Source organism: Lithobates pipiens, unplaced genomic scaffold (assembly GCF_037356315.1).
Source record: "Lithobates pipiens isolate NorthernLeopardFrog02 unplaced genomic scaffold, aLitPip1_a1.2 Scaffold_10, whole genome shotgun sequence".
NCBI lineage: Eukaryota > Metazoa > Chordata > Amphibia > Anura > Ranidae > Lithobates > Lithobates pipiens.
This window is the reverse complement of record NW_027507686.1, coordinates 83,053,444-83,125,532: the sequence shown is the minus strand read 5'-3', so window position 1 is coordinate 83,125,532 and position 72,089 is coordinate 83,053,444. Positions and strand designations below refer to the sequence as shown.

Here is a 72,089-nt window from a genome sequence, read left to right as displayed (position 1 = left end):
TCGACCCTGCAGCTCGCGGTTCACTGCGGGGGCCTCGCATTACCTAACCTGCTGGTCTATTATTGGGCGGCGATGCTGGTCAAGGTGAGGTGGTGGTTTGAGCAATCCCGATTGAATGCAGCTACCTGCTTAGAGGCAGCTATTCTGGGCTCCCTTGCCGAGCTAGGCAGCTAGGTTAGTATACAGAGGCTCCGCTGCATACCCCTCACTCCCTAGCTCCACTAAAGCGACTCTCAAAGTTTGGGCTGTGGCCAGGAAGAGATTCCTGCGTCCACACCAATACTCACCTTTTACTCCCCTGTGGGGGAACCCCTCCCTCCCCCACTTTAGAATGCTACTGGAGCAACAGTTATGGGCCCAGTACGGGATTAAGTTCCTCCAAGATATTATCCACTCCGGTACACTGCTCTCCTTCCAGGGCCTAGTAGGGAAATATGGACTACCGGGCAGAATGATATTTAGATACTACCAACTGAGACACGCAGCTAGGGCCTAGTTTCCAGGACCTATTGACTTGAACACAGATCCCATTGAAGCAATCCTAGCACAGGAAACACTCGGTGACAATTGTCATGCTGACGTCCCCAGCTTAGATAGGGAAACCTGGAAGGAATGTTTTGAGGAAGGGTCTAAGCTGCTGATATCCTCTAGAGATAAACTGTTACATACTAAATTTCTGCACCGTATCTACTACACGCCGCAGAGACTGCACAGGATTTACCCTTTCAGGTCACCGAACTTCCCTAGGTGTCAATCCTCTGATAGCACATACCTACATATGTTCTGGACCTGCCCCTGTATTTTTGAATGTATTAATGCTCGTCTACAACTCACGCTTTCTGTATCGCCAGAACTGGCTTTATTGGGTATTCATGAAGATGACCAAAGATCTCCTTCTTGGTATTCTATGCTAAGAGGGAGATCCTTAAGAAATGGACATCATCTTCTCCCCCCCCAGGGTAGTATCGTGGGACACCACTGTTAATGCTGTGCTCTCCTTATATAAGATGACCTACACGAATAGAGGCTGCCCACAGAAATTCGATCGGATTTGGACCCCCTGGTTAGAACAATTTTAATCCTTCAAGTGCATAGGGAATGCGGTTATAGTCTCAGTAGTGGGTCACTGACCCGGGGTGGCTTTGCCCCCCCCCCCCCCCAGATGGGTAGTTCTGTATCGGCCAGTCATTTGTGGACACACCTACCTGTAATGGCGATTGTATAACCGAATGCAATGAATACTACAGTTTGCTATCCTTGTTGTTTTGCTGTACTCCAGAGTGTAATGCTTGACTGTGAATTGTTTTGTTATGTCTTCTCAATAAAGACCAACCTGGTTGTTAAAAGAAAAAAAAATTGACGTGGGGTTCCCCTTAATATCCATACCAGACCTGAAGGGCCTGGTAATTGAATTTGGGGGAACCCCACGCTTTTTTTAAATTTTTATTATCAATGACTGTTCTCTGTATTACAGGGAGCCGACAATTCATTATAGCCGCAAGTGATTTTAAATGACTTTTTTTCCTGCAGAAATGACACTTTGTGCAGGGACAGTTCTAAGCACGGGAAACATGCGCCCCTTTACAGGCATACCATACACACCCCCCAGGTACGAAATTTAAAGGAATATTACACTTTTATTGTTTAACTTTAAGCATTGTTAAAATCACTGCTCCCGAAAAAATGGCCATTTTTAAAACTTTTTTTCTTGATCATACATCACGGGACATAGGAGCTTCATTACATAGTGGGTTATATAGGTGATTGGACACTGGTTAACCCCCAATTACGGAGAATTCCTCCCCTATATAACCCCTCCCATATGGGAGGCACCTCAGTTTTTTCGCCAGTATCTAAGCTGGTTGCTCACGTAAAACATGTGCTATGAAGAAAGCTCTGTGCAGGTCCCTGCTGGGATCTAAGGGCTATGATAACTGGATCCATATCTCGGGCCGATATTTGACTCCCAAGATGATATGGTACCCGGGCCTCGTCATCCGAAGAAACTAGGTTTTGCCTGTAAGCCCTCTCCTTTTGGGAGACTGGGCTCTGGGAAAACCAGACTTAGTGTACTATTTACATAGTGGCACGAAAGTTCATCAGGTTGTGCAATTTAAGCATATATATTTATTGTGAGACTTGTAGCACAACAGTGATTGCACTTTTGTACTAGTACCTCTGCTTTGTAGCTTAGGACTATGTCTCCTCGTAAGAGGGTCTCAGGGGGAGGTAACAAGGGCACTGGTAAATCAACGCCTAGGTCTAGGGGTCCTAAAAATGCCTGTAGATTACCATCCCTCCCTGCAAGACTGGAGCCAGCCTCACAGGATGAGTCAGGGCCCTGTCAGGTTTTGCAGCCTCTCTTAATGTTTCAGCCCCAGTGTATGTCACTGAAGATTCCCTTAAGGCTACATTGGAGGGTTTTGAAGGGAGAATTATGAATTTTATTTAAGCTTCCCTAAAAGATAGCGGAAAAAGGGGTAGATCCCCTCCCTCTGCTGAAATTCCTCTTTCAGGTGACACCTCTGACAACGAGGAGAGATCCCTATCATGGGATAGGGATCAAGAGCAGTCGGGTGAATCAGAGCAAGAGGAGTGAGTCCCCTCCTCCCAGGCACAAACAGGTTCAATATTATACTGAGTTGGTGCGTACCACTTTAAGAATGCCCACTGCTGAGGCCGCTACATCCTCTGTTTCTTCTCTGGGGCTCAGGAGAATCCCACAGACTGCCTTTTCCTTTCCAATTCATCCCTTAATGGATAAATTGTTGTATGAGGATTGGGGACATCCCAATAAACTGTTTGCTCCTCCTAAAAGGTTTTCTATGCTTTATCCTCTGCAGGAAAGTTTCACCAAGAAATGAGGGGGGTCCCATCTGTCGATGCGGCTGTTTCTTGTGTGAATAGAAACCTGACCTGTCCTTTGGATAATGCTCAGGTATTTAAGGATCCAACTGATAAGAAGCTGGAAACATTATTGAAAGCCTCCTTTTCCATGGCTGGCGCTGTAGTGCAACCTACAGTCGCAACTGTGGGGTTGTGTCAGTTCCTCAAGGAACAGGTTAAGCAGATGCTTGGCCTCCTTCCCAGTGAGGAAGTGGAGAATTATGCAGAAATTCCTCAAATTCTGTGTTTTATGTTTGATGCGATTTTGGATTCTGTCCAACAAGCATCTCGTTTATCTCTTCTGTTGGTACACATGCGAAGGGCCCTATGGCTAAAAAATTGGGCAGGTGAGCTGTCGTGTAAGAAGTATTTGACTGGGTTCCCGTTTTTAAGGGGGAACGCTTATTTGGGAAGGAATTAGATAAATTAGTCCAAAAGATTACAGGGGGTAAATCTACTCTCCTTCCAATCAAAAAGAGCAAACGTCCATCATTTAGGCGTTCTCTTTCTCCCGGAGCGTCAAGCTCTAAGCAGTGGCGACGGCCTTCCCAACCTCTCTAGAGGAAAGGCCCAAGGTCACGCCCAGGGGCAAAAAAAGACTTGGGGGTGAAAGCCTGCCAAGCAGAGCCCAAAAGCTTCCTTGTGAAGGGGCGCCCCCACTCTGCCGAGTGGGGGGAAGGCTCCTGCAGTTTGCAGAAGCCTGGCGGGAAGAGATTCGGGACAAGTGGTTAACCTCCTTGATATCTCTGGGCTACAAGCTAGAGTTTCAGGGGATTCCACCTTCTCGCTTCCTAAGGTCAAGGATCCCCAAGGATCCAGTAAAGCAAAAAGCGCTACTTCTGGCCTTAGATCCCTTACTATCCCAGGGGGTGATAGTGGAAGTGGACCCAAAAGAACAGGGTTCAGGCTTTTACTCAAATCTCTTCACCGTTCCAAAGCCAAATAGAGGTGTCAGACCTATCCTGGATCTGAAGGCTCTGAACCAGTTTTTGCACACCCGGTCTTTCCGAATGCAGTCAATACGCTCAGTGGTCTCTTCTCTGCAAGGGGGAGAGTTTATGACATCGATAGATATCAAGGATGCATATCTTCATGTGCCAATTTTTTTCCGCACACCAAAAGTATCTAAGGTTCGCGGTAGATCAGTGCCATTTTCAATTTGTGGCCTTGCCATTTGGTCTCGCTACAGCTCCTCGAGTCTTCACAAAGATTCTAGACCCTCTCTTGGCAAACCTAAGAGCTCAGGGTTTAACAGTGATGGCTTATCTAGACGATAGAGCAAACAGTAGCGCTCTTGAACCACAGTGTTACCAAAATGTTAGAACACCTGAAACACCTAGGTTGGATTATAAACCTAGAAAAGTTGTCCCTACAGCCTGCTACCAGGTTGGAGTATCTGGGCATGGTCATCGACACCGCTCAGGGTGTGGTGTTTCTACCAAGGCCAAAGGCCATGGCTATAGGGGCTCTGGTGCGCCTAATTCTGGGCAGAAGAACTTCCCCCATTCGGTTGTGTATGAGACTGTTAGGGAAAATGGTCGCTTCCTTCGAGGCCATTCCATTCACCCAGTTTCACTCAAGGTCTTTGCAAAGATGCATCCTTGCGGCTTGCAACAGGAAGCCCCAGGCCTTGGACCTTCCTATGTGTCTATCCCCAGGGACACGCAAGAGTCTCGTTTGGTGGTTACAGATCAAGAATCTGCTGAAAGGCAAAACTTTTTTTCCTCTTCCATGGAAGATTATAACTACAGATGCCAGCCTGACGGGCTGGGGAGCAGTGTTGGAGGAGAGGTGCACACAGGGGAAATGGTCTGCGACCGAAAGGTTATTGCCCATAAATATTCTGGAAATTCGGGCAGTTTATATGGCTCTCATAAACTGGTCTTACAGACTACGGGATCTCCCTGTTCGAGTTCAGTCCGACAATGCCACAGCAGTGGCCTATATCAATCACCAGGGTGGCACCAGGAGTCTGGTTGCACAAAGAGAGGTGAATCGCATACTTGGGCAGAAGTTAGCAGTAGGCAGGCCGTGGATCACAGGGTCCAATTTGCCATCCTGCTTTGCACAGTCTGAATTTAACGGTTTGGCTGCTGAGACCCACATTCTGAGAGATCGTGGACTTTCGGGGCCAGTCCTTTCTACTCTGGTCAATGCCAGAAAGCCGGCCTCCAGGCTTATTTATTACAAAATCTGGAAGGAATATGTTTCCTGGTGTGAACCCAGGGGATGGCATCCTAGAAAGTATGTCATTAGCAGGATCTTGGCTTTCCTCCAGTCAGGCCTAGAAATAAATTTGGCCGTAAGCACTATCAAGGTGCAGATTTTAGCCTTGTCAGTGTTTTTCCAGAAGCCACTTGCATCACATTCCCTTGTGCGGGCTTTCATCCAGGGGGCTGTGCGGTTAAGGCTGCCAGTCAAACCTCCGGTATGCCCATGGGATCTAAATGTGGTTCTCTCGGCATTGCAGGGGCAACCATTTCAACCTTTACATTAGGCTCCATTAGTTCTTTTGACTAAAAAATTGGTTTTCTTGATAGCCATATCCTCGGCTAGAAGAGTGTCAGAACTAGCAGCTTTCTCCAGCAAGGAACCTTACCTAATTATTCATAAGGACCGGGTAGTAATGCGTCCTAATAGGTCCTTTTTGTGGTGGTTTCAGGATTCCATTTGAATCAAGATGTAATCCTACCATTCTTTTTTTCCGGATCCACAGTCAGCAGAAGAGTCTTTGCACACTTTAGATGTGGTAAGGGCAATCAGTATCTATCTCCAGGCAACTGTTCACACAAGAAAGACTGATTGCTTATTTATTTTGCCGGAAGGCCCTAGGAAGGGCCAGGCGGCATCAAAATCCACTCTCTCAAGATGGATTAGACAGGTTATTCTTCAGGCCTATAGTGTAAAGGGGAAGAGTCCTCCTTTTCAAGTGAAAGCGCACTCAACTAGGGCTGTAAGTGCTTCTTGGGCAGTGCATCACCAAGCCTCCCTGGCTCAGATCTGTAAGGCTGCAACTTGGTCATCAGTCCACACATTCACCAGATTTTATCAGGTGGATGTCAGAGGGCAAAAGGATACCGCCTTTGGGCGCAGTGTACTGCAGGCTGCAGTTTAGATACTCTGGTCCATGGCGGTCTATATTTCTGATCTGTGTCTCCCTCCCCTCAAACTGAGCATTGCTTTGAGACATCCCACTAAGATGGCACAGTGGTGTAGTGGTTAGCACTCTCTCCTAGCAGTAAGAAGGGTCGCTGGTTCAAATCCCAACCACGACACTACCTGCCTGGAGTTTGCATGTTCTCCCTGTGCCTGCATGGGTTTCCTCCGGGTACTCCGGTTTCCTCCCACACTCCAAAGACATGCAGGTAGGTTAATTGGCTTCTGTCCAAAAGTTGATCCTAGTATATGAATGGGGACCTTAGATCATGGGCTCCTTGAGGGTAGGGACCGATGTGAGTGTGCAATGTACAAGGGTAGGGACAATTGTAGACACTCACTCAAGTTGAACTGGATGGACTGGTGTCTTTATTCAACCTTACTATGTAACTATCTGATGTAATTAAGCTCCTGTGTCCCGTGATGTATGATCAAGAAAATAGGATTTTTATATACAGCTTACCTGTAAAATCCTTTTCTTGAGAGTACATCACGGGACACAGAGCTCCCGCCCTTGGGTTTTACGTGGTTTATTATGGCTTTGCTACAAAACTGAGGTGCCTCCCATATGGGAGGGGTTATATAGGGGAGGAATTCTCCTTAATTGGGGGTTAATCAGTGTCCAATCACCAGAGGTGCCTATATAACCCACTATGTAATGAAGCTCCTGTGTCCCGTGATGTACTCTCAAGAAAAGGGTTTTACAGGTAAGCTGTATATAAAAATCCTATTTTTGCATTGATACATGTCCCCTGGGACAGGACCCAGGTCCCCAAACACTTTTTAGGACAATAACTTGCATATTAGCCTTTAAAATGAGCACTTTAGATTTTGAACGTTTGAGTCCCATAGACTTTAATAGGGTTCTAAAGTTCATACGAAGTTTAGGTCTGTTCGCAGGTTCTGGTGCGAACCGAACTGCGGGTGTTTGGCTCATCCTTAGTGATTGCTATACATATAATGAATATGCAGCTCTGCACAAAATGGAAACCCATCAGACAACCCTTTCTTTACACAGGTGAATAAAAATTTACATATTTGTTTTTTTACTTTATTATGCTACAATGTCTCCACACAAAATAATAATCTACCAGCCATTCCTTTCTACCTTCAAATTAACTAGAATGTGTTAGGGCTCACTTACACTTGTTTCGGCTTCAACAAACATTAATGGCTAGTTTACACTTGCTTCAAAATATGGCTTTGGACAGGCTTTGTTAAAGCTCTCTGAACACTAGTCAAAGCTCCTGTCACTAAATAAAATGGTTAGCCTACAGTCCTGTTTATAGGGGAGAATTTTTTTAATTTTTTTAAAGAGGCTTGGACTTTTTAGGTACAACCAGAAAATTTGTACAAAAATATATACTTTTATTATAAACATAGAAAATCTATATTAAATTCCACATTCATGAATCACATGTTGAAATAAAGTTACCGTATATACTCGAGTATAAGCCGAGATTTTCAGCCCCTTTTTTTAGGCTGAAAGTGCCCCCCTCGGCTTATACTCGAGTCACGGAGATCAGGTAGACAGACGGCGGCCATTCCACTATTCAAAAGCCGCGCCTCCCTGTCTGTGATAGGCGGAACACTCAATTTCCCAGCAGTCAGTGTTCCGCCTATCACGGACATCCGCTCATTCTCATACTACGGACGAGGATGAGAGGATGTTCGTGATAGACGGAGCACTGACTGCTGGGAAATTGAGTGTTCCGCCTATCACAGACAGAGAGGCGCGGCTTTTGAACAGTGGAATGGCCGCCGTCTGTCAGACGAGGAGGAGAGGTGCGGCATGGCACACAGAGGCTGCAGATTGGCACAGGTAGGCAGGGATGGACGGGACACAGGGATGGACGGGACACAGGGATGGACGGGACACAGGGATGGACGGGACACAGGGATGGACGGGACACAGGGATGGACGGGACACAGCGATGGACTGGACACAGGGATGGACGGGACACAGGGATGGACAGGACACAGGGATGTCTCACCCTCGGCTTATACACGAGTCAATAAGTTTTCCCAGTTTTTTTGTGGTAAATTAGGGGCCTCGGCTTATATTCGGATCGACCTATACTCGAGTATATAAGGTACTGTGTATAACCAATTGAAAGCTACATGGAATCTGGAAAATAAGGAAATAATTGCATTGTGGTACTGGATTCAAGAGTGTGGTTATAGAATTCTCTGTAATATAACCACACTCTTGGATCCACTACTACAGTGGAATTATTTTCTTATCTTTCAGATTCCATGTAGCTGTCAATTGGTTATACACAGTAGCTTTATTTCAACTAACATTTGATTCATGAATGCAGATTTTAATATAGATGTAGCGGTGGCTCCTGACGAGCAGGCGCTATGTTTGTTTTTTTAAGGTAAATTTTCCTGAAACCACAGTTGGGTTTTGGGGATAATTTTCTAAATTTATGGTTTCAGTACCAGTCCAGCTGGGTTGCACTGGGTTCTCCTTGACTGCAGGTCTCGCTGTCACTGCCGGCAAGAGTAAGAACACAGTTTAGCTGGGTGTATTGAATGCCACTGTTCTCTTGGAACCAGCTCAGTGGGAGTGTTCTCCTGCTGTGCATTCTGGGAGGTGGTATTTAAGGTACCGACATCACGTGCTTTGGGGTTCCGGAGATTATTTTCTGTCTGTTCAGTTCCGGTGGTCCTCCTGGCCCAGCCTCGTGGCCCTCCTGGCCTGGGGTGTGGAGCCAATGCGCTTCCAGTCTCGGGGCTGGCTGGCCCGGAGGGGGCGCAGCTGCGGGGATGAGCCTGAGTTGATTTCGGGGCCTATTGATACAGGGGTGGTCCGGTGCTGTCTTCTCTGGGGGGAGAGGCCCAGCGGCTGAGGAGCCCCGGGGGAGGACTCTTCGGGAGGGGGCTGTGCGCAGGGCTGGCTTCTCTGAAGGAGCCTGAAGGCTTGCTTGAAGGACGCAACCTGGATCAACACTCATGCGTTATCGCTGGATTGACTGAGAGATACTGGTGCCGTATGATAGCTCTTTAAATTTGTCTACGCCCCGCAGTAACGCTTAAGTCTGTGGCAGAGACTTTGTCAAACATCCTACGCTCAAGTGTACATCATAAGTCTGTGGCAGAGACTTTGCTGAGCACCCTGCCGGCTTCTAGGCCTAGTGAGAGGAGGTCTATCTGGGGGTTGTAAAATCCAGTTGTGAAACGGTTGCTATTCTCTGGATTTTTCTATAAGGACTTCCTTTATTTTTGCAGTCTAAAGTACCTGAACTTACTCCTAAACCTCTACCCTTAGTTGAAAGACTCTATTTCTGTTTCAAATAAATAACCCAAAAGAAGATTCAGTGTCAGTTTCCACATTTCTTTGGGCCATCTACCATGGGAAGCCCTAGACGGAGAAGCATTCAAGAAGGTAACGGTAAGCCCAATAAAACCAGCAACTCTTTCGGGGGTCAGTACTACATTAATAAAAGTATATTTTTGTACAAATTGTCTGGTCGTGCCTAAAAAGTCGAAGCCTTTTCTTTAAAAAAAAATGTTCTCCCCTATAACTCAACTTTGTGTTGATACAGATAACATTCAATTTTTTACAGTCCTGCTTTTGCTTTGCTTTGCTTCTCCTTCGCTTCAAAAATGATACCCCATATAGCTTCAGTGGTGCTTCAAAGCGTCTTCAAAGCCTCCATAGAAGTCTATGGCAAAGCTCGCTTGAAGCCTCACTGAAGTCCCAAGAAGCATCACCGAAGCTATAAACCGGCTGGGATAGAAACCGGCTGCCAAAGTGTTGACAATCACTGCGGTGGAGACCTGGGGACAGCCCGCAGCAGATGTGGGCAAATGCTCTCCCAAAGCAATGCTACTGTAGCTGGTTCCTAAGAAGGGGGTCCGGGAAGCCACTGTGCCATCAATTGTAGCCACTGTCATCAATTGCACCCATTGTGCCCATAATATGCCGTCACTTGTGCCCCATAATATGCCGTCACTTGTGCCCCATCATATGCTGCCACTTGTGCTCATCATATGCGGCCACTTGTGCTCATTATATGCGGCCACTTGTGCCCCATCATATGCCGCCACTTGTGCCCATCATATGCTGCCACTTGTGCCCCATAATATGCCGCCACTTGTGCCCCATCAGATGCAGCCACTTGTGCCCCATCATATGCCCCTACTTGTGCCATCTAGGGATGGGCTATCTGTTCGAGCCGAACATAAGTTCGACTTGAACACTGGCTGTTCGCCCGTTAGCCGAACAGCAAACAATTTGGGGGTTTTCCGGCAAATTCGAAAAGCCGCAGAACACCCTTTAAAAGTCTATATGGGAGAAATCTTAAGTGCTAATTTTAAAGGTTACTATGCAAGTTATTGTCATAAAAAGTATTTGGGCAACCGGGTCCTGCTCCAGGGGACATGTATCAATGCAAAAAAAAGTTTTAAAAACTGAAGTTTTTTCAGGAGCAGTGATTTTAATAATGCTTAAAGTGAAACAATAAAAGTGAAATATTCCTTTAAATTGCGTACCTGGGGGTGTCTATAGTATGCCTGTAAAGTAGCTCACGTTTCCCATGTTTATAACAGTCCCAGAGCAAAATTTCTTATGGGGAAAAAAAGCCATTTAAAAGTACTAGCGCTAGCGCGATTTGCGTGATGACGTAACGTATGAGTAAAACCGTGAGTAAAGGAATGAAGGGAGGTGCACCAAAAACCCCAAAAGCACCAGCAAGTACCATTAAGAAGTATATGAGCCAGGGAGGAAGTCCGCAAACCTCAGGTTCAGGGAAACAACCCCAGACCAGAATGGATAAGAAGAAGGGGACTGATAAAAAAAACTGGGGAAACACCTAACCAGTCTAGAGAGGACTTTACAACAGAGAGCGAGTTGGAATTAAGCAGAGTAAAGGAATTAAGTGCAACTGCTGCAATTCCTACTAAAGGAGAAATTCTGGAGATGTTCACAAAATTTAGAGAAGGTGATTAGAACTGAGATGAACCTCCTGAGAGCAGATTTGCGACACCTGCTGGCAAGAGTAGAGGTGGTGGAGGAGAGAATGGACAAAGATAGTCAGGACGTCAGTAAATGAAAGCAGCAATTTAAAACAGTACAACAAAACCAGAGAAATATCCTCTATAGATTAGAAGACCAGAAAAACCGTAACAGAAGGCAAAATTTGAGAATACGCTCAATACCGGAGGAGAAGAGAGAAGATTTGAAAGAAATCATAAAAACACTTTTTAGCCCTCTTCTGGACAGAGAGTTGAGTGATTTCCCAAAGATCGAGAGGGTGCACCGGGTCGGGAAAACGATTAATGCTGGAGCCGCTAGACCTAAGAATATTGTCCGATTCCATTTCTTCGATGATAAGGCTGAAATGTGGACTAACCTGAGAGGAAAACCCCCTTTACAATACCAAGGCCTAGACGTACAGGTCTTTGCTGATTTGGCCCCTGAAACCTTAGCAAGAAGACGGTTATTGAAACCTCTTCTGACACAGATGCGAGTACAAAGTACAAGTGGGGGTTCCCAGCCTGCTTGATTGGTTCAAAGGAGGGGATATCAGCTAGGTTAAGATTTCCAGAGGACTTAGTTTGTCTCGTGTGCGGGGGACGAACAACGTCCAGTTAATAAAATGATCAAAAAAATGCATTTATGTCAATTAGTTGATGCATGGAGGATCCCGCATCCTAAAATACAAGACTATACATTTTACTCCCCCGTACACGAGACTTACTCAAGAATAGACTATATACTCATTGACCATAATATGCTGGGAAATATTATTGAAACTAAGATAGAAACAACTACGTTATCAAACCATGCACCAGTGAGAATAAAAATAGCAGTCCCCGGTTTCGGCAATTGGCGACTATATGAAGATTTACTCCGAGAGGCAGATATTGGAAGAGTGGGAGAAGAACATGAACAATACTTCTTAATTAACAACACAGGTGAGATCTCAGGATCGAGTATATGGGAAGCCCATAAAGCCTACATTAGGGGGATATTTATAGCCATGGGAGCAAGGGAAAAAAAAGAGAGAACGGAAAAAATCAAAAAACTAGTCGATGAAATTAGTAGAGGTGAACAAGAACATAAAACTTATCAGGATCAAAATAGTGATGTATATTTAAAAATATAAAAATAGAGAAAGAAACTGAACTACAGTGTGCAAATATACTAGATATACGCAAATGCGTGCAAAATGGTCTATATGATGACCTATTGGGAGCTGCAGCTTAACTGTACCACATAACTACAGAAAAAATATAAAGAAAAATGAATAAGCTGCGCTACAGTAGTAGCATGTGCTGTACCACAGCGGCCACATCAAATGGCCAGAGTAGTGCAAATGCCACAGTAATCAATCTGTGGTAAACCCATATGTATAGGACAATAGATCTAAACTTAAATAGACTCTATAAATAAATAATGACATCTATGAAAAATAAAATTAGAAATAGTGATCATTACAATAAAGTCCAATTACGAGTGATACTACAATTTAAACTTACATCCGTGTACACTTAACAAAAATAAATATAAAAGTCCTTCAATAAAGGAGAAAAACAGCAGATTCCTCCACTTGTGAACTGTGCGCAATCCACCACCAATATGTGAAGATTTACTTCTTACCAGAAGTCTGTGACCCCCATCCCCCCCCCCCCCCCCCCCGCGACAGAGAGTCACAGAAAGCGTGTATAGATAATGTGTTTCCCAAGTTCTCAAACCGATCCTGCTGGTCTCCTTAAAACACGATCTCCACCATATAGACTGTGTGTCCAAGCATCTTCGGCTTATCTCACATAACCCAAGACTCGTGGATGCGTATGAGCAACATAGAAAAGATATAATGGCTCCAATAGTGTAAAAACCTTCAATTTATTTCAATAAAAATACAGTAGTGTACTTACAATATGCGAAGAAAACAAAAGCCTCATGTCCGTTGCACCGACCCGCACACACACTGACAAACCCATCCTTCCTGGATCCTCCGACCACTAACACGAGGTGACGTCAGCACGTCGCTCCTCCCTATGCGTTTCATAATAGTTACGTCGTCCAGGAGAGGATGTAAGAAGATAGGAACAATGGGTCACCTGTGGTGGGATTGCCCTGTTAAAAACTACCGGGTTAAGATTATACGATACATAAAAGAAGTCGCCAAAAAAGAAATAGCGAACAATCCATGGGCTATTTTGCTGCATAGAGTGAAAGGAGGGATTGAACAATATAAAGACTCATTAGTACCACATCTTTTGAATGCAGCAAAAATAATGATCCCTAAAAATAGAGAGCGGCAGATAGTCCATCAGTTTGGGAATGGGTAGATGCGGTAGAGGAAACTTACAACATGGAATAGTTGAGGTATAACCTCGAGGAAAAGAACGAGGGGACGGGGGGAAAATGGAAATGTTGGAGGAAATTCAAAAAAACTTGGAGCTATGCTGAAGCATTGAGGTCCTAGGAAAAGGTTACTTGGAACAAAAACAACTCAAGGTAGATAAAAAAGTAAGGCTGCACGGAGGTAGGGGCGGGTAATAGGGAGGATTATGGAAGGAGGGAGTAGAGGAGGGTAGGGGTGGCTTAAAGTTATAATATTATAATGAGCATTTGTATTTTTTTGGAAAAGGGTGAGGAGGAGGGGGAAAAAAAAACACCTCCCACAGAAAATTAAACAGAATAAAAAGTGTTACAAGAGAATTATAAAGGCCACGATGATGTGGAATCGAGAAGAGACATAAGGAGATATAAGGTAAATTAAGTCTCTTGAATGAGTGCGCTGATGTGGCAGAAAAAAAAAAGAAAAGTACAATCGCTAGTGCCGGATTTTAATGAATTGTCGGTCCCAACAATACACCTAAAAGTCATTGAAAAAAAAAATGTGCCCTTCAGGTCTGGTATGGATATTAAGGGGAACTCCGCGTCAAAATTAAAAAAAAAATGGTGTGGTGTTCCCCCCAAAAATCCATACCGAACCCTTCATCTCTGGTATGGATTTTAAGGGGAACTCCGCGAAAAAATTTATAAAAAAAATGGCGTGGGGTTCCCCCAAAAATCCACACGAGACCTTTATCCAAGCACGCAACCTGTCAGGCCGCAGGAAAAGGGGGTGTGAGAGCACCCCCCCTGAACCATACCAGGCCACATGCCCTCAACATGGGGAGGATGTCCCCATGTTGATGGGGACAAGAGCCTCATCCCCACAACCCTTGCCCGGTGGTTGTGGGGGTCTGCGGGCGGAAGGCTTATCGGAAACTGGAAGCCACCTTTAACAAAGGGGACCCCCAGATCCCGGCCCCTTTCTGTGTGAATTGGTAAGGGGTATATTGTACCCCTACCAATTCACAAAAAGAAAGTGTCAAGATGTTAAACCACACGAGGGATGGCTTGGGACAAGTCCTGTATTAAAAAATAAAAAAGAGATTCCAGCAATGTAATCCAATAAATCCATGCTCCTACTCCAGCGATGTAATACAATTCTCAATCATCCAGAGATGGATGATCTCCAGCGAAAAACATGCAGAGGATCCTGCCTCCACCGGAGGCACCCAGCCAATGACGCGGCACTAGCTTGACAGGTATTATGCAGCTGAGGGTGGGGCCACCCATCACATGACCCCGTCCCCCTCTGACAAGGGGAAACGCCGGTGTTTCCCAGTGATGTGATGGGTGACCACGCCCCCCTCTAACTCAGGGGGATGGGGTCACATGAAGGGTGGCCCCACCTTCAGCTACATAAGACCTGTCAAGCTAGTGCTGCGTTATTGGCTGGGTGCCTCCAGTGGAGGCATGATCCTGTGCGTGTTCCTCGCTGGAGATCATCCATCACCGGAGATCGAGAATTGGATTACATCAGTGGAGTAGGAGCATGGATTTATTGGGTTACATCGCTGGAATTTCTTTTCTCTTTTTTATTTTTAATAAAGGACTTGTCCCAAGCCGTCTCTCGTGTGGTTTTTTAACATTTTGACACTTTATTTTTGTGAAATGGTAGGGGTACAATGTACCCCTTACCAATTCACACGGGGGGCCGGGACCTGGGGCCCCCGCCCGTAGACTCCCACAACTACCGGGCAAGGGTTGTGGAGATGAGGCCCTTGTCCCCATCAACATGGGGACATCCTTCCCATGTTGAGGGCATGTGGCCTGGTATGGTTCAGTAGGGGGGCTGCTCTCTCATCCCCCCTCTTTTCCTGCGGCCTGCCAGGTTGCGTGCTCAGATAAGAGTCTGGTGTGGATTTTTGGGGAAACCCCACGCCATTTTTATTTTTTTAAATTTTGGTGCGGCGTTCCCCTTAATATCCATACCAGACCTGAAGGGCCTGGTAATGGAATTTAGGGGGACTCCAACACATTTTTTTTTTCAATGACTTTTATGTGTATTGTCGGAACCGACAATTCATTAATAGCCGGCACTAGCGCTAGTTCTTTTAATTGGCTTTTTTTGCATTGATACATGTCCCCTGGGGCAGGACCCGGATCCCCAAACACCTTTTATGCCAATAACTTGCATATTAACCTTTAAAATTAGCACTTTTGATTTTTCATGTTTGTGTCCCATAGACTTTAACGGTGTTCGCGTGTTCGAATACATTTTTCCCTCAGGGGTGTTCGGCTCATCCCTAGCCCCATTATATGCAGCCACTTGTGCCTCATCATATGCAGCCATTTTTGCCCATCATATGCAGCCACTTGTTCCCCATCAAATAAAGCCACTGTGACGCCTGCCGCTGTCTGCCCAGCACTTACTCCATCTTGGTGGCAGATCAGGAAAAGGGTGACGTCGGCGAACTGTGGGACAACTCCTGTGTCCTCCTCCATGCTTCCCCCTTCTCTCTTCTTCCATTCTGCTAGGCGTCCAATAGGGGCACCTGTGCCTTCTGCCAATCAAGTGACTAATATTAGACCCACACTTCATGATTGGTGGAGAGGCAGTTCAGTGTTAGAAAAGCAAATGAATATTACACTCTATGTCACACTGTGGCCAGCGGGCCAGATGTCAAAAGGCTAGACATTTTTAATCAGCACCCACTTGCATGCATTTAACTGGCCCTTGGAGCACAATTCCTGACAGTGACACCAAGTATCCTAGTGGCACCAAAGTGCTGCTTTGCCTAACGCTGATGCAAAAAATGAGGCGCTATTTCTTTTACTGCCACCAGCAATTTCCTGTGTACCAACCTTTGCTTTGACACCTACCCTGAGCTTTGGCCTGTTTGCTATATCGTGTTATCATTGCTGCCCATTGCTGACTCTCCTGTTCTCCCGCATCACTTTCACAACTGTTTACACAGTTTAGTCTCCGCACACTGAGCATAGTGAACCTGAGGGTCATGATCTGGCACCAGTATGCAGGGTAACCCATCTCCACCGCTAGGATCTTTAGTGAAAATCAGCTGCTGGTTACTGTAAGCCCCAAGGGATCCCACACTATCTGCTCTCATGACAACTCAATCCTAATGAACTATTGACAATAATTCAAGGATGCCAAACATTTAAGGTAGGACACCATCAGGGTTTCCCAACCCCCCCCCCCCCCTTTAGGGCTTTTGTGATTTTCCAATTCTTAAAACGGCTCTGATGTACGTATGAAGGGTTCATATTGTGCCAAATCAGTTTTAGATAACACTCCTAGACTGTCATTTTCTGCAGTTCCTGAACCGAGAGTGATTGTTTTTATGCCGTATTACACATAACATTGGAATTTTGCTGTATCGTAAGGGTTAATGTTTCTGCAGGAAATGTTGATTTAGAATTGTGTAACTGATTTTTGCAATCACACAAGAAGAGGAGGCTAAAAAAAGGGAACGCATGTGAGAAGCTACTGCACACTTTAGTACATAAGATGACATTTTTACGACTAAATGGTTAAGGTGAGTTCTTGAAGTCCAACCCTTATTTTACATGCAGCGTGTTGACTGAGCGTAGAGCCTGTAGGACTACAATCAGCCCCCATCAGTCAGTGACGTTTCAATTCATAGAGCTTTTTGAAGTAACAGGTTGAAAAAGCGAGGGTCACAGAAAGAACGCTAAAATGCAGGGGAGAAAGATTAGAAAAACTCAGTGCGTATATTTTTATAACTGCACTGCACAAAGGGAAGGTACTTCTGCAGACAAAGGCAAGAGGGTGGTTAGAGAACAGGGGTAGATAGATAAATAGATTGATAGAGTAAAAGAAAGGCTCCTATAGAGGGAGGGTGAAATATTGAGAGGGAAGGAGGTGTAGCTCCACTGTTCAGCTCATATTCTCTGCTGTTGCTATGGGAAGAAGACATTTCAACGCTCTCAAAGATACTTCGATTCCAGGGGTGGGAGAGGGAGGCTGGTGGGAATGGGATTCTGCAGGGAGGGAGGGAGAGAACTGCTTGTTAGGGCAAGCATAGGGCAGGACTGACACCTTCAGAAATCACACAAGGAGGAGAGGAATGAGACAGAAAGGGAATGAGGGTGGCTGAACGTAACAGGGAGATGATGTGAGGCACTACAGACCATATAGACAAGGAGACAGAAGCAGACGTAGAGGAAGAAAAGCAGTATTGCAGGGGAGATCAATTTTTAAATGGCTTGTAGAACATAGACATTCTACAGGTGGCGGAATGAGTCAGAGGGTGCTATCTCTGTTCATTTGTCCTCCCACAGGACACGACTCATTCATTACACTCTTGATTTTGTCCCTTTTTTCTTCAGGTTTCCACATCAGCATGAAATTTTGCAATTCTGTACTGATTTTCTGCTTCTATTCATATCCATTATACATTTGTACAGCTGTCTGTATTTTCCTGAACACAAGTTTACATTCATGTATCTTGTTCCCTAGGTTATGTATTATTCCTACCAGCAGATTCCATAAGAAGCCTCTACACATCAGCTTCAATGGCAGGGGTAAGAAACTGAAGGCCTCTGGGGTAGAAATCTGACAGGAGCAGGAGCTCACAAATGACTTTACAACATATTTTATTAGGATCTTTCTTTTGCCGTAGCTACTAGGTTGTTAGTTAGAGAATTGTTGCAAATGGACATAAGTGAATACTTGTTTCTTTATAGACCTATATCGACACCCAGTTTTCAGAGGGTCGTTAGCGCATGCATTATAACGCTATTGTGTTTGGGAAGAATGCAGCTTGTAATGCACACCCAGCCAGCGTGGGCCAGAGGTGTGTACTGTGACCACTAGATGTGCTTCATACAACACCCTCCCTGTGTAGTAATTACTACCTCCCTTCAACATAGAAGTAAATGATAGCTTGTACACACGTGCCTAGGCACTTGCACTGTGAACACTCACATATTTGCACAATAGACAATGAGATAATAAGCTGAAATATTAGACATATGCAGAGGTGGAATGCAACAGGTAACAATTACTGAGAAGCCACAACTCTTTTATGTCTATATCTGACTCTAACATCTTATATTTTCATTTTAGAACAAAGAATGTTGCAAGCCAGACCTATTCACTGGTAAGTAAATGATCTTATTTTGCAGTCATTAATGATCATCTGCTCACCAGTTCTGCATGATAGTAAACAATCATTTCTGCTGTTACCACTTTACTATCCATTGTATGTGTGCATTTTCACAGGTTATCCTTTGAATGGCCCACTATGCTGTCATACATAGAATTAGGATTCTCAAAGGGTATCTTACTCTAAATGGCCCCCAACACCATGTCAAACATAGAAAATTGTATTGCCTGCTAGTACATTTAAAATCATAATACTATATAAAACCCAACTATAGGTATAAGATAAGATAAGCACTTGAATGACCACAGCATACAGGGATATATAATGTAATACTGACATATAATCACACACATAGGTTGGACTTGATGGACGTGTGTCTTTTTTTCAACCTCACCTACTATGTAACTATGTAATATGTAACTATGATCCTGGTATAACCACCTCAATATAATGCCATATGTATATGTGTGTGTGTGTGTGTGTGTATATATATATATATATATATATATATATATATATATATATATATATATATATATATATATATATATATATAAATTGTGCACTTCTAAAATCATCTAAAATACATATTTTGTACATTAACTATCTTTAAGGCGCCTAGAACTACATTTGTGGACCAGAGTCGTACACATCCTGCAGTCACTTATTGCTCTCTTACCAAAAAAGGAAGAAAAGTAATCAAAGCTATATTGTGTTATAATTCATTAGATTACAGCTTCAGTCTGGGTTTCCTACAAAACATATTTGTTTTATACAGAGTAGGGAAGAATCAAATCGGGCTCATATATTTTTTTTTTTACTATTTGCGTTCTTGATGGCGAGAGCTGGTGATATCACCCCAACAGAAACACAGCATTAAAAAACCTAGTACTTACAAAAGTGCTTTTATTGCTGTCATGTCCCCCTACTCATTGGAGAGATGGTTGTATAAAATATGAATTTATCAGCATCTTTAACAAATTTGAAAAAAATTGAAAACTTTGTAAAAATGAATGTAACTGTGCCTAGGCTACGGCTGTATGATCTCATATATATTAACATATTCAATCTTAAAACATACATTATTGGGCCCAAATATGTAGGTTTTAGTTTATAAAATGTTGGTTTAAATTGCAAATGTGTCATTAGTGGTATATCATATCATAATGTATTATCCATAATTTGGTATGGTGTAACTTAAGATGAGACTATGTATAGAATTTTATCAACTGAACAATCGTATTGGATAATGGAAATACAGTAATCCATTATATTTCAAAGCAGGTTAATAAAGGTACACTATCGTCAATATTTAAAATTATCCTTGTGATGTTAACCACTTGTTTAAAACAGTTTTTTTTTGCTAGAAAATTACTTAGAACCCCCAAACATTTGATATTGTTTTTTTTCTAACACCCTAGAGAATAAAATGGTGGTTATTGCAATACTTTTTTTCACACCGTATTTGCGCAGCGGTCTTACAAGTGCACTTTTTTGGGAAAAAAATTCACTTTTTTGAATAAAAAAACAAGACAACAGTAAAATGAGCCCAATCTTTTTTTAAATTGTGAAAGATAATGTTACGCCGAATAAATTGATACCCAACATGTCACGTTTCAAAATTGCGCCCGCTCGTGGAATGGCGTCAAACTTTTAGCCTCAAAAATCTCCATAAGCAACATTTGAAAAATTATACATGTTGCATTTTTTGCGTTACAGAGGAGGTCTAGGACTAGAATTATTGCTCTCACTCTACCAATCGCGGCGATACCTCACATGTGTGGTTTGACTACCAATTTCATATGCGGGTGCTACTCATGTATGCGCTCGCTTCTGCGCGTGAGCTCGTTGGGATGGGGTGTTTTTAAAAACCTTTTTTTACTTTTCTTATTTATTTTAATTGATTTTATTTATTTTTACACTGTTTTAAAAAAAATAAAAAAAATTGATTACTTTTATTCATATTACAAGGAATGTAAACATCCCTTGTAATAGAAAAAAGCATGACAGGTCCTCTTAAATATGAGATCTGGGGTCAAAAAGTCCTCAGATCTCATATTTGAACTTAAATGCAATAAAAAATAAATAAAAAAAATGTCATTTGAAAAAATGACATTGAAAAAAATATACCTTTAAGAGGTATGGGCGGAAGTGACGTTTTGACGCCGCTTCCGCCCTCCTATGGTATAGAGACGAGTGGGGTCCATCTTAGCCTCACTAGTCTCCATACCCAGCCATCGATAGGACCCGATCGCCTCCGCCGCTACCGGCGGCTCCGGTAAGCGGCAGAGGGCGCAGGAGAGCGGAAGAAGGAGGTGGCACCTCTCCCATCGCCGATAGCGGTGATCTCGCTGTGAACCCACCACGGAGACCACCGTTATCGCACACACGACCGGCGCCTGAAGAGATGGATATCTCGGTTGTAGCAGCAGGTACTGCCGTTACCGAGATATCCCTCTTCAAAAAATGGATGTATATCGGTGTGCGCTGATCGTTGAGGGGTTAAGCGGTAATAATGAAATCCTGGGTAAATGTAGTTGAAAAGGCAGAAGTTTTTTTTAGCTTAATGCATTCTATGCATTAAGATAGAAAACCTTCTGCATGTAGCAGCCCCCCTAATACTTATCTGAGCTCCATCTCGATCCAGCGATGTTGCATGGGAGACTCGGCTACTCTATCCTCATTGGCTTAGACCGCAGCGAAGCACCATTGGCTCCCGCTTGCTGTCAATCAGTCAGTGAGCCAGAGAGAGGGAGTGGGGCCAGGCCACTGCTCCATGTCTGGATGGACACGGAGCTGTGGCTTAGCTCAGATGCCCCCCATAGCAAGCTGCTTGCTGTGGAAGCACTCAACAAGAGGGAGGGGCCAACAGCACTGAAGAAGGACCTGTGAAAAAGGAGGATCTGGGCTTCTCTGTGCAAAACCACTGTACAGAGCAGGGACATATAACATGTTTGTTATTTTTAACAAAAAAAATTGTTATAATCAGTTATCCACTTTTAATTTTTCTTTTCTAATCTGGAAGGTTATGGGGTTTATCCTCTCTAGTGGTTCAGTGGCTGTCCACTACATTTTTAGGGTTAAATTCCCCTAGGCTCTGTGGGATCTTTTTTGGATTATGCCTAGGACCAGTGGAAGTGTTTTCTGTGCTGCTGTGCAAATCCTTCGCTGAACAATTGGGAGTGAAGGTAGTTAATTGCACAGTGCTCAGGAGGAGATGGGACTGGACATGCTAGGAGACCTCTACCTGGCCATGCCCTGCATCCATATTGCAGCTGTGTTGATGGTCCATCCACTTTGCCTTATTTTCATCTGCACGTGTGTGAGATGTTTATCATGCAAGTATGAGCCATTTGTCAGAGTCGTATGTGGTTGGCAAAGCTGCTGTGTGATATTACATAATGGCTAGGCCCCATTTAAAGTACCTACACAGGCAGCCTGGGACCTTTTATCACAGTTGTGACTGGGAGACAGAAGTGTGGCCTTAATCATTGATAACAACATTTACAGAGACCGCATACCGTATATACTCGAGTATAGGCCGACCCGAATATAAGCCGAGGCCCCCAATTTACCCCCAAAAAAACTGGAAAACTTATTGACTCGTGTATAAGCCGAGGGTGAGACATGGCTGTCCATCCCTGTGTGTCCGTCCATCCCTGTGTGTGTGTCCGTCCATCCATCCATCCCTGTGTGTGTGTCCGTCCATCCATCCATCCCTGTGTGTGTGTCCATCCATCCATCCATCCCTGTGTGTGTGTCCATCCATCCATCCATCCCTGTGTGTGTGTGTCCATCCATCCATCCCTGTGTGTGTGTGTCCGTGCAGCCTTGTGTGTGTGTGTCCGTGCAGCCTTGTGTGTGTGTGTGTCCAGCCTACCTGTGTCCCGAGCCTGTGTCCCGAGCCTGTGTCCCGAGCCTCCGTCCCGAGCCGCCGTCCCGAGCCTCCGTCCCGAGCCTCCGTCCCGAGCCGCCGTCCCGAGCCGCCGTCCCGAGCCGCCGTCCCGAGCCGCCGTCCCGAGCCGTCGTCCCGAGCCTCCTCCGTCCTTCCAGGATCGCCGCTCTTCTCGGCGGCCATTCTAAAATTCAAAAGCCGCGCCTCCGCCTTCGCCTGTGATAGGCGGAACACTGAATTTCCCAGCAGCCTGTGTTCCGCCTATCACGGACATCCTCTCATCCTCGTCGGTAGTACGAGGATGAGCGGATGTCCGTGATAGGCGGAACACTGACTGCTGGGAAATTCAGTGTTCCGCCTATCACAGGCGAAGGCGGAGGCGGAGGCGCGGCTTTTGAATTTTAGAATGTCCGCTGTCTGTCTGCTCGATACGCTGATCGAGCAGTCAGACAGCGGTGACTCGAGTATAAGCCGAGGGGGCACTTTCAGCCTCAAAAAAGAGGCTGAAAATCTCGGCTTATACTCGAGTATATACGGTAACTGTCTGCAATTCACAATAGTTCAAAAAGGACTCTGGGAGCATCCCCCAGTCTACTAATGCTTTACCAAAGCTGCTACAAATAAAAAGGAAAAGGGAAAGATCTGGACAAACTTTTTTTAATGGACTCACAAGCCTGGCTCATCTTAGTTGAGCACTTCATCTTGAAGGTATTAAGAGTCTCCACTTTCTTGTAGAAAAAAAATAGCTATATATATATATATATATATATATATTTGTATCCAACTGTTACACTGTTACAAGTCATATTGTAATTGAATGCTATTTTAAATTACCTTTCCTTTTCAATCTGCAGCACTGTAATTTTCTGTAAAATGCAATATAATATAGGCTACCTGGAGGCATTCTGTACAAAGATGGTGTACAGAACACCCCCTAGAAATATAATTTCCTGCTTGTATGATTAGCTCACTGATTTTCCCAGAAGTCTACACTAAAATACAAGTCAGATTTTGGGCATCCGCTGTGGAAAAAATTTAATTTATTCTGAGATACTCCCAAAGGGAAATCACGTCTAAAGTTTTTGGAATATGTGGAAAAAAATGTAAACGCATTTTTTTTTTACACAAAATTGTCAATTTATAAGATATTTCTAACACATAGCATGTATATAGCAAAAATTACAACCCAAAACACATTCTGCTACTCCTCCCGAGTATGGTGATACCACATGTGTAGGACTTTTACACAGCCTGGCCACATACAGAGGCCGAACATTGAAGTAGTACCTTCAGGCATTCTAGGAGCATAAATGACACATCTCATTTCATTCCTACCTATCACACTTTTGAAGGTCCTGGACCACCAGGGCAGTGAAATTACCCACAAAATGACCCCATTTTGGAAAGCAAACACCCCAACGTATATTCTATGAGACATGGGCTGCAAATAGGTACTCGGTACTCTGATGGGCTGGTGACAGATACTCGGGTACTCTGATGGGCTAGTGACAGGTACTTGGGTACTCTGATGGCCTGGTGACAGGTACTCGGGTACTCTGATGGCCTGGTGACAGGTACTCGGGTACTCTGATGGCCTGGTGACAGGTACTCTGATGGCTTGGGGACTGGTATTTGGGTACTCTGAAGGGCGGTGACAGGTACTCATATGGACTGTGATAGGTACTCAGGTACTAAGATTAACTGTGACAGGTACTCGGGTACTCAGATGAACTGTGACAGGTACTCGGGTACTCAGATGGGCTGTGACAGGTACTCGGGTACTCAGATGGGCTGTGACAGGTACTCGGGTACTCAGATGGGCTGTGACAGGTACTCGGGTACTCTGATGGGCTGTGACAGGTACCCGGGTACTCGGATGAACCGTGACAGGTACTCGGGTACTTTGATGGGCCGTGACAGGTACTCGGGTACTCTGATGGACTGTGACAGATACTCAGGTACTCTGATGGACCGTGACAGATACTCAGTACTCTGATGGACCGTGACAGATACTCAGGTACCATGATGGACCCTGACAGGTACTCGGGTACTCTGATGGACCGCGACAGGTACTCGGGTACCCTGATGGACCGTGACAGACACTCGGGTACCCTGATTGACCGTGACAGGTACTCGGATACCCTGATGGACCGTGACAGGTACTCGGGTACTCTGATGGGCCATGACAGGTACTCTGATGGGCTGTGACAGGTACTCGGGTACTCTGATGTGCCATGACAGGTACTCGGGTACTCTTATGGGCTGGGACAGGTACTCAGGTGAACTGGGACAGGTACTCGGGTACTCAGATGGACTGGGACAGGTACTCGGGTACTCTGATGGGCTGTGACAGGTACTCTGATGGACTGTGATTGACAGGTACTGTGAAGGGTGGTGACAGGTCCTCTTTATGGGGGGGGGCAATCAGTGTGATTGGTGTACACTGTGGGCAGTAACGAGATGTTACCGCAATCTCCTCCTCGCACACGATTGGTGTGTGAGGAGGAGAACCCGGTAACATCTCGTTACGGCGGTTTGTTTACATTATAGTGATCGGCTGTGAAAGGATCACAGCCGATCACATGGGTAAACAGCCGGCCAATGGCTGTTTACCAGTGTCAGTGACGAGCAGTGTTCCCGGGGAACACGCCGCCACCGACGTGCAAGCGCAGCGCGATCGCGCGCATGCGCCGTGCACAGTGGGGGTGTGACCATCTGTGATCACGTGGTAAACAGCCATAACCAATGGCTGTTCACCCCCTTCGGTGGCGAGCGGTGTCTCCGTGACACGCCGCCACCGATGAAACAGGGATGTGCGTGCACGATCGCACGCATTCCCTGTTTAAACAGGAGGCCGTCATATGACGGCCTCCCGCCACAATAGGTGCGCCGCCTGGCCGTCATTTGACTGCCAGTGGTCAGCAACCAGTTAAAGATCTAATGAAACAAAAGGTCAGCTCAAAGTAAATCTTCTAGTCCAATCAGCTGATTCATTTTGTGCCGGAGGATGGATTACTGGCAACGTGCATTCCTTAGAACTGAGTTAAAAGGGTGTTGTATTGTATTTGAGCTGAGGAGAAGAGATATTGTCATTGTGTGTGTTAAAAGATTCAATAAACAAACGACTTTACGAATCATTATCACAAATGTATATACATACATAAATATAGAATTTCAACGAATACGAACGAAATTATAGCGCCTATAACAAATGAATTCGACATGATTCGAGATTCAGTATAAGGAATATCAACATGATACGAATAATAACGAATTATCCGAAAATGTATTAACGTAACATAACGAATATAACCAAACTAAATTATGTATTTTACAAATGACAACGAACTGAAACTAAACAAAATTTTCGATTGTGCACAAGTCTACTTGACACCCTCTGCAGAATCTGAGGATGTCTGGGATGGCAAGCAAATATTGCAACAACTACCTAAAGAGTTTTAGGAGCTTTCTAAAAGCGGTTGTAAACTGCTGGACAATTATTTTTTTATTTTTTCTGTACCTGCAAGGTAAAGGCATAATGTGCTAGCATGCATCTCATACTAGCACATTATGTTAAACTTACCTTAAAAGGAAGCTCCTCCATCGCCGAGATGTCAGCCCTGCAGGCGCTCTCATCTTCACCGGTCTTGCTTCCGAGTTTGCAGACTCTGGCTCTGTGACTGGCAGGAGACGTGATGACGTCAATCCTACACATGCCTGCAGGAGCTGGCATGAACGGCATGGGGCTCTGAGGAAATGGCACCGGTGGCTTTTCCTTCAGAGCGCATGCGCCAGTGATGTCACTGGCTGCATGCTCTCTAAATATCTCCTGGACGGTGCATATTTAGAAGATATTTACACAACCTATAGATAAGCCTTATTATAGGCTTACCTATAGGTAAAAGCAAATTATGAGAGTTTACTTCCACTTTAATGTAAAAGCAAATCAAAACCAGACGGTATTTTTTACACTTTACATAGAGTGGTGACTGGCGCACCTGGCCTATGTGAGTACCCCATTGGGGGAGTGTATTTAATTGTTTAATAAAACTTTTTTAAACTATATCACACCATCAAGGCTTTTTATTCCCCATAAATTTCCGTGATACTGGATTGGAAGCCCAGGATCCCGTTACCAGTATAGAAGCCAGGGGTGGTTCAAAAGCATGTACTGACTGAGCATAATTGCTAAGTCACACGCTCTAAGGTGAGCATTCATTACCTAGGGGGTCACCGGAGTATGAGCACCAATGCATGATCCACAGCACTCATGGATGTATAAGCATGTCAGCAGTGTTATAACTGGATATCACGCATATTCACTTTAGCACGTTTTTCAGCTTTCACATTATTGATTTTTAAGCAAATATTTTTTGACTAAGATCTGTTTGGCGTTTGGCACAAAAGCACTTTCTGGAATTTATTTAAAATGGGATTATAGATGCCCTTCATAGCCCACTGTACATTATTAGTATTTCAGACCACTTGGATGCACAGGAGCACTTTATTGTTAATATTGTTTTGATTTACATTTATACAGTATATTGTCATTATCACATTACTTATATTTTTATGGCACTTATGTCACAATAATACTATGTGTCTATTTTTTAAATATGCACTATGGTATATACCTCTATTGTGCAGCACATATAAGCACAGCATATAACTTACTATTTTCTGCCATTTGCACGAGTTTATGAGACGTCTGCAGCTGAGTAGTGGTGTCAATCACGCATTGGGTTGATTGAGGCTCGCAGGAATTTCATTTCTTTTCACTATCTTGTGCTGCCAGGTAGCCATGTTAGAGATGGTGCTAGTCATAATTATGCCCCGTACACACGATCGGACTATCCGGCGGACTTGGTCTGGCGGACCAGAGTCCGCCAGAAAATCCACCCGTCTGTGGGCTCCGGTTGACTTTTTTTTTCCCCAAAAGTTCGGTGGACTTGGAAAGAATTTTTGACTCGAAATTGTCCGCCAGACCCGGCAGTCTGGCGGACCATCCGCCCGTCTGTGTGCTAGTCCGCCGGACTTTTGAAATGAACGGACTTGCCCACACACAGAGAAAAGTGAGTTCATTTTGAACGTGGCTCCAGGTAGATGGGACTAGCGAAGGAAGTCAATGTCGCTGCCTCCATCGGCGAGATTGACACATCGCTAGCCCCGTCACCTGGTATGGACTTGAAGGGGAAGCCCTACGCAGATAAAACAGTGTGGGGGTCCCCCAAAAAGTCCATATCAGACTTCCCCTTTAAGTCCATACCAGGTGATGGGGCTAGCGACGTGTCAATCTTGCCGATGGAGGCGGCGACATTGACTTCCTTCGCTAGTCCCGTCTACCTGGAGCCGCGTTTAAAATGGACGGACTTTCCTCCATGTATGGGCAAGTCCATTAACTTCAAAAGTATACTGGTGGACTCCCGCCATAGTCCGGCGGATTGTCCACCAGAAAAGTCCGGTCATGTGTGGGCAGGTCTGCTCGTTCGGAAAGTCAGACGGACCTCCGCTGCAAAGTCCAGTGGTTTGTCCGCCGGACTCAGTCTGCCGGATAGTCCAATTGTGTGTACACGGCATTACAGGCACCATACATCATACCTCCCAACTTTCTGAGATGGGAATGAGGGACACCTGTTTGTAAAAGTATGTAGGCTTAGAACACACCCCCGCCACACCACCTTAAAAGAGAATTGTACAAAAAAATTATTAGTTAAACCCACAAGTTAAACCCACTATTCCTTTATACTGGCTGTTTAAATTTACAAATGCAGCAATTTAGAAATCAAATGAAAGATTTAGCACTGGGAAACACTTTTTGATAAGTAGTGCATTTTATATACATAGACATTTTTATATACACCTATATAGATCAGATTAAAATGAGGGACAAATGAGGATGAATGAGGGACAGAGAGACTTTGTTCTGAAAGAGGGACAATCCCTCGAAATCAGGGACAGCTGGGAGCTATCATATATGGCACTGCTGGAGCCAGTCGCACATATGTGGCAATCGGCTCTTGGGATAGTTTTTCTTTGCAATGCGCAGCCAAAATATTTTTTTGTGAAAAGAGACTAGTTTATTATTAATGTTACATATACAGCACCTATACATACACCTTTTTTCCCCATCTTTCCTCAGTTCGGATTCTGCTTATTGCCAACCTCCCGAAGTGAAATTTACTAATTTAACACAAAAATAATCACTGACAGTGCAAAAAGCTAGCCCAGAGCCCCCCCCCCCCCCCCTCTTAAATCAGAGTTCCCACATACATCAGGGTCTGAAGCATTGCCCTTTACAAAAGAGTTAACCTTTTACATCGGGGTTCTCAGAGTTTCCCCTTGAACTTGCAGCCAAGTCCCTCGTCCCCTTTGATCTAATGAGAAACTCCAGAGGGATAGCTGACATCCTTCTATGCAGAGTGGGTTGCGAGGCATGATGGGTGTAATGGAAGGTAGAGTCATGGGCGCCAGACACTTCTTTAATGCAAAGAGATTTATTGTCTTTTAAACAGAACTGTGGGACTGTGTCTTTTAAACAGAACTGTGTTGCATTGCTAATTGGCAGACTCCGAGACTTCTATAGGTAGACAGCCATGCAAGGAAAGCCACCCAGCCGGACACAACATCTGCATGTGTAGACACCTATTGCAACATGTTTGAACAGTTCCTAACAAAGGTCACAATTAACTCTTCACTTCCTCTACAACCTCCTATTGTAGATATTCACTCAACTGAGCTCCCAGTCTCTATCATTAGAAATGCTGATCCACTGCCACTGGATCTCCTGAGCTCTTCCAACCTTCTCGCTCAATATCTTCCTCAAGCGTCACTCCCGCAATCCCTGCTGGGTCCCTGGCTTTGCATCCAAGATACTTCTCAAGCATCACCCCACTGGCCTGCTCTGTCCCTACCTTTATACCCAAGGCTGCTCTGCAAGTGTCGCCTCCACTGGCTGGGTCCCTGGCTTGACACCTGCTGAAGTTTCCCAATTTCTCCACCATCCCTGTACTCACGATGGTCCCTGATAACAAGGTGGATGGTCCCTGGCAGGCAGCAGGAAAAGAGGGGGGATGAGAGAGTGCCCCCCTGAACTGTATCAGGCCACATGCCCTCACCCTACCTACATACTATATATAGTAAAGTGTACACAGCACGGGTGTCACATCCGTGGGTAGCTTCACCGCTAACACCACCCGCTGCCCTAAACTCGCTGGTCTCGCCAGCTATCTCCCTCAGGGGAGTTGACCAATGCTGCCTCCCCTCCTCTCTTTTTACATCCACACAGAAGGAAGAGGAGCCTAGGGACACACAGCACTTTATACTGTGTATATCTGTCTGTGTTGTTCTGAAGTCTGTACACTTTACTATATAGTATGTAGGTGGGCATATGCAGGGGGGAGCTTATGGGAGGAGAGATGGGTGCCCATACTGATGGGGGCTCTGCACTGAGGGGGAGTGTCTATACTGATAGGGGGTCTGTACTGATGGGGGTCTGCACTGAGGGGGTGTCTATACTGATGGGGGGTCTGCAATGAAAGGCGGTGTCTATACTGAGGGGGGTGTCTATACTAATGAGGGAGGTCTATACTGATGGAGGGGGTGGTCTGTACTGAGGGGGGTCTGTACTGAGGGGTGCTCTGTACCATGCCTGCAGCCTCTGCATCTCCTGCACCATGTCCGCAGCCTCTGTATCTCCTGTACCATGGGACACGCACTATCATCTTCCATAATAATTTTTCCCCTCCCCCCTTTTTTTTCCCTGCAAAAAGTTCTATCATTGTATATCAATAAAGCCTTCAGGAGCGCTGGAGCAATTCTTTATTTGTCTACCTTGTCATCACACATTTCCCGTCAGAAAATCTGATAGTGTGCACGAGGCTTAAGACATCTGGGTGTGGGGGAAAGGATGATGTGCTGGATAACTACTTTTTATCAACACCCAATGGCTAAAATTAGCGTTAATGGAAATTTTTCCCCTCCCCTCGAACTATTTAATGGGACGAGGCAAGGATGACCCCTCTCTCCAATGCTGTTCGTAATAGCATTGGAACCCCTGTTAGCTGCCCCACGTATCTCGGAGCCACTTATAACTATAACTTGGTATGCAAACACAGTAGAACTAGCACTACATCATCTCCAAATTTAGGGTCTCTAGCTCCAAGTGACCCCGAATTACGGGGCCCCAAAGTTGGGTCGCAAAATGTCATTCTCTGCTGCAGAAAAGTGCTTGACATTTTGTGATCAGAATTTGAGGCCCCGTAACTCGGGGTCACTTGGAGCTAGAAACCCCAAATTTGGAGATTTTGTAGTGCTAGTTCGACTGTGCTTGCATACCAAATTTGGGGTTCCTAGCTATAAGTGCCCCCGAGATACATGGCCCCAAAGTCGGGTCGCAAAATGTCATTCTCTTCTGCAGAAAAGTACTTGACATATTGTCCATATCTCAGGGTCACTTGGTGCTAGGAACCAACTTGTGGCAGGTGACGTGGCAAGTGGACAATCCACAACTTGGTCACGTGGCACTTGTGGCAGGTCACGTGGCACTCGTGACAGGTGTCATGGCAAGTGGACAATACACAACTTGTGGCAGGTGACGTGGCAAGTGGACAATGACATACAGCATATGTACTTGCCTTGCGATCGACATCCGTGATTTCTTCAATCAGGCATGCTGACAACTTCATTGATGTGATAAATATAAATGAAATAAGATGTGTGTGTTTCTTTGCACTGGTACACTGCAAGTATGAGAAGTTGATGTGACAGATGTATATAAGTAACTTCCAAAATTTCTAATTCAAATAGAAAAGATTAGAAAAAAAATATAATTTAATAGAATAAAATAGAAAGAATATTCAACCATCTTCTGAAATTCAAATTTCAAATAGAATAAATTTAAATTTCAAATAGTATGAATTCAAATATTTAATTAATGAATTTTAAATTTGGATAGAAAAGATTATAATAAAATAGAAAATAGACTAGAAAAACTATAGAACAGAACAGAATAGAATATATTATATTTTATTCTGTTCTATTGTTTTTCTAGTCTATTCTTTTATATTCTATTAAAATCTTTTCTATTAAAATCGAAATCATTATATACTAAATTCGAATTTTGGAAGATGGTGGTTTTATAATATATATATATTTCTTTCCGACATTCGAATTTCGTATAGAATGAATTAGAATTTGAATATAAAAGATTAGAAGAGAAATAGAGAATAGACTAGAAAAACAATAGAACAGACTAGAATATATTATATTTTATTCTATTCTGTTCTATTGTTTTCTAGTCTATTGTTTTATATTCTATTAAAATCTCTTCTATTAAAGTGGTTGTAAACCCTTACAAACCACTTTGACCTACAGGTAAGCCTAGATTAAGGCTTACCTGTAGGTCCAAGAAATATCTCCTAAACCTATATGGTTTAGGACAGGGATATGCAATTAGCGGACCTCCAGCTGTTGCAAAACTACAACTCCCATCATGCCTCTGCCTCTGGTTGTCATGCTTGTGGCTGTCAGAGTCGTGCAATGACTTATGGGACTTGTAGTTCTGCAACAGCTGGAGGTCCGCTAATTGCATATCCCTGGTTTAGGAGATATTTACAAAAAGACAGCCACCGCTGTCTACGGCACATGCGCCATAGACAGCGGCACGCAGGCGCACTGGGCAGGCCACAGATCACTGCGATATGCCGCGAGTGTCGGCTCCCGTGCGCATACACGGGAGTGACGTCATCGCTGCTCCGGCAAATTGAAGTCACTCCGGGATCCATGGCAGCGGCAGACATAAAGACGGAGGACCGCTTGGGGGGCTTTGTTCTCGGGTAAGTTATTCATAATGAGCTAGTATGCTATGCATACTAGCTCATTATGCCTTTGCCTTGCAGGTTGCTTTTTTTTTTCCCATGGGTTTACAACCACTTTAAAGTTGAATGTGAATTTCGGAAGATGGTTTATATATATATATATTTATATATATTTTTTTTTTTATTATTATTACTATTATTATTATTATTTTTATACGACATTCGAATTTCATATAGAATGAATTTGAATAGAAAAGATTAGAATGGAAATAGAGAATAGACTAGAAAAACAATAGAATAGAATATAGATACTATCTATTTCATTTTTCATTTCTTTTGCAGATTACTATTTGTTTCCATAAGATCTCCTGCAGACTATTAGTATCTATTTAAATTTTTTGCAGATCTCCTGCAGACTATTAGTATCTATTTCTTTTTTTAGCAGATCTCCTGTAGACTATTAACAGCCATTTCACTATTTTTTTTTAATTTTTTTGCAGATCTCCTGCAGACTGTTAGAATCAATTACATTTTTTTGGAGATTTTTCATTTTTCTATTTCATTTTTTTTGCAGATCTCCTGCAGACTATTAGTATCTATTTTGTTTTCTCACCAGATTTCCTGCAGACTATTAGCATCTATTTCTTTTTTTAGCAGATCTCCTGTAGACTATTAACAGCCATTTCACTTCTTTTTTTGCAGATCTCCTGCAGACTGTTAGAATCAATTTCATTTTTCTTTTTTGGAGATTACTATTTATTTCCATTAGATCTCCTGCAGTATATTAACATCTATTTCATTTTTTGCAGATCTCCTGCAGACTATTAGCATAAGGACCAGAGGTCTTTTTACAATTTCGCACTGCACTGCTTTAACTGGTAATTGCGCGGTCATGCAATGTTGTACACAAATGAAATTTGCGTCCTTTTCTTCCCACAAATAGAGCTTTCTTTTGATGGTATTTGATTGCCTCTGCGATTTTTATTTTTTACGATATAAAAGGAAAAAGACTAAAGAATTTTGAAAAAAATATATATTTTCTACTTTTTGTTCTAAGAAAAATCCAATAAACTCAATTTTAGTCATACATTTAGGCCAAAATGTATTCAGCCACATGTCTTTAGTAAAAAAAAGTCAATAAGCGTATATTTATTGATTTGCGCAAAAGTTATAGCGTCTACAAACTAGAGTACATTTTCTGGAATTTACACAGCTTTTAATTTATGACTGCCTATCTCATTTCTTGAGGTGCTAAAATGGCAGGGCAGTACAAACCCCCCCCCCCCAAATGACCCCATTTTGTTTCAAATTTCCTTTTTATTATTCTTTTTCAAAATTAGTCATAATACATACTGGTTCATTTACAACATCGTACATAAAACCCTCTCATATATAACACATTTACTAACATCCCATCATACACACAAAAAAGAGAAAAAAAAAATGAATAATCCCCTCCTCCCCTCTAATACCCCTATTACCCTCTCTAATCCTCTCTCTCTCCCTCCCCCTCCCCCCCATTATAAATATTCCTTCAGTCCAATAGAGAACCTAAACTCTTCCCATTGTTTCCATACAATTGGTAGTTGATTATTTATATATCCTTCTTCTCTTATTTGTTTTTCCATAAAGCATATTTCGTTCATTTCACATATCAATTCCCATATTGTTGGGCTCACTGTTTCTTTCCATTTGCGTGCTATTATTGTTCTAGCTGCTGTTGTCATATGATGTATTATCCCCTTTTTCATGCTGTCCACTGTATCTGACGTAAGCGAGAATAATGCTATCTTCACACCTGGAACCAGTTTTTTTCCCGTCCCTTTTTGGTATATCTCAAAAACCCTTAACCAAAAGTTTTTTTACTTTCTTACAACTGAACCAAATATGCTCCATTGTCCCTCTTTCTGTCCCACACCTCCAACATTTATCTGTATTACCTTTATTAATTATTTTTAATGCCACTGGACTCCAGTACCACCTCATTGTTACTTTATAATTTCGTTCTTGATGTTTTAATGCTGTTGAGGTTTTGTGTATTATTCCTAAAAAAAATTTCCATTCTTCTTCTGTAATTATCTCTCCTAAGGGCCGGTTCACACAGGGGGCGACACGAGGCGACACGACTTGCCGTGCCGCGACCTGCCGCGACCTCAGCGGCGACTTGCAAATGTCTTCTGTATAGAAGTCAATGCGAGTCGCCCGAGGTCGCCCAAAAGTAGTACAGGAACCTTTTTTCTAAGTCGGAGCGACTCGAGTCGCTCCTCTTAGAACGGTTCCGTAGTACAGAACGGGGGCGACTTGTCTACGGAACCGTTCTAAGAGGAGCGACTCGAGTCGCTCCGACTTAGAAAAAAGGTTCCTGTACTACTTTTGGGCGACCTCGGGGCGACTTGCATTGACTTCTATACAGAAGTCATTTGCAAGTCGCCGCTGAGGTCGCGGCGAGGCAAGTCGTGTCGCCTCGCATCGCCCCCTGTGTGAACCGAGCCTAACTCTTCTTCCCACTTTCTTATTCCTATTAAATCTCTAATATCTCCTGTGGGTAGCAGTGATACATATATTTTGGATAGTTTATTCTTATATTTCTGCTCCTTCAATATTATCTGCTCAAATTTAGTTAATGGTCTATTTATTAAACCTATATTTGTTTCAATAAATGTTTCTAGTTGGTGATATTGTAACCAATGTTTTTTTATTTCTAATCCAAGATCACTTATACTAGGCATCTTTCCATCCACCAGGATCTGGACCAATCTTATATTCTCCATCTTGTTCCATTTCAAGTAGCTAACGCTTTCCATTGCTGGCTTAAATTCTGGGTTGGACATCAGTGGGGACAAGGGTCCAGTCCTGGAGGATAGCTTTCCTTTTTTAAGCACCGCATCCCATATTTTTAAAGTAGCTCTCATGAAAATTGGTAGTTCCTTTTTTTTCCCCTTAATTCAAGTCTTATCCATGGCAGGAATTTTAGCTGTGTACCTGCAATATCCTCTTCCAGCATTACCCATTGTTTATTTTTACTATCATGTTGCCAATTTATAATTCTAACCAGTGATGCCGCTTGCATATATTTTAAAAAATCAGGTAGTGCCAAACCTCCATTTTCTTTTGTTCTAGTTAGTGTTTCTCTCTTTATTCGGGAGGTTTTTTTTTGTCCATATAAAACTATTTATAGCCTTCCTTAAATCTGTCATTATCCTCTTAGATGGGGCAATAGGTAACGTTTGGAATACATATAAAATCTTTGGTAATATTTCCATTTTTACTATATTTATTCTCCCTAACCATGAATGTGTTAATCTTTCATATTTTTGTAGTTGTTTTATTACTTTACGTATAATCACATTGTGATTAAGTTCCTGTATCTGCTTCAGATCCTTCGGAATCATAATGCCCAAATATTTAATCATCTCTTTCTGCCATTTAAACGGGAAATCTTTTTGTAAGAGTAGACCCCATTTTGGAAAGTAGACACCCCAAGGAAATTGCTGAGAGGCATGTTGAGCCCATTGAATATATATATTTATTTATTTTTGTCCCAAGTGATTGAATAATGACACAAAAAAATAAAAAGTTTACAAAAAGTCACTAAATGATATATTGCTCACACATGCCATAGTTATATGTGGAATTGCACCCCAAAATATATTCTGCTGCTTCTCCTGAGTACGGGGATACCACATATGTGGGACTTTTTGGGAGCCTAGCCGCCTACGGCACCCCAAAAGCCAATCACTGCCTTCAGGATTTCTAAGGGTGCAATTTTTGATTTCACTACCTATCACAGTTTCAAAGGCCATAAAATGCCAAAAAAAAACCCTAAATGACCCAATTTTGGAAAGTAGACACCCCAAGCTATTTACTGAGAGGCATGTTGAGTCCATGGAATATTTTATATTTTGCCACAAGTTGCGGGAATATTACAAACTTTTTTTTTTGCACAAAGTTGTCACTAAATTATATATTGCTCACACATGCTATGGGCATAAGTGAAATTACACCCCAAAATAAATTCTGCTGCTTCTCCTGAGTACGGGGATACCACATGTGGGGGACTTTTTGGGAGCCTAGCCGCGTACGGGACCCCAAAAACTCAGCACAGCCTTCAGGATTTAAATATAAAACGCTACCAAAAAAACAGTTAGCGATCGCAGGGATCAGGCCTGACTCTGCGAACACTGCAGTTATGTGTTCAGTGTTTTGTAAGTGACAGTGATCGATCGATACTGCACTTGGGTGGGCTGGGCGGAGGGGCAAAACGCAGGTGCTAGCAGGTATCTGGGCTGATTCCGCTAACAATGCGTTTTTTGGAACCCTAAATTGCTGGGGACGCTAGTATAGATCTGATCAGATCAGATATTGATCTGTTCAGATACTATACCACTACGGGAGGTGTATGCGTTGTGCGTGGGTGTTAGCGGTACTGGCACTAATCTAGCGCTGCCTGGGGCGACGCAGACCCTATCTGACCCTAAAACCTAATTGATATCACCCGCCGGGTGATCAGGGGGTTAAACCTTTATTGGGTAATAAATGGTGGGTGCCCTGATGCTATAGAAAGCAAACTAACTAACCAGAGTCACCCGTAACACTTATACGGTTATCACTGGTGAAAGGGTTAACTAGGGGCAATCAGGGGGTTAAAACCTTTATTAGGTAGTATATGGGGATCCCTGACGCTATATAAAATCCTGAAGGGGAACGTAAATAACTAAATAACTAACTGGCTAACCAGCGTCACCAGTGGCACTTATACGGTGATCGCTGGTGAAAGGGTTAACTCTAGGGCAGAGGTCTCAAACTGGCGGCCCTCCAGCTGTTGCAAAACTACAAGTCCTATCATGCCTCTGCCTGTGGGAGGCATGCTTGTAACTGTCAGCCTTGCAATGCCTCATGGGACTTGTAGTTTAGCAACAGCTGGAGGGCCGCCAGTTTGAGACCCCTGCTCTAGGGGCAATCAGGGGGTTAAAATCTTTATTAGGTAGTATATGGGGGTACCTAACACTATAAAAACCTGGCGGTGAACCTAAAAAATAACTAGCTACCTAGCGGGACCAGTGACACTAATGCAGCAATCAGAAAAATGATTGCTTAGTGACACTGGCAAAAGGGGTGAAAGGGTTAACTCTAGGGGCAATCAGGGGGTTAAAACCTTTATTAGGTAGTATATGGGGGTCCCTGACACTATATAAAAACCTGACGGGGAACCTAAATAACTAACTGGCTAACCAGCGTCACCAGTGACACTTATACGGTGATCGCTGGTGAAAGGGTTAACTCTAGGGGCAATCAGGGGGTTAAACCTTTATTGGGGGGGTAGGGGGCTACCCTGGACCTAACACTAACTGCCCTGACACTTTTTACTGTCACAACTGACACTAAATGCAGTGATCAGTAAATAAATGGTCACTGCAATCAGTGACACTTTGACTGGGAGGGGGGATGGGGGGGGGGGCGATCGGGGGGGGGGTGATTTGTGTGCCAATGTGTACCTACATGTCAGTGTAGTGATTGGTGCACACTTACTATGTCCTCTCCTTGCAGTCCGGTCAAAAAGACAGCCACGAGGAGAGTGACATCACTTCCTCCTGCCTGTGTTTACACTATACAGGCAGGGGAAGCTTCTCATTCGCCAAGAGCGATCGAGAGGGGATGGCCAGAAACCAACGGGTATCCCCTCATCCCGGATCACTCCTGAAGTGAAACGGACCGATCGAACCCCCCACCCGCTGGAAGGCAGTACATGCCATTCTGCCGACATATAATTACATGCGGCGGTCCTAAAGTGGTTAAATTATATATTTTTTTCTATTCTGTTCTAATCTTTTCTATTTGAATTAGAAATTTTGGAAGATGGTTATTTACTTATACTTGCTTATATATATCTGTCACATCAACTTTTCATACTTGCAGTGTACCAGTGCAAAAAAAAAACACACACACATCTTATTTCATTTATATTTATGGTATCAATGAAGTTGTCAGCATGCCTGATTGAAGAAGTTACAGATGTCGATCGCAAGGCAAGTGCATATGCTGTATGTCATTGTCCACTTGCCAAAAGTTGTGTATTGTATTTGTCCACTTGCCACGTCACCTGCCACAAGTTGTCTATTGTCCACTTGCCACGACACCTGCCACGAGTGCCACGTGACCGGCCACGAGTGCCACGTGACCAAGTTGTGGATTGTCCACTTGCCACGTTACCTGCCACCAAGTGACCCCAGATATGGGCAATATGCCAAGTACTTTTCTGCAGCAGAGAATGACATTTTGCGACCCGAATTTGGGGCCACATATCTCGGGGTCACTTATAGCTAGAAACACCAAATTTAGTATGCAAACACAATAGAACTAGCACTACCACATGTCCAAATTTGGTGTTTATAGCACCAAGTGACCCGAGATACGTGGCCCCAAAGTCGAGCCACAAAATGTCAAGCACTTTTCTTCAGCAGAGAATTACATTTTGCGACCCGAATTTGGGGCCACATATCGCGGGGTCACTTATAGCTAGAAACACCAAATTTGGTATGCAAACACAACAGAAATAGCACTACAACATCTCCAAATTTGAGGTTTCTAGCACCAAGTAACCCCGAGATACATGGCCCTAAAGTTGGGTCGCAAAATATTTTCGAATCCGGTTGAAATAGTTTTGAATGCGGTTGAAATAATTTCGAATCAAGTTGAAATCATTTTGAATTGGGTAGAAATATTTTCGAATTTGGTTGAAATATTTTCGAATGCGACTGATTTTTCGAATTCGGTAGAAAACGAAATCCGAAAAGAATTTAACGAATATAGCTAAACGAAATTAATTAATTAACAAATTAAAACGAAACGAAACTAAACAATTTTTTTCCTTTTGCACATGTCTAAAATTAACATTTTGCCAAAATTAACATATATATTTCAAATGATTCCAATAACACTACCCCAGGAATATTTCCGGAAATTAGGATCTATGGTATTAAAATTTACATGGGCACACAAACGCCCTAGGATTTCATATGCAACGTTGGTGAAGGGAAAAAAAGACAGGGGGGCTAGCAGCCCCCCGACTTTAAGAAATAATATCAGGCAATTTCTAACTCTCAGATAGCAGAGTGGATGCACAATAAAGAAGGGAAAAATTGGCTAAACTTTGGCTTCACAAAGTAAAGTTGATTTAGGGAAGATGGTATGGCTACCACGGCTACACCGAGATTTAGCTAGTAGCACAAACCCACACATTAGGAACACTTTTAGGATATGGGGTGGACTAGGCAGACAGTATCACTGGGAACACAATGTACTGTTAGTTTTATTTTAGGCACAAATTATTTTAAGCCAGGGAAAGAGGAACATGTATACTTTATTAGATGGGCAAAAAAGAGGAAATATAACTGCAGGATGTGATGAAAGGCAATAGAATATATATGTACATGGCAATTACACAAAAATGGGGAAGCATGCCATTAGATAGGTGGAGGTATCACAATTACAGCATTTTACACAATCACTACCACAACCACTGCAGGGAAAAGGTATTATGAGGCTAATAGAGAAGCTACTCTGCTCTCCTTTGTGCTTAAACCAAAGTATATCTAATACCGCGTACACACGGTCGGAATTCCAGCCAGAAAAAGACAGATGAGAGCTTTTCATCGGAAAATGCGACCATGTGTATGCTACATCGGAATTTAGCTGTCCGAATTTCGGCCAGTCAAAAATTGATAGCATGTTCTCAATTTTCCCAACGGAAAAACTTTCTATCGGTAATTCCGATCGTGTGTATGCAATTCCGACACTCCAAAAAATCACGCATGCTCAGATTCAACTACGAGACAGAAGCTATTGGCTACTAGCTATTGAACTTCCTTTTTCTAGTTCCGTCATACGTGTTGTACGTCACCGCGTTCGAAACTATCGGAATTTGCTGTGACCGTGTGTAGGCAAGACAGCTTGAGCGGAATTCCGTCGGAATTCCATCGGGAAAACCATCAGAGCTTCTTCTGACGAGAATTCCGATCGTGTGTACACGGCATTAAATATATAAAATACTAGTAAAAGAAGAAGAGCCTGAATACCCAACATATATGGGAAAATGGGAGGAGGAAAAATTAACCCTCAGAGATGAGGAAAACAAGAGGAATATTTTAAGATTAGCCTGTTTTTTCCTCAAGAGACATTAAGACAGATTAAGAGATGTGCTATAAACTATTGTCAAGACGGTATGTGACCCCACAGAGGACACATAGGATCAGAGCGGATTGCCCCCCAACATGTTGGAGGGGTTGTGACGCTCCAAGGACCTTTGCGCACCTGTGGTGGCAATGTGTAAAGATACAGACTTCCTGGGAGGGAATTATGGGGTGATTTATCAAATAACAGGAGAACACATTGAGATGGACCCATGGAAATGTATTTTTCATGTCACGAGAGAAATGGTCATTCAGTATAAAAACGCCTTAGTCCCACACCTATTAAACACAGCTAAAAATTAAAGCATGGTAGCAAAGGTAGAGTGTTTGTAGATCTATAGAGGAAACCATACATACAGCAGAAGACTCAGTAGATAGAAATTGGGGGAAATGGTTAAAGTTTAAAAACTCTCTCAGCTATATGTTGGATACATAATGGGTCTAAAAAAGGTGGCACATGAGGGGGAATGGGGGAGGGGAGAGGGGTGATTGATTAGGGTGACTTACGTTTTACTTTATTTATTATTATTATTTATTTATTTTCTTCTTTAGGGGGAGGGGATAGGGGATATGGGGAACACAAATCAAATGAAATGATGCAAGAATGTAACTGAAACATAGAAATGTGTTAATCACTATGTATTTGTTTGTGTTTTTTTATTTTTTTATTATTATAATAAAAAAGAGAGAATATTTAGACTATAGACTGAAGGATTTATAAACAAATGGTTGTGGAAGAATCATCTAAGTTTCCATTATTTCTTATGGGGAAATTCGATATACGAGTGCTTTGGATTACAAGCACGTTTCCGGAACAAATTATGCTCGCAATCCAAGGTTTTACTGTACTTGATCTATTTTTTAATCCCATTTACGCTGATGCACCTTTGATGCGTTCCCAATTACTTACAATGGAAGGTGCCTTTTTGGTGCAATTGCAAGTCAATGGACCATGCAAGACTTTTCAAAGTGTAGTTCACCTGCAGTGTGCAGAGTTACATAGGATTTAAAGTATAACTAAAAGCAAAACCTTTTTTTTGTTTTGGATAAAGTAGCTATGGATTATTGCTTTATTCACCCTCTCTGCTTGTCCTCATTGAAAGTGAAAGTAAAAGAAAATCCCAAATTTTGGGTTGCTCCCAGAAAAGTTATCGAGGGGAAATTTTATAATTGGGACACTAGTTCTGGTGACCTGGAGGTCCACAAGGATTTCCTTTAATTTGCAGGGATTTCCTCCCACTTCCGGTTTGGCTATGGGACAGGAAGTGAATAAGAATCTCTGCAATGGGGCATAGATTGTGAAAATAAAAATCTGACACTAGTTATAACTAGGAATGGGGGAACAGTTTGGCCCAAGCATAAGCTCGGGCCGAACTTTGGTTGTTTGGATATTCTGCGAAAACCGAATATGCAGTGTTCCAGGCAAATTCAAAAGCTGCAGGAACACCGTTAAAGTCTATGGGACACTAACATGAATAATCAAAAGTGCTCATTTTAAAGGCTTATATGCAAGTTATTGTCATAAAAAGTGTTTGGGGACCTGAGTCTTGACCCAGGGGACATGTATCAATGCAAATCATTTTTTTTAAATTGGCCGTTTTTTTGGGAGCAGTGATTTTTTTTTAAATGCTTAAAGTGAAACAAGAAAAATGAAATATTCCTTTAAATATTGTGCCTGGGGGGTGTCTATAGTATGCCCGTAAAGTGGCGCATTTTTCCCGTGTTTAGAACAGTACCACAGCAAAATGACATTTCTAAAGGAAAAATTGTCATTTGAAACTGATCGCGGCTGTAATGAATTGTCGGGTCTCCGCAATATAGATAAAACTCATTGAAAAAAAGAGTATGGGATCCCCCCCCAGCCCATTATCAGGCCCTTTGGGTCTGGTATGAATATTAAGGGGAACCCCAAGCCAAAATTTTAAAAATAAAATTGGGTGGGGGTCCACCTAAAATCCATACTGGGCCCTTCGGGTCTGATATGGAAATTAAGGGGAACGCTGCACCAAATTTAAAAAAAATGGCGTAGGGATCCCACCAAAATCCATACCAGACCTGAAGGGTATGAATTTTAAGGGGAACCCTGCGCCCTGGAAAGCGCTGCAAAAATGCACCAGTGTAAAATGGGCCTTACTTTTCTGTCTGCGGGTACAGACCAGTTAATCGATGACAAGGCATTAGTCATAGGAATGCTACTGAAGGGATCTGAGGTCCTAATAAGCAAGTATAGGCAGTCAACTAATGATTCTGCCTTAACAGCCACCCTTTGCCATAGACTTTATAACATCTGGTGCGCAGTTAACCAGGAAATAACAGTTTACAAGCTTTAAGAAGAAATATAATTATTTTACAATTCCTTTCTAACATTTTAATCTTGCCCAGGCTTAATGTAGCACAGATTATGACAACATTCAGGCCCTATGTGCAAGGCATTAACCACTTGCCGACCAGTAGCCATAATTATACTGCGGCCGGTTGGCTCGTTCCCGCAAATCGCCATACCAGGACGGCGGACCCTTTAAAAGCTATAACAGCGTGCACGCTGCACGTTGGGGGAGCTGATGCACATGGCCGCGATGTCCGCCGGACACCCATGATCGTTCTACAGAGCCATAATTGGGATCTGTCAATGTAAACCAACAGATCCCGGTTCTGTCAGGGAAATACATAGTGATTGTCTGTTCCTAGTGATCAAGAACAACGATCTCTCTGTACTCCCAGTCAGTCCACTCCCCCCATGGGGGGGATGTCACTGGTCCCAAAAAATGTGTCTGATCTGTCCGCCACAACGTCACAATCCTGTTAAAAATCACTGATCACCGCCATTACTAGTAAACAAAATAGCATAAATATATTTCCTATTTTGTAGACACTATAACTTTTGTGCAAACCAATCAATATACGCTTAATGCGATTGTTTTACCAAAAATATGTAGAAAAATACATATTGGTCTAAACTCATGAAGTAATTTTGTTTTTTTTATATTTATTATAGCAAAAATATAAAAAATATAAAAAAAGTTACAAATTTAAAAAATATTGTTTGTTTTTCTTTTTTTAAATGTTGGTGTTTTTTTGCTTATAGTGCAATAAATAAAAAGCGCAGAGGTTATCAAGTAACACCAAAAGAAAGCTAATTTTGTGGGTAAAAAAAAGGGTGTCAATTTTGTTTGGGTACAGTGTCGCACGACCCCGCAATTGTCATTTAAAATTACGCAGTGCAGTATCGCAAAAAAAATGGCCAGGTCATTAAATCCTTTCGGGCCTTAAGTGGTTAAAAGTAAACAACTTGCCCCATTGCAACATGCTGAACAGTCCCTTGTTACATTTGTAGTGTGATGTGGAAATGAACACACCGCACCAGTTCATTCTGAGTTACATCCTGTCAGATACATTTACACTGAAGTTCATTCATCTTGTTTCATTGTGTTTTAGGATATTTATTGAGCCATAGCTATAGAACCATTCATGTATTTGAACTGCAAATGTTTTGAAACCACTATATTTTTCCAGTATTAACTTTCAATGTTTCTTCTAGTTGGCGTGTGTTTAGCAATCGCTGTTCTATGTATTCTTGGCATTACTTTCATAAGCATGGGTAAGTGTAACAGAAAAAAATGTAATTCAGAATAGATAAGATACTAATAAGAATAATACATTCAATTCTAAAATCGGAGTGGTACGAATGAGGTATTGCCTCTTATTTTTCTCTCTCGTTTCTATACAGGGGCATTATACCTGGATAAATGCACGCTGGAAAGACATATCCCTATCTATGTACTTGTACAAGGAATAATCTTCCTCCTAATGGGCTGCACAGTCACAATCCTGCTTTCAAGTGACAAGTTAATATTGTTTTTCTTATTTATTTGCACGCTGTCTACCTTCTGGTTCTGCTGGCTGATAACAGGTAAGAATAAAATCAAACAAAGCGACCGGGTGAAAAAATATGATTGTGTTACATAAAATATGAAAGGAGAAATCATAACAATATTGGCTATATCTATCATCCGTTGCGCATGCAACCTTGGCCCATAAACAGCTGCCTACCTTTCAGAGCTAAATATAGGGAATAAGTGTTCGTAAATATCCATGGTGATTTTCAAATTAAATCAAAACCTCTCATCTTTTCTTTTTAATATGGAGGATATGTCCACTCCCTGGAAATTGTAGAAAAATAGGATGCTTACCCCACTTGCTGTTTAGAAAAAGCCTTTTGTTTTGTTTATTTTATCTTTTATAATTTTCCTCATTATACAATAAATATCTACAAAATCATCACACTTCATATTCATATATTTACTTTCCCACCCATAGACTCAAAAGCAAACATCTTTTTTTTTTTTTTTTGCAGCTTGCCAATGCTTAGAAGTGACAGCTGCATTTGTTTTCTTTCTTAGGTTTTCATTTTCACCTGGTGATCCAGACAGTAGGTCTGTTGTTTTTCCACCGAACAAGCTGTCCTGCTCATATAGCAGTTAGAAGGCTGAGACAAACCATTTAACACCAACAGGGGTGCTTACAATATTCAGATTTTATATGTAAAACCTTTATCGCAAAAGGAACAAAACTGCTGCTGTAATGGCTTAAAAACTGTTAGCTGGAGTCTGGCTTCAATTTGTTGGTATATCAAAATCTGCTAGTGCATTTAAGACTTCCCTCCCCCCCAGAGTGACAATGCTGCCATCCAAATATGCTTCTGTTGGTCCTCCATCTAAATTGAAGGCACCCTAATACAGGAAGTGTGTATATTGGCTTGATCACCTGGTAAAAACGGATGAAAAAAAGCCTACCAAAAGGAAGACTAATGCATCCAACACATCTAATGATTGCTAAGCTGCGATATGTTACATTTTCAGCTCCTACCACTTGTGCTATAGCTTTTAGAAAAAAAGTGCTTTAGCCAATGGCATGTTATCAACAGCTGTTCGACTTATGTCGGAATAACTAAGAATATTTTTGGGACTTGAGTAATTTTCAGAATATACTATCTGTAGCTATGTTATTTAATTAGATCAATTTATGAAAATTATAATCCTAATATATATATATATATATATATATATATATATATATATATATATATATATGTATATATATATATATATATATGTGTATATATATATATATATATATATATATTGAAATAATTAGTGATTTCGCAGTCCAAATACAAAAAAATATAAAATAAGTATTGAACACGTCACCATTTTTCTACATTTTTAAATATTTCTTAAGGTGCTATTGACAACCCATGCAATCCATACAAAGAAACAAAAACAAATACGTTCAGAAATGAATTTATGTGTAATAAAATGGAATGACAAAGGGAAACTATATTGAACACATGAAGAAAAAGAAGTGCAAAAAAAGGCATGGAAAGCCAAGACACCAGCTGGTTCAGTCTCAACTGAAAGCCTATAAATAGGTGTCTCATTACCAAGGTGTCACACAAGAAACATCTCATGATGGGTAAAAGCAAAGAGCTCTCTCAAGATCTTTGCAACCTTATTGTTGCAAAACATACTGATGGCATTGGTTACAGAAGGACTTCTAAACTTCTGAATGTTCCAGTAAGCACTGTTGGCGCCACAATCCGAAAGTGGAAAGAACATAATTTCACCATAAACTGCAGTAAGTAATGCACTCAACCGCCATGACCATGCAAGACTTCATTGCTGAAGAAAAAGATTGTTGAAGCTCGTTTAAAGTTTGCTGCACAACATTTAGACAAGCCTGTGGAATTCTGGGAGAATATAGTCTGGTCAGATGAGACCAAAATTTAACTCTTTGGATGCCATACTACACACCATGTTTGGAGGTGAAATGGCACTGCACATCACCCCAAAACCACCATTCCAAAAGTGAAGTTTGGAGTTGGGAATGAACATCATGGTGAGGGGCTGTTTTTCAGCATGCGGTACTGGCAAACTTCATGCCATTAAAGAAAGGATGAATGGTAAAATGTACTAAGACATTCTTGATAAAAATCTTCTCCCAGCTACCAGGATGATGAAAATGAAACAAGGGTGGACATGATTCCAAATACAAAGGAAACTCTCAATTGGTTTTAAAAGAAAATAAAGCTGCTAGAATGGCCCAGCCAATCACCTGACTAAATCCAGTATAAAATCTGTGGAAAGAACTAATGATCAGAGTTCATAGAAGAAGCCCACGGAAACTTCAAGATTTGAAGACTGTGTGGAAGAATGGGTCAAAATCACACCTGAGAAATGCATGTGACTAGTTTCTCCATACAGGAGGCATCTTAAAGCTGTCATTACCAACAAAGGATTTTGTATGAAGTATTAAATGAATTTCAGTTGGCGTGTTCAATACTTTTTTTCTGTGTTACTTCATTTTAGTACACATAACTTAATTTTTAAAACTATTTGTTTTGTTTTCTTTGTATGTATGGATTGCATGGGTTGTTACTGATATGTGGTGAACATTTAATGGCAGTAGCACCTTTATAAATATATTTACCTAGGAAAATGGTGATGTGTTCAATACTTATTTTACCAGCCGTATATTGTTAACGCAGTGCATTATGTTTTAGTCTGTATATATTAAGTCCTTAGGAGGAACTACAGTCTTTAAAAAAATACAAGTCATCTACAAATATTGTAGCTGAGGATGTGTAATAAACAGACGCCCATCAGCCCTGAAATCCAGCACTGTCTTCAACTGGGATGGTTCTTTAATAGTGTTGGGATCACTGGCGCTGCCATTTTGACTTTGGGAGCAGCTGTGACTTCCTGCTGGCTCCCCACTGTATTAAGCAAGATTGTACTATGCCATTATATTGATCCCACAGTCTCCTGGGATATGTGCCGCAGTTGGGGAGAGGGGATGGCCAAACTCTAATTCTAATTATTGTTTTTTTTTTAACAACTAATTCTAATTCTTGCCTAGGTGAGAATTGTGGAAGTGGGGGTGAGTACCTGTCAGTAAAAGGTACCTGCTCCCCCTCCTTCCCCCCTCACTTTTTAGTGAAGGTCTGCTTTTATGTATAACTAAAGGCAAAACTTTTTTTTTGTTTTTGGATAGGGATTTGGCGAGGGATTAGAACATTTTTTTTTTTTTGCTATATTTGTCCCTGTTAAGGAGATCCATCCTTTTTTGTTCTATTTACCATTATCATCGAAAGTGAACGTGAAAGAAAATCCCAAAGTTTGGGCTGAAATCTTCCAATGGGGATACTAGTTCTGGTGACAATTTAAGGATTCCCTTCCTTTGGAAGAATTTATTCTTACTTCCTAATGTGGTTAAAGGACAGGAAGTTAATGCAAATTTCCCCAATAGGACACAGATGGCAAAGAAAACCTGACAGGGGTTACAATCCTCCCATATGCGATCTAAAATGAAAACAAAAGTTTTGCCTATAGTTCTACTTCAGGCTGGGTACACAGTATTGCGAAGCCGCATCCAATTTGCATGTCAGGAGATTGTGACCGGCTCTATATGGAGCTGGTTCACACATCTCCAAAGGGGCTCTGGTGTGAATTGCACAGAAGTCTTGTGCGTCTTCTGGTCTGTTTCAGGTCCGAATTCAGCCAAAAATGTGGATTGAAATCGGACCAGAAACGGTGAACAGGGACGCACTGGACCCCTGCTGTGAGCGGCTTCATGCTTCAATGTGAAAATTTTCATTTATGTGCATATATTTAGATGGAATCAGCCCCTGCAGATCCCCTATGGACTATTCAATTACAAATTGGGCCATGCTTCAAAGGGTTGTTTTTTTTTTTTGCCTTCCTTGGATCAACTGTCGGTGTATATTTGTGTATATGGAGGATTTCTATGTAAGGGTCCTTTCACACGGGACGCATCCATGATGATCCGCCTCGTGAACATCTGCTTGCTCAATAGGGATCTCTCCATTGATTCCCGCTGAGCCGGCGGATGACAGAGCGGTCCCTGCACACTGTGCAGGGACCGCCCTGTCAGATCTCTGCTCTCCCCTATGGGGGGAGCGGATGAACACAGACCGTCTCTCTGTGTTCATTCGATCCTCTCTGCAAATAGATTAAAAAAATTGGATTTTTATATACAGCTTACCTGTAAAATCCTTTTCTTGAGAGTACATCACGGGACACAGGAGCTTCATTACATAATGGGTTATATAGGCACCTCTGGTGATTGGACACTGGTTAACCCCAATTAAGGAGAATTCCTCCCCTATATAACCCCTCCCATATGGGAGGCACCTCAGTTTTGTAGCAAAGCAATAAGAAACCACGTAAAACCCAAGAGGGGCGGGAGCTCTGTGTCCCGTGATGTACTCTCAAGAAAAGGATTTTACAGGTAAGCTGTATATAAAAATCCCATTTTCTTGATCATACATCACGGGACACAGGAGCTTCATTGCATAGTGGGATGTCCCAAAGCAATGCTCAGATTGAGGGGAGGGAGACACAGATCATAATCAATAACCGCCAGGGACCGGAGGACCTAAACTGCAGCCTGCAGTACACTGCGCCCGAAGGCGATATCCTCTTGCCCTCTGACATCCACCTGATAGAATCTGGTGAATGTGTGGACTGATGACCTAGTTACAGCCTTACAGATCTGAGCCAGGGAGGCCTGGTGATGCACTGCCGAAGAAGCACTTACAGCCCTAGTAGAGTGCGCAGGGGCGGACTGACCATTTTGGCACTCGGGCACTGCCCGAGGGCCCGGGGCCAGCAGGGGGCCCCATGAGAGGCTCCTGGTACTGTGTTGATCATGGAGCCCAGTGCTGTAACAAGTTCCAGCACTGAGCTCCGGTATCTGGTCCGACAGGGGCACGCTAGCGTGAGCACTCAGAGTCAGGACACCTCCCCCACATGTGTTGCAGGGTGCCCGGGTTCCCCACACAGCGATCTTTCCTCTCCAGCACTAAAAGCTGACGCTGGCATCTCTCCCCACTGATCCTGCACACATCACACAGAGAGCTGACAGAGGATCCTCCTCCTTGGCTCCGGTGTACACAGACAGGAGGTGGGAGGAGTCGGGGAGGAAAGCATCCACTGCAAGAGCTGTGCTGGTCATCTGCGGTGTGTATATAGTTTGTTGATAGGGGAGGGGGACACACTGTGACCGTCCCAGTAACAAGGAAGGGGGGGGGGTCAGGATGCACACACTGAGAAGTGATGGTGGGGGTTGCTTTTGGAGAGCAGTGGACTTGTGCTGCAAGGTGGGGTGATTTCAAATCTGATCCCCCTATTAGGACAAGTCCTTTACCCAATCCCAATCCAAAAGTATCCCACAGCACATATGCTGTTACACTCCCCAAAGAGATGCAGCTTGCCTCTTGTCCCAGGGCCCCCCTCTCTGCTGTCATCCCAGGGCCCCCCTCTCTGCTCTCATCAAGGGCCCCCCTCTCTGCTCTCACCCAGGACCCCCCTCTCTGCTCTCATCCCAGGGCCCCCCTCTCTGCTCTCATCCCAGGGCCCCCCTCTCTGCTCTCATCCAGGACCCCCCTCTCTGCTCTCACCCAGGACACCCCTCTCTGCTCTCATCCCAGGGCCCCCCCTCTCTGATCTCATCCCAGGGCCCCCCCTCTCTGCTCTCATCCCAGGACCCCCTCTCTGCTCTCATCCCAGGACCCCCTCTCTGCTCTCATCCCAGGGCCCCCCTCTCTGCTCTCATCCCAGGGTCCCCCCTCTCTGCTCTCATCCCAGGACCCCCCTCTCTGCTCTCATCCCAGGACCCACTCTGCTCTCATCCCAGGACCCCCTCTCTGCTCTCATCCCAGGACCCCCTCTCTGCTCTCATCTCAGGACCCCCTCTCTGCTGTCATCCCTGGGCCCCCTTTCTGCTCTCATCCCAAGACCCCCTCTCTGCTCTCATCTCAGGACCCCCTCTCTGCTCTCATCTCAGGACCCCCTCTCTGCTCTCATCCCAGGCCCCCCTCTCTGCTCTCATCCCAGGACCTCCTCTCTGCTCTCATCTCAGGACCTCCTCTCTGCTCTCATCCCAGGACCCCCTCTCTGCTCTCATCCCAGGACCCCCTTTCTGCTCTCATCCCAGCACCCCCTCTATGCTCTCATCCCAGCACCCCCTCTCTGCTCTCATCCCAGCACCCCATCTCTGCTCTCATCCCAGGACCCCCTCTCTGCTCTCATCCCAGGACCCCCTCTCTCCTCTCATCCCAGGACCCCCTCTCTGCTCTCAACTCAGGACCCCCTCTCTGCTCTCATCTCAGGCCCCCCTCTCTGCTCTCATCCCAGGCCCCCCTCTCTGCTCTCATCCCAGGCCCCCCTCTCTGCTCTCATCCCAGGGTCCCCCCTCTCTGCTCTCATCCCAGGACCCCCCTCTCTGCTCTCATCCCAGGACCCACTCTGCTCTCATCCCAGGACCCCCTCTCTGCTCTCATCCCAGGACCCCCTCTCTGCTCTCATCTCAGGACCCCCTCTCTGCTGTCATCCCTGGGCCCCCTTTCTGCTCTCATCCCAAGACCCCCTCTCTGCTCTCATCCCAAGACCCCCTCTCTGCTCTCATCTCAGGACCCCCTCTCTGCTCTCATCTCAGGACCCCCTCTCTGCTCTCATCCCAGGCCCCCCTCTCTGCTCTCATCCCAGGACCTCCTCTCTGCTCTCATCTCAGGACCTCCTCTCTGCTCTCATCCCAGGACCCCCTCTCTGCTCTCATCCCAGGACCCCCTTTCTGCTCTCATCCCAGCACCCCCTCTATGCTCTCATCCCAGCACCCCCTCTCTGCTCTCATCCCAGCACCCCATCTCTGCTCTCATCCCAGGACCCCCTCTCTGCTCTCATCCCAGGACCCCCTCTCTCCTCTCATCCCAGGACCCCCTCTCTGCTCTCATCTCAGGACCCCCTCTCTGCTCTCATCTCAGGCCCCCCTCTCTGCTCTCATCCCAGGCCCCCCTCTCTGCTCTCATCCCAGGCCCCCCTCTCTGCTCTCATCCCAGGCCCCCCTCTCTGCTGTCATACCAGGCCCCCCTCTCTGCTCTCATCCCAGGCCCCCCTCTCTGCTCTCATCTCAGGACCCCCTCTCTGCTGTCATCCCTGGGCCCCCTTTCTGCTCTCATCCCAAGACCCCCTCTCTGCTCTCATCTCAGGACCCCCTCTCTGCTCTCATCCCAGGAACCCCTCTCTGCTCTCATCCCAGGATCCCCCCTCTGCTCTCATCCCAGGACCCCCTCTCTGCTCTCATCCCAGGACCCCCCCTCTGCTCTCACCCCAGGACCCCCTCTCTGCTCTCATCCCAGGACTCCCTCTCTGCTCTCATCCCAGGACCCCCTCTCTGCTCCCATCTCAGGACCACCTCTCTGCTCCCAACCCAGGACCCCCTCTCTGCTGTCATCCCAGGACCCCCTCTCTGCTGTCATCCCAGGACCCCCTCTCTGCTGTCATCCCAGGACCCCCTCTCTGCTGTCATCCCAGGACCCCTCTCTGCTGTCATCCCAGGACCCCCTCTCTGCTCCCATCTCAGGACCCCCTCTCTGCTCCCAACCCAGGACCCCCTCTCTGCTCTCATCCCAGGACCCCCTCTCTGCTCTCATCCCAGGACCCCCTCTCTCCTCTCATCCCAGGACCCCCTCTCTGCTCTCATCTCAGGACCCCCTCTCTGCTCTCATCTCAGGCCCCCCTCTCTGCTCTCATCCCAGGCCCCCCTCTCTGCTCTCATCCCAGGCCCCCCTCTCTGCTCTCATCCCAGGCCCCCCTCTCTGCTGTCATACCAGGCCCCCCTCTCTGCTCTCATCCCAGGCCCCCCTCTCTGCTCTCATCCCAGGCCCCCTCTCTGCTGTCATACCAGGACCCCCTCTCTGCTCTCATCTCAGGACCCCCTCTCTGCTCTCATCTCAGGACCCCCTCTCTGCTGTCATCCCTGGGCCCCCTTTCTGCTCTCATCCCAAGACCCCCTCTCTGCTCTCATCTCAGGACCCCCTCTCTGCTCTCATCCCAGGAACCCCTCTCTGCTCTCATCCCAGGATCCCCCCTCTGCTCTCATCCCAGGACCCCCTCTCTGCTCTCATCCCAGGACCCCCCCTCTGCTCTCACCCCAGGACCCCCTCTCTGCTCTCATCCCAGGACTCCCTCTCTGCTCTCATCCCAGGACCCCCTCTCTGCTCCCATCTCAGGACCCCCTCTCTGCTCCCAACCCAGGACCCCCTCTCTGCTGTCATCCCAGGACCCCCTCTCTGCTGTCATCCCAGGACCCCCTCTCTGCTGTCATCCCAGGACCCCCTCTCTGCTGTCATCCCAGGACCCCTCTCTGCTGTCATCCCAGGACCCCCTCTCTGCTGTCATCCCAGGACCCCCTCTCTGCTGTCATCCCAGGACCCCCTCTCTGCTGTCATCCCAGGGGCCCCTCTCTGCTGTCATCCCAGGGGCCCCTCTCTGCTGTCATCCCAGGGGCCCATCTCTGCTGTCATCCCAGGGGCCCATCTCTGTCCTTATCTCAGGAGTCCATTTACATTCACAGTTTGGGGGTGGTAAAACCTCATAGTTGAGCCATCTTTTTTTCTCACCCCCAACCACACCCCCTTTAAATGTAGTGGTCAGGGGTTTACACATGTTGCATTTGCAGCAGGAATTATACACCCTGTCACACTTAGCCGGTGTAGTGCCTGCCAAGCGTAACCCATTCAAGTGAATGGGGCTGCTCTGCAACAGGCCGTGCAACCTTGTGCAGTACAGTGAAAAAAGGGTTAAGATTTGTATTGCCTCCTCATCACCTGCTTTCATAGTTTCATAGTTTCATAGTTTGTTAGGTTGAATAAAGACACCAGTCCATCCAGTTCAACCTGAGTGAGTGTCTACAATGGTCCCTTTCCCTGTACATTGCTACACCCACATCGGTCCCAATCCTCAAGGAGCCCACAATCCAAGGTCCCCATTCATATACTAGGGCCAATTTTGGACAGAAGCCAATTAACCTACCTGCATGTCTTTGGATTGTGGGAGGAAACCGTGGTACCCGGAGGAAACCCACGCAGGCACAGGGAGAACATGCAAACTCCAGGCTTGGAAACTTTAACCGCTTGGATCCCACACTAGCATGCTGCAACTTCGTGCATTGCACAAAGTTGCAAGGTGTTTGCAGAGTGGCCCTATTTACTTGAATGGGTCACAATCAGCCACCAAAAGCAACAGGAGGTATAATTCCTGCTGCAGCATGTGTACATCCTTAGCTGCAGCCACTGTAGCTAAAGGGGGAAGGGACGAACGTATGTAATGTGGGCACAGTGCAATAAGTAGGTGGTGTTTTGTGTGGCTTGCGTATGGACAGGGACACAGGGGGCCCCATGATCTCCTATTGCCCGGGGGCCCCATAAGTTGTCAGTCCGCCCCTGAGAGTGCGCTTTCACTGGAAAAGGAGGGATTTTCCCTTTAACACTATAGGCCTGAGAAATAGTCTGTCTAATCTACCTTGAGAGAGTGGATTTTGACGCCGCCTGGCCCTTCCTAGGGCCTTCCGGCAAAATAAACAAGCAATCAGTTTTCCTTATCCGAGCAGTTGCTTGAAGATATATACTGATTGCTCTAACTACATCCAAAGTGTGCAAAGATTCTTCTTCTGCGGACTGTGGGTCCGGAAAAAAGGATAGTAGGATTACGTCTTGATTCAAATGGAATCCCGAAACCATCTTAGGTAGAAAGGACCTGTTGGGACGCATGACCACCCGGTCCTTATGAATAATTAGATACGGCTCCTTGCTGGAAAGAGCTAGCTCTGATTCTAGCCGTGGATATGGCTACCAAGAAAACCAATTTTTTAGTCAGGAGAACTAATGAAGCCAGATGCAAAGGTTCAAATGGTTGCCCCTGCAAAGCCGAGAGAACCAAATTCAGATCCCATGGGCATACCAGAGGTTTGACTGGTGGTCTTATCCACCTGGCCCCCTGGATGAAAGCCCGCACCAGGGAATGCAATGCAAGTGCAAGTGCTTATGATAAAACACTGACAGGGCCGAAATCTGCACCTTGATAGTGCTTATGGCCAAATTCATTTCTAGGCCTGACTGGAGAAAGGTCAAGATCCTGCTAATGACATACTTTCTAGGATGCCATTTCCTGAGTTCACACCAGGAAACATATGCCCTCCAGATTTTGTAATAAATAAGCCTGGAGGCCGGCTTTCTGGCATTAACCAGAGTAGAAAGGACTGGCCCCGAAAGGCCACGGTCTCTCAGAATGTGGGTCTCAGCAGCCAAACCGTCAAATTCAGACTGTGTAAAGCAGGATGGTAAATTGGACCCTGTGAGAGCAGATCTGGCCAGAGAGGGAGGATCCATGGCCTGCCTACTGCCAACTTCATGATCTCTGCGCACCACGGTCGCCTGGGCCAAGCGGGGGCCACTAAAAGGACCGATTTTTGTCTCCCTCTTGACTCTTCCCAGGAACCGAGACAGAAGCGGGCTCGGGGGGAAGGCATAGATCAGATTGTACTGATCCCAGGGAACTGTCAGAGCATCTGACCCCTGAGCGAGTGCATCTCTTGTCGTTGACACAAAATTGTCCAGTTTCCTGTTGAACCTGGATGCAAACAGATCTACGTCTGGAGTACCCCACCTGTGACATATGTTCCGAAACACGTCGGGGTGCAGAGCCCATTCTCCTGGGCACAACTGCTGGTGGCTCAGAAAATCCGCCTGCCAATTTTCCACTCCTGAAATGAAGACTGCAGAAAGACATGGAACATGCCTTTCTGCCCAGACAAGTATGCGATTCACCTCTTTTTGCGCAACCAGACTCCTGGTACCGCCCTGGTGATTGATATAAGCCACTGCTGTGGCATTGTCGGACTGAACCCGAACAGGGAGACCTTATAGCCTGTAAGACCACTTTATGAGAGCCATATAAACTGCCCGGATCTCCAAGACATTTATGGGCAATAGCCTCTCAATCGCAGACCATTTCCCCTGCGAGTATGTCTCCTCCAACACTGCTCCCCAGCCTGTCAGGCTGGCATCTGTCGTGATAATCTTCCATGGAAGAGGAAGAAAAGTTTTGCCCTCCAGCAAATTCTTGGTTTGTAACCACCAGACGAGACTCTTGCGTGTCCCTGGGGATAGACGCATAGGAAGATCCAAGGTTGGGGCTTCCTGTTCCAAGCCGCAAGGATGCATCTTTGCAGAGGCCTTGAGTGGAACTGGGCAAATGGGACGGCCTCAAAGGAGGCGACCATTTTCCCTAACAGTCTCATGCACAATCAAATGGGGGATGCTTTCCTGCCCAGAATTAGGCGTACCAGATCCCCAATGGCCAAGGCTTTTGGCCTTGGAAGAAACACCTTGCCCTGATCGGTGTCGATGATCATACCCAGGTATTCCAACCTGGTGGCAGGCTGTAGGGACGACTTTTCTAGGTTTATAATCCAACCTAGGCGTTCCAGGTGTTCTAGCGTTCCGGTAATGCTGTGGTTCAGGTAAATCATCTAGATAAGCCATGACGGCTATACCCTGAGCTCTTAGGTTTGCCAAGAGAGGGTCCAGAATCTTTGTAGAGACTCGAGGGGCCGTAGCAAGCCCGAACGGCAAGGCCACAAATTGAAAATGGCGCCGCTCTACCGCGAACCAAAGAAATTTTTGGTGTGCGGGAAAAATTGGCACATGGAGATATGCATCTTTGATGTCTATTGATGCCATAAACTCTCCCCCTTGCAGGGAGGAGACCACAGTGCGGATTGACTGCATTCGGAAGGACCGGATGCGTAAAAACCGGTTCAGATCCTTCAGATCTAGGTTAGGTCTGACACTTCCATTTGGCTTCGGAACGGTGAAGAGATTCGAGTAAAAACCTGAACACTGTTCTTTTGGGTCCACTTCTACTATCACCCCCTGGGATAGTAAGTGATCTAAGGACAGAAATAGCGGTTTTCGCTTTACTGGATCCCTGGGCATCCTTGACCTTAGGAAACGAGAAGGTGGAATCTCCTGAAACTCTAGCCTGTAGCCCAGAGATACCGAAGTGATCACCCACTTGTCCCGGATCTCTTCCTGCCAGGCTCCTGCAAACTTCAGGAGCCTTCCCCCACTCTGCCAAGCGGGGGCACCCTTTCACAAGGAAGCATTTGGGCTCTGCTTGGCAGGCTTTCGCCCCCAAGTCTTTTTCTGCCCCTGGGCTCGGCCCTGAGCCTTTCCTGTAGAGGAGGGCTGAGAAGGCCGTCGCCACTGCTTAGAGCTTGATGCTCCGGGAGAGAGAGCACGCCTAAATGAAGGACGCTTGCTCCTTTTGACTGGAAGGAGAGTAGATTTACCTCCTGAAATTTTTTGGACGAATTTGTCTAATTCTTCTCCAAACAAATGTTCCCCTTTAAACGGGAACCCAATCAAATGTTTCTTGCATGACAGCTCAGCTGCCCAATTCTTTAGCCATAGGGCCCTTCGCATGTGTACCAACATGAGAGACAAATGTGATGCTTGTTGGACAGAATCCAAAATCGAAACAATCATGAAACACAGAATATGAGGCATTTCTGCATACTTCTCTACTTCCTCGCTGGGAAGGAGCCCAAGCATCTGCTTAACCTGTTCCTTGAGGAACTGACACAACCCCACGGCTGTGACTGTAGGTTGCATTAAAGCGCTAGCCATGGAAAAGGAGGCTTTTAATAAGGTTTCCAGCTTCTTATCAGTTGGATCTTTAAATACCTGCACATTATCCAAAGGACAAGTCAGGTTTTTATTCACGCAAAAAACAACCGCATCAACAGATGGGACCCCCCACTTCTTGGTGAAACTTTCCTCCAGAGGATAATGCATAGAAAATCTTTTAGGAGGAGCAAACAGTTTATCGGGATGTCCCCAATCCTCATACAACAATTCATCCATTAAGGGATGAATTGGGAAGGAATAGGCAGTCTGTGGGACTTTTCTGACTCCCAGAGAAGAAACAGAGGACGTAGCGACTTCAGCAGCAGGCATTCTGAATGTGGTACGCACCAATTCAGTATAATACTGCACCTGCTTTCTGAGCACCTGGGAGGAGGGGACTCTCTCCTCTGCCTCATCCGACTGCTCATGATCCCTGTCCCAAGATAGGGATTTCTCCTCATTGTCAGAAGAATCATCTGAGAGAGGAATTTCAGCAGAGGGAGGGGATCTACCCCTTTTCCTGCTATCTTTCAGGGAAGCAGAAATAAAATTCATTATTCTCCCTTCAAAACCCTCCAATGTAGCCCTAAGGGAGTCCTCAGTGACATAAACAGGGGCTGGGACATTAGGAGAGGCTGCAAAACCTGACGGGCACTGACTCGTCCTGAGAGACTGGCTCCAGTCTTGCAGGGGGGGATGGTAACTTACAGGCACTTTTAGAACCCCTGGACCTAGGCGGTGATTTACCAGTGCTCTTGTTACCTCCCCCTGAGACCCTCTTACGAGGAGACATAGTCCTAAGCTACAAAGCAGAGGTACTAGTACAAAGTGCAATCACTGTTGTGCTTAAAGTCTCACAATAAATATATATGCTTAAACTGAACAACCTGATGCTGAGTAGGTGTCTAAGGTATGCCTGGATCCGATCCCCATGGATTCTTACTGCCCACAGCTCCTGTGTCTCCACTTACAGTCCCCTGACGCTCTGGGCTTTTTAAAGACTGCCGCCTGCGCAGTACAGTGCCGTGCACACTGACGTGCATGGCTCACAACCACACTCCTCCCTCCTCCATTAGGCCGGGAGCACGCCCGGGCGCGTGCACGAGGACCATGGAATCCCGGGGGGGAAAGGAAAACTCCATCGGAGCTGCGTGGGATCCCCAGACTACGTTGGACCCCTGTATTACCTCTATTGTGGCAGGGACTGCAGTGGAGACGTGAGACAGCTGGAGAACCAGGCTTCACTGAGCGTGTGTACTGAAAGGCATGTAAGTATGCATCAGGCTGCTCTTACTCCCTCTAGTGGTGGAAACCAGGTAAGACATACAACTACTCAAAATGAAGAAATCCATCCTATAATTATATATATAGGATTAACTTCCCTTACCTGTCCCCGCCGCAGGAATTGCTGAACAGACAAATTCCAGCCTTCACCCATCACGGCGGGCAGTGTTAGCCAACCTTCAGGTTTATCTGGGGCTCTTTCTCGGAAGAGCCTCCTACCTGGATCATGTAAAAGACTCTTTCGTGCGCTCTGTGTAAACACTACACCCAGTCTGGTTTTCCCAGAGCCCAGTCTTCCAATAGGAGAGGACTTACAGGCCAAACCTCTTTTCTTTGGCTGACGAGGCCCGGGTACCATACCATTTTGGGAGTCAAATATCGGCCCGAGATATGGATCCGGTTTGTTGTAGCCCTTAGGCTCCCGCAGGGACCTGCACAGAGCTAAAGTTTTACATGACCAACCACCATAGACACTGGCGAAAAAACGGAGGTGCCTCCCCTTTTGGGAGGGGTTATATAGGGGAGGAATTCTCCTTAATTGGGGTTAACCAGTGTCCAATCACCAGAGGTGCCTATATAACCCACTATGTAATGAAGCTCCTGTGTCCCGTGATGTATGATTAAGAAAATAGGATTTTCATTCGGTCTGCAGAATCGGACCATATTGGGGACGGATGATATCGGGCGTCAGCGGATGTTCATCCGCTGACACCCACTATCCCATGTATGTCTATATTTCATCCGAAAAGGGATGGATGAAATACGGACATACTGTCCGCACGTTTGAAAGGGGCCTATTTCTTTTTCTATTGATTGAACTAGGTGAACTTTTAGCTTTTTTTTTTAATCTAATGAACTATGTAATTTGCAGTGAATGCCTAAAAGATAATTAATTGGTGGCTAGGAGTTTAAGTAAACATAGTTTATATATTAGGAACCATAGAATACTTGATTTAGTGATGGTGTTTCAAAGCCCTAACAATTGGTATATAAGCCAGTAAGTATATAACACAATAAAGCAAGCATCGATTTCAACTGCCTGACAAGTGTTACATTTTACTTTTTTTGTCACATTAGTAAACATTTTTTATATTTCTCATATTCAATTTGTTTTACTTCTAGGAAGCATATGGGTTTTCACCCACTATATCTCCTACCACGGACAGTGCCATGAAGTCTTGTACCTCTTTGCATTTTGGACTCTTATTGTACAGTACATTGGGCTGTGCATAACCTGTTTGGTGTTAATCATTTACTGCTGCTTCTTCTGTATCATGGTTTGGGCTTGCATGGCTGTTCATGGATAAAGACCAGGAACAAGAAAACCCTTGTGTTGCTCAACTTGAGTCAACCTCCATGGCCTTTGGCATAAAGTGCTGAAACTTAAGGAGATGAACAGGAAAATACAGAATTGTCTATGCTTTTGAAACTGAAAGAGGGCATTGTGAAATTGGAATATTGCCCCCAGCTTTTGAAAAAGTAACAAAATAGTCGCTAACATGCGTCCTTGTTTATACTTTACAAAGTATAAAAAAAGCCATTGGATGAAGAAGGGCTCAACTTTTAGACACAAGGTAGCATTTTTTTTTGGCTTTTTATTGTTACTAGCTGGGAATAATACAGCAATATACTCAGAGACCGAAATAAGCTCTTGGGAGAATGCTGCCAATGTTCATATACTGAGCTTGACATGCCATCAAATGAGAGCAAAATGGATTTTTGAATAACTGTAAGGAAATACAGAAGCTTTCCAAAGGCCTTGACATCTCAACACTGTGCATGAATGCTACTGATGCCATCAACACTAGGATGGCTTCTCACGGAAAACACAAAGAAAACCTTAACTGCATGCTGCATTTGGGTATAGAGATTTTTAAATGACTACATGAAACCAGCATAATGATCTTATTCCCTTTTTTGCAATTTTCATTGTCTAGCACCTGTATGGAGACTTAATTGACCTTTAAAGACTGTGTGCAGAAATCAACATTAAAACAGCCATCTAATAGGACTGGGATTTGAAAAATGTTAACAACTGTATCGATATCCTTCAAGGCAAACATATCAAATGATATTTAATTTCTGCTGCTGTTGTTTAAAACATTTAAAAGTAAGAATTCTGCTTTACATAAATGTCTTAATAGCCTCATTGGTTTACAGCTTAGCCTTAAAAGTTTCACAGTTTTGAACTATACAAAATGAAGCAGCGTGCCTTCATGTTCTGCTGTCAGCCCCAACCGTTTTCTTTCCATAAATGAGCTCTTTATCATCTTCAAAGTACTTTACCTAAAACAATGGATTTTACTTAAGCCATTCAATTGGTATTCAGTTGGTATAAGAATTGCCATGTTCTGTGCAAAGATGGCTCTATTGTGCACAGTTGGATGCACAATAGTTGGAGTGCACATTAGATTCCTCCTTACCAGAAAACTTTAGTGGTTTTTGTTAACCCTGTCTCCCTCCTGTCTTTTCTGTTTTACCAGTTATTACCAAAAGGTGCAGATTTTGGTGTGCAGGTGCCTTTGTCCTTAAAAAAAAACTGCTATACTTTTGCTACTTAAAGGATAAGTGCATCTTTGTAGCATGAAACTCCATACATGCCCCTTTTGCCCCTTTTTTTGCAAAACTGTTGTATACTCTATGGTAGGAGGCTCAGGCATGCACAGTGCTGCAAAAAAAATCCAACTGTGGGCTTCAATGAACACTGCCCAGGTGCCAAGTGATAGAGCAAGCATTATGAGAAGGGTAAGTTCTATATGTGGTCCCTTTTTCATAAATCATTATGTGGTTGATGAATAAAAGAGGCACATATAAGCATGCAGGCATCTGGGGTAAAGCTGTTCACATAGACCATCCACCGCACCAACCATGTGAGTTGCTAAATGTGGTACCGTCATTAAATGTAACCATATTGCTACACTTAGAGGCTCTTTTATACTCAGTTGTGATGTGACGCTACTTGTATATCAAGACATTGCTTGTATATAAGTTAAAATTTATAAAATAAAATTAGTTGCTCTGAATCCAAGGTTTTACTGTATTTGCAAAGGATAAATTATATTCAGGATGTGCACTCTTGTTGTTCTTCTCCTGGAGTTAGCATGCTTTTACATAAGCTGGTACAGTTCACTAGTATTCAGAAATAGGTGGATTCTAAAGCTAGATATGCGGTTTTGTATGGGTCACGATATGGAACCAAGTGTATACGCAATAATATTTATCTTATTAACTGGAATTAACATTAACTTCAATTCTCAAATTTCAATTACAAGGAGAAGCAGGGATGTAATGGAAGAATACAATTGTGTTTCTCTGAAGCAGTTAGTAAAAATCCCAACCTGAGGCAATCATATTTTAGACCTACTACTGACAAATGGGGATTAGTTGTTAGATATTAAGGTGGGAGAAAATGTGGGTTCTAGTGATCCCCAATGTCCTTTGATTTAATATTAAAACAAGAACTAAAACAATCATCATATTCCAAACTTTAAAGTTTTTGATTTCAAAAGGACAAATTGTACTGAAATTAGTACATTTCTTAAAAAAATAAAAAAATTAAACCAACAGTAGTCAGTAATCCATGGTCAGTATTGAAGTCTACCATCCTGGAGCCAACATGGTTCACTAAAAAGGTAATTAGAATAGCAAAGGAGAAAAAAAGAAACATATAGGAGATTCAAGGCAACAGAACGTTTAGTTGAGTAGGACATGGCTCATCAGTGACGAAAGGAAAAGTACAAGCCGCCTTCTTCCCAGAAAAAATTTACATTAACAATAATATGTTAAGGCAGTGGTCATCAACCCTGTCCTCAGGGCCCACTAACAGGCCAGGTTTTCAAGATAACTGAAATCACAGGTGATATAATTTGCTGCTCAGTGATTGCAGTATTCTAGTCTGCAGAGAGAGTTAGCAGAAGAACTGGCTTTCTTAAAACCTACTGAATGCAAGTGAAATCTTCACACTTTTTTCATCAGTTTTTCTGCACGTTGACATCTGTTTTTTCCACGCGCGTTTTTTTAGGCACAGATTCATGTCACATCCTGTGTTATCACTTCCTCTTTCGGTTTGTGGAGAGTGAGGAGAACATTTTGTACAGTTTGCTAGTGTTATTGCAGCACCTCCCTTTTACATCATAGTCCCTATCAGAGCCCCCCTTTACATCATAGTTCATCATAGTTCCCACCATAGCCTTCCTTTACCTCCTATAGTCCTCATCAAACCTCTTTTATATCCTCATCCCCATCAGATCCCTTCCATCAGAGCTCCTCGCCATCAGTGCCCTCCTCATCAAAGCTCCCTGCCATCAGTGCCCCCATCATTAGAATAGTTCTTTGTGTTTCCATCAGCTTGTGTGAAGAGAAATGCAGACCTGCTGCAGTGTGTGTTTTTTTTTCTTTTGTCAGTATTAGATTGCATATCCCTGTATGTTGTGGTCATTCAGGTGTTTATAGATAGATTTTGGAAATTGATGCTCCCCGCTGAAACCACCGCCAAAGTGCCTTGCAGAAACTTGCATTTTTATGAAGAAGAAAAATACAAGTCTCTGCAAATGGTGTGAACAAGCCTTCAATGCACAGTTATAACAGCAGTGATGTCCCCTGCAGACCTAGAAGCAGCTGGAAGGAGACACCACCACTGTGAGATTTTTCTGTTATGGGAACTTTGTCTTTCATCTTATTTTGTGGTTGGTTCGAGTGAGGTCAGTGATAACTTGTAGTTGCTATACCTTTTTTATTGAATTTTTTGGAAGGCTTCCATTAAAAAAAAAGCCCCTGTTTTAGGGGTGGGATTTGGGGTCTTTTATTTATTTTGGTGATATGTTCTTTTTATTCTATGTTGACAGGGACTTTATTTTAGCTTAAACCATTATAATTTTTTCCAGTGATGGCGTTTTCGGGTTTCCATTTTTATCCTTATTTTTTTTTTCTTTATTTTTGATGTAGCCTTTTGACGTTTGCAATGATCAAAGCAGAATATTCACTTGGTACTTACCAATCTATTTTGGAGCTGCCTTTTGTTCACAGCACATGAATGCTACTGCTGCACCTAAACAAATATCACTCACATTCACTTTGTTAGGCATAAACCCCTTCTTCCCCAATTAATCCTGAATAAAACTGCCCTGCTGCAAGCCAATTTTACACTGCTGTATCCTCTGCAGTACCATAATTCTCATCTTAAAATCCCTGCCTATGCTCTTTGTTTCTAGTAAGTTTGGGCTTGGCCTGCTTGTTAAACTTGTCCTACTATGGGGCAACTTTACACTACTGTATCATGTGCGATTTCCCAATTGTTGTAGTAAAACATCTGCCTGTATTTTGTGGCTCCAGTACAATCGGCCTGTTAATCCTGGACAATTTTACACTGCTCTATCCTCCGCAGTTAATTCTTACAGTAAAACCCCAGCCTGTGCTTTTTGTTTCTAGTAAGATTTTTTTTCTGCTGCTGGCCAATTTCACACACATTTGCAGTCTCTTAAATCTTGTAGCAAAGCACTTGTATTTTTTTCCCCTAGTATAATTCTTCCTCATTAACCCCTTTATGCTGTAGTAACCCATATGGGTGGTGGCAAAAAGCTGGGCTTCAAAGCCCACATGCTGCATGTATGCATCGCTGAGCAGGGAATGTTTCTGTACTTGTTGCGTACTCCCAGTACAAAGACTGAGCTGCCAAAAACGTCTCTCATTCCCAAGAAGACATTGGTAGTCAGCAGAAACCAGCTTCTGGTCATGTGACTACTGTGACAGCCAATCACAATGGTCACATGGTCACCCATCCTTCCCGTACCCCTGGGTTGTTAAGAACTTTTAAATGGGAGGACAGGGTGGGAATAGGTTAAAAAGAAAATAGTCCTGCTGGTGGCCAAATTTAATTAGATAATATAGCAATGGCATTAGTGAGAACAGGGACAACCACACTGAACAACTGATAAATTTCTATCTGCTGGTCAAAGCAGGTCTATTACTGTTTGATGAAAAATCATGTTTTGATATAAAAGCATCTTGCTGCTAAAGTAAGGTGACCAGATTTTTAAAATTAAATCCAGGGACAATTATTTTTTTACTAGTAATGGCAGCAATCAGCGACTCATAGCGGGTCTGTGATATTGCGCTGGACAAATCAGACACTAAGTGACACTTTTCTGGAAACCAATGACATTAATACAGTGCTAAAAATATGTACTGTCAGTGTACTAATGACACTGGCTGGGAAGGGGATAACATCTAGGACATTCAGTGGGTTTAATATGTGTATAACAAGTGTTTTCTCACTGTGGGGGAGGTGTTTTTACTAAGGAAAGACATAGATCCCTGTACTTGCTTTGCAGGAACCCAGGATCAATATCTTCCACACTGACAGAATGGCGAACTGCCTTGTTTACATAGGCAGACCACTAGGGGAGTCCGCCGGATCCGCTGATTGGCTCTGACACCCAGAAATGCAGGATAACGTATATAAGTGATCCTGCGTAGCGCGACCGCCCTGTAGCGGTAAATCTGCTATCAGGTGATCGGAAACTGGTTAAGATCATCAGCTTTATGATAACTCGCAGGCAGGGGGCACTCTATTATGGCTCTGGCTGGCTCTGTCACAGTGTCTCACATAACATGGCTGCTGGGTGCTGATTTTGTTAACTTCTGACCAATAAGTGCTGCTGCCTGTGAGTTCTGATACCATCCATTATGCCAGAGAGACAGACACAGTGCAATGTAGTCTATTCACAGACACCCCCAAAGCACTCCTGTGTTGAAGCCTTGAAGGCACTGGCAGCCCCACAATTGGATCTGCTTTCCCTCTATTCCTGCTGCTGGACATCGTCAGCTGAGCTCAGCTGCCTCTCTTTGCCTGGTGCCGCCTCCGCTGGCCTCACAGCCTCTCCGGTCTCACTCTCCGGGCCCTGGCTACTACTGGGTGGGGAGTGGAAGAAAATGACTCTGCCGGGGAAGGCAAGGAGATAAGCAGGCAGGCGGCTGGCCGGGATTTGAGCCAAGGCAGAAGAACATGTGAGCGGAGCTGAATGGGCATGTGCAGGAAACTGAAGAAATAGTCCATCCGCTCTGACCAGCACATCATCATCAGAAAGGGACACAGATAATGGAAAAAATACACCCCCTAAGCTAGTAGGAGTGGGAGTGTATAATTCAGAATTTGTTTTTTTTTTATTCTGCACTGCCTGTCTTTGAAAATTGCCCCAGCTCCTGTTGAAGTCAAATCCGGGGACAAAACCAGGAACAGACTTGGTCCAGGGACAGTGTCCTCAATCCGGGGACTGTCCCCTGAAACCGGGGACATCTGGTCACCCTATGCTAAAGCTACCTGAAAAAAGGCCCTTTTTATGTTCCACTGAAACAAATCAGATCAGGATGCTCAGGATGCTTCTTCTGTTAAGCTAATTGTAAAGTAAAAAAATAGATTTTTGTACCTACCAATCAATTTCTTGGAGTCCATTGAGGAACAAAGTAATTGAGATATGGTTGGGTATAGCACCACCTACTGGATGACTGGACACTGGCAAACTGTAAAATTGTATTTGAGAGTCTTTGTGTTTCCTCCAGACGGAGGAGATGCATCATCTGGAACCCAAGTGAGAAATCTTCACATCTTATATGGTGCCAAGGGGTGATCTTGTTGAGAGACCATCTGAACCTGGAGAAAGCGCTTGTGGCTTTAGCCCAGCCATGGCCTGATGATCCCTTCTAATGAGAGATCAATAGGAGCTGGTAAGCAAGCCTTTCAGCTGTTGGTGGAGGCACTGATATTTAAGATCACAATGGTGGTGGATGGTGGAGATTGACATCAGGATTTATTTTCACATCACTTGTGGACTGTTCTAATCATCTAATTTTTTTTTTTTTTTTTTTTTAATTATTAATCTTTATTACATTTTTCACAATATACAGACAACATTTTAACACAGCGTTACCAACAATCCAATGCATTTTCCTTCCATTGAAGAGTCTGAGTTTTAAGGTTTGAGGAAGGGGGGAGACATGTATATGTATCCATGCACCAAAAATAAATAACAAGATAAAAACAATATCTAGACAATACCATAACCCCCATTATCCCTCCTCAACTATTTTTTCACTTCCTTCATTTTTCCTATTAAATTAACCCCCCCCCCCCCTCCTTCCCTCCCTTTCTATCCCTTCATCCCCCCCTCCCCTCCCCTCCAGTGTATATATTTGTGCTTTTACCCTACAGTGTGTTTCTCTACTTTTCTGTTCACCTTTCCCTTTATAACCAATTTCTTAAAGTAATTCCAATATCTTTAACCCTCTCTACCCTACTCCCTCCCATCTCCCACCCCCCCCCCCCCCCCCCCCTATCCTCTTCCTTTTGTTATTATGGTTTAAACTGGGGTATGCATCTCCTCTATCCAATCTCGCCAATTTCTATTAAACTCTTTTAAGTTATTTCGTTTTGCATATACTGCTCTCTCCTTACATAGATATTCGTTTACAGCTCTCACCCAATCTTCTACTGTGGGGGCCAGGTTTGATTGCCATCTCCTAGCAATCATCCTTCTAGCTTGAAATAGGCATCTTAGAATTACAATAGTTACTCCCTTTCTCTCTACTTTCTCATTTCTATATCCTAAGATACACACTATAGCATTTAATTCTATCACAGTCCCGAAGACACTACTTAGCGTCTCTACTACTCCTTCCCAATATCTAAATAGTTTGGGACACTTCCAAAGCATATGTATTAAATTTCCTGTCCCCCCACACCTGGGACAACAGTCGTCAGCTCTTTTACCAAATCTAAATAACCTCTGGGGAGTATAGTATGCTCTATTAATCACCATCAGGTGAGATATCTTATGGGGGGGAGAAACCGAGACCTTTGGGCATGCCTCTAGAATCTTTTTCCACTGTGCCTGTGTTATATTACCTACGTCTAGCTCCCATTTCCCCTTCTCGACCCTACTTTTCTTCTCACAATTAATCTGTTCACCCAGCTGGGAGTAAAATTTAGATATTAATCCCTTAGTGGGTCCTACTTGTGCTACCAGATGTAACAATGGCAATTCTTCCCATACTAGTGATACATTTCCAAACTGGGTCTTTAAAGCATGCCTCACTTGTATATATGCATAAAATGAGTTTTGTGATATCTTAAATTCTTTTTGCAGTTCCACAAATGATTTAATACCCCTGCCTCCATATAGATGATTCAACCTTTCAATACCACATTTTTCCCATTCTAAAATTCTACCAACCCGCCATATTTCTTGTAGCTTCCTATTGTTCCAGAGAGGCGTATACTTTATTTCCCTATATCCCATTTTTTTTTAACTATATCCCATAGCTTTAACATCATTTTTACTGTAGGGCATCTATACTGGAATGAGTCCGCTTCCAAGGTCTCAATCAGCGTTCTATGTGGGGAGCCTGTTAAAACTAGTCTCCCATTTGGAGTTCCTCCATTCACCACTTCGATCCCCCCTAGCTGTTGTAATTGGGATGACCAGAAATAACACTCTGGGTATGGGACTGCGAATCCTCCTTCCTCTACCGGTAGCTGGAGCATCCGCAATCTCAATCTGGCTTGTCCTCCCTTCCATATTAATTCCCTAAACAACATCTCGATCTTATTAAACCAACTTCTATTGATCCATATTGGGGTATTATGCAATATATATAAAAGTTGGGGCATCCAAATCATTTTTATCAGATTACATCTACCAGCCACCGAGAGAGGCATTCGCTTCCATATAGCAATTTTTTGTTTAAACTTAACTAATAATGGGGCTAAATTATAACTTATAAAATGCTTAGGATCCCTTGTCAGAGTTACTCCCAGATATTTCAAGTTATCCACTGTTGACATTTGGGGGACTCCCAGGGCCGTTTGCTGACTGGCTGGGTCCATAGGGAGACATTCCGACTTTTCCCAATTAATCTCCAGCCCTGTGAAGCCTCCAAACTCCTGCACCAATCCTATTGCTTTTGTCAATGAATGTCTCATATCCCCCAAAAATAACAGGATGTCGTCTGCGTAAAGTGCAATTTTTTCCTCCCCAGTTTTTCTCAAAAAACCAACTATCTCCCGATTTGCTCTGATTGCACAGGCTAAGGGCTCTATGGCAAGAGCGAAGAGTAGGGGCGACAATGGGCATCCCTGCCTCGTCCCTCTCCCCAACTCTATTTTATCGGAGAACTCGTTATTCATTTTTAATCTTGCACTGGGTTTATCATATAACATCCTAATCCAACCAATAAAAGAAGGACCCAGGCCAAATTTCTCCTATACTTTCCATATATATCTCCATTCTACACTATCAAATGCTTTCATTACATCTAGTGCCACAACTGCTCCCGGAGTGTCATTATCCGTTGGGATCTGTAGGTTCAAAAAGGCTCTTCTAATATTTATGCTAGTTGACCTATTGGCTATGAACCCTGTTTGATCCATGTGCACTAATCTTGCTATAACTCGATTAAGCCTAATTGCTAATACCTTGGCCAGTATCTTTGTATCAGTGCACAGGAGAGAGATTGGTCTATACGCTGCTACATCTAATGAATCCTTTCCTTCCTTGTATAACAAAATTATAACTGCCTCCATCATTGATGGTGGCAATTTACCCTCCCCATTTGCTCCTCTTAACGTCTCCAGCAATTCAGGAAGCAGTATCTCGCCATAGTTTTTATATACTTCAATCAGCAGCCCATCCGGCCCAGGCGATTTCTGATTTGGCATGCTCGCAACTGCTTCCTGAAGTTCCTTCAAAGTTATTGGGGCTTCCAATTCTTCTCTTTCTTCTTGTTTCAAACGTGGTACCTCTAAGTTACCTAAAAATGTCTCCATCTGCTCATCCATCCCCACTTTCTGTGCAGTATATAGTTTTTTATAGTATCCTCCAAATACTTGACATATACTTCCAGTTTCCGTTGTAACCTCTCCCTCCATTGTCCTAATCGCCAGGATTGAAGAAGGGCCAGAATTATTCTTCACCAATTGTGCCAACATTTTTCCCATACTTTCCCCTTCTGCAAAAGAGGCTTGCCGTTGGAACATATGTTGTAACTCCGCTTTCTTCAAAATTATTAACCTAAGTTCTTCTTGTTTATCTAGCCAGATTTTTTCTTTTCCCTGGGTAGGGTCACTGATATAGTGCCTTTCAGCCTCTAACACTTCTCTCCCTATTCTTACCTCCTGCTCACTTGACTTTCTATTTATTTTTGCTATTGATTGAATCAGGAGTCCCCTCAAAAATGCTTTCAGAGCGTCCCATAAAATCCCTGATGTTACTGTACCACGGTTATTTTTTAAAAATTCTTTTAGTTCCCACTGGATTCTCTCTGGACCTTCTTCTGTCTCTTTTTTTATTAGTTCTAACCAAAGCGGGTTCAATTTCCACACCTTCTGTACCCTTCGTTCTCTCATTTTTAATGCTACTATCACTGGAGAATGATCTGAAATCCCCCTAGGCTGATATTCAATCTTTTCCACCATTTGTAGGGCCAGGTCATTCCCCAGTATCATATCTATCCTGGACAACGTGGAATGTGAGGCCGAACGGCAGCTATACTGCCGGGCTCCCGGATTCCCAGTTCTCCATAAGTCCAGTAGTCCTACTTCTTCCAGGTACTGACCCAGCCTCCCCTGTCCAGCTGGTTCCACCAGTATCTTTTCTGGAAATCTATCAATTTTAATATCTAAAACCATATTGAAATCCCCTGCTATTATAATGGGAATTCCATCTGCCCCCAATAAAAATTCATGTAATTTAAACAGCACTTCCATTTTAAATGGTGGTGGGATATAAATGTTTGCCAATATACATTCTCTATTCTCAATTAAACAGTGTAAGAAAATATATCTACCCTTTTCATCTAGGCTGACCCGCTTACATACAAAATTCACCCCTGTTCTTACCAAGACACTCACCCCTCTACTATATGACGAGTATACAGAATGGTATTGAGATTGATATTTTCTACTCTGCAGCCGATATATTGTATCTCTATTTAAATGAGTCTCCTGCAGACATGCCAACCCTACTCCATATCCCTCCAACATGGAAAACACCGCTTTTTGTTTGAGAAAAAAAATGGAGCGAGGGAGAAAGAAAACAAGGCGGGGAGTATTTCTAAAAAGGACAATACTAGGATCCACTTATCCCCCAGTTCCTTCCATCTCCCCCCTACCTTCTTTATTAAATTATACCAAACTTCCCAAGCATTAATCCCCAATATGCTGACAAATTTACTGACCGTCACCACTATTTCATATATTATATATCTCCTAATGTGAGTTATGCTATATACTTGTTTATTACAATTTTTTCCCATGTAATCAATACATTTTCCTTGTTTTTTAACACCCCATATTTTGTGTCCTTTCTTTATTTGCATTATCTCCTGAGCCCCATTCATTAGTGCAAACATGTTTTTTTTTCCCCCAACCTCCCCCATATTTTTCCCTCCCCTCCCATCCTGCCTCCCTCCCACCCCTCCCCCACCTACCCAGGTGTTACCCAAGGGGCTTATTAGTGACCTTATACCATTCTTTTCACAACCTATACACCACATACACCTTCTACACTCGCCGTGTATTACCTCCCTCCCCCCCCCCCACACACACAAAAAAAATAAAAAAATAAAAAGAAGGCTATACATACATCACCCCCCCCCCCCCTTTCTATCTTCCTACCACACTCGCACTCCTGACCAGGAACCACAAAAACTAAAATTTTTCTCTGTATATATAGGCAACAAGAGGGGGAGTTTTGGGACTTTAAATGAAGTACAGTTAAGTACCTCAATCCCGGTAATTAATGCACATAATAAAAGGGAAGTTTGGGACTTTAAATGAAGCACTTGGATAGTAAAAGACAGAGATATATCATTGGACCATATAAATTTATTTAATTGAGTGTTCAAAAGAACTACTCATTATAAATAAGTCCAATTTATGATATATATACATATCGATACAATAAAAACATAATATATGACATAATATATAGTATCCACATGTAGTTATACATAACAGTAATACATAGATTAATTAAGTAATGTGGCAAAATAATGCCATCATTTAAAGTCCCAAACTTCCCTTTTATTATGTGTAAAATTTTTCTCTATTTTCTTCTATCCATTTTTCCACTTCCATTGGAGAGCTAAAAACCTGGGTATGCCCTAATGCACTAATCTTGCACTAACTTTGCAGGGTAAAGAAGAGCATACGACACCCTGAGCTTCTGTAACCTGCGTTTCACCAGAAAAAACTAAAAATCGGAATATAATGATATTCTAACACCCTTGTACAGTATATTCCCCATTTCTCTTGCTTTCCGTAACAACACCACTTTATCTTTATAATTGAGTAGTTTCATCAGTAATGGCCTAGGACGACCCCCCTCAAGTGGGGCTCTAAAGGGCACTCTATGCGCCCTCTCTATGGAGAATGTTGTTGAAAAAGCGTCTCTACCAAACAAATCAATTAATAAATGTTCCATAAATTCAGCGGGATTTACACCCTCGCTTTTTTCAGGAAGACCCACTATGCGCACATTGTCCCTCCGGAGTCTATTTTCCATTTCATCCATTCTTGTTCTATATCCACTAAACTGCTCCTTCAAACTTTCTACTTCTTTAATTAGGAAGGTTGTATCGTCTTCTAATCTACTAGTCCTTATTTCAAGTTCTGTCGTCCTTTCCACCACTTTCTGTAAGTCTTGCCTTACCACCAGTAGGTCCTCCTTCACTCCCTTCATTTGGTTACAGAGTTCTTTCAGTGAGATGTTACATGCGTTTACGGCCAATAACACGTCCTTAATAGTTGGCTCTTTTTCTATCGGAGGAGAGTCACCCGTTGTAATCTCTATACTCTGTTCCCCTGCATCCGCATTTTTATT

At 43.8% G+C, this 72,089-nt stretch overlaps 1 protein-coding gene across 4 annotated transcripts; it reads left to right on the top strand.

Annotated features, from left to right (window-relative positions):
• The first annotated feature begins 16,377 nt into the window (after positions 1 to 16,377).
• Positions 16,378 to 61,238, top strand: LOC143933469 (uncharacterized). 4 transcript variants are annotated; one of them, XM_077456402.1, is made up of 6 exons: positions 16,378 to 16,520; positions 17,838 to 17,902; positions 18,447 to 18,480; positions 43,924 to 43,983; positions 44,113 to 44,295; positions 59,338 to 61,238. In XM_077456402.1, the coding sequence occupies exons 2-6, from the start codon at positions 17,894 to 17,896 to the stop codon at positions 59,520 to 59,522; spliced, it is 471 nt and encodes a 156-aa protein (XP_077312528.1). In that variant the 5' UTR covers positions 16,378 to 16,520; positions 17,838 to 17,893; the 3' UTR covers positions 59,523 to 61,238. The 4 variants fall into 4 exon arrangements, with proteins under 4 accessions (XP_077312528.1, XP_077312504.1, XP_077312519.1 ...); XM_077456378.1 differs by lacking the exon at positions 16,378 to 16,520 and adding an exon at positions 16,757 to 16,893; XM_077456393.1 differs by lacking the exon at positions 16,378 to 16,520 and adding an exon at positions 17,008 to 17,083.
• Positions 61,239 to 72,089: the final 10,851 nt, after the last annotated feature.

Coding starts and splice junctions, on each gene's coding strand:
- LOC143933469 (XM_077456402.1), top strand. Junction 18,481..43,923: donor CAAGCCAGACCTATTCACTG/GTAAGTAAATGA, acceptor TGTTTCTTCTAG/TTGGCGTGTGTTTAGCAATC. Junction 43,984..44,112: donor CATTACTTTCATAAGCATGG/GTAAGTGTAACA, acceptor GTTTCTATACAG/GGGCATTATACCTGGATAAA.